The sequence below is a fragment of the Cupressus sempervirens genome, chromosome 8, assembly GCF_028749045.1.
Source record: "Cupressus sempervirens isolate cs-2001-9-10 chromosome 8, ASM2874904v1, whole genome shotgun sequence".
Taxonomy (NCBI): domain Eukaryota; kingdom Viridiplantae; phylum Streptophyta; class Pinopsida; order Cupressales; family Cupressaceae; genus Cupressus; species Cupressus sempervirens.
In genome coordinates, this window is record NC_143125.1 from 205015361 (window position 1) to 205087449 (window position 72089).

Below are 72089 nucleotides of genomic sequence, written 5' to 3' on the forward strand. Positions count from 1 at the left end.
TCACCTATATGTCTCGACAAATATTTGACCCTCAAAAATATAACCATATCTAATTCTTGGATTGAACTTTGCTTTTAGTAATGGTGATTAGGTAAATATGTTATCACCCTGTATATATATGTGAATTATTAATCATTATTTTTATAAGAGTAAATTTTGGAATAAGTCTAGACAAAATCTAGCATATGATGAACATTCTAGTTGTGTGACTTCCAGGAGGAAGTCAAAGGCTAGTGGGGGAGGATGTAAGGTTCCTCCTCGCATGTATTTATTAATATGAAGTTCTCTATTAAATTTGTTGTATGAGATTTGAATAGGTATGAAGTAATCATTATATTGTGAATGTCCTAATGAAATTTAGAGTAGTTGTCATATCCATGTTTCATTACTTAGTGATTCAAGAACTACTACACTATCTCGCCTATCAAGACATTAAAATTTCACTAACGATAATACAAGGCATTTTCACCTAATGATAAGGGTGTTGAATTTGATACCTTGATGATTAAGTGTTATGCTTCAGATAGTTCAGTATTATTTAATTGGTGATGTTATGGTGTTTAGGTATATGTATGCCTAACGATGATTATACTAGTACTTAATCTAAATTAATGAATAAAGTTATGTTATATTGATTATGTAATTACCAATGACTAAAAGTGTGTGTTAAAGTTAGAAAGGGTTATTTAAATGAAAGATTTATGTTTTGAGTTATGTGGTTATCCTAATGAGATATATATATGCATGTGATTTTCTTGAGCTACTGATGTGTGCAATGAGTGTGCAGGATATTTTAGCTGAGAAACCCAACAGAGGAATGGAACTGATCCCTATGTGCCATTTGTGGAAACCTTGTTGTTCGTATCTTAATTGTATTATGAGATGTATGAATGTATCTTTCTGCAATTTAGTAAATGTTAATGTTTCGTAGTAGTATTTTTATAGTGTCACTTGACACTTCTGAATTGTTTATACATTTCAGTGTGCTAGTTACGATTTACTGTGTAACCTATGGACCTAAGTTAGACTAAGTTAGTGACCTTTTCACTTATTTGTTTTTAATCGAGTTTAGTTACCCCTAATCTAGATTAGTGCTTAATCTACATTTTTAGAGTTGTTAGATGGTCCTAATTATTCCTAGCATGTGTTTGGTCCCAAATCTATTCCTAAGACCTTTAAAACATGAAATATTTATACCCAAGGAGTATGGGTATGGGTTGGGGGTATTTTCCACCCCCTAAGCCCCTTTTATTGACTTTTGAGGTCACTCAAAAAGTCTATTTTTGCCTTTGTGCGAAAATTGACTATGGCTACCATGAGTTGCATCCCCTCAACTCCACTTAGTGATTAACCATAGTGTGGGTTGAGTTAGGAGCTTCTAGATTTGTAGGTGGGCAAGAGAAGTTATTGCCCTTTTTGGTGGTTGGGTTTGGATATTATTTAGAGGCCCTTCTTGGAATAGTTTAAGTTGTTACCCGATCTCTACATTTTAGAGAAGAGTCTTGGAAGATTGAAGCAAGGAAGGGAAAAGCTCTACTCAAATTTGTTCATTTGCCATTACCTCTTTGTGAAGGTAGGAATTCTCATCTCACTTGTTCATATTTTCATGTTTGTTTCATGCTTATGCTACCTTGTTGTTGTTTGAATGCTTGTATGTTTGTGGTTATATTGGGAAGGTTTGAAAACCATGCTTTTTGAATTTTTCCCTTTCATGTTTATGTTTGAATTTTGAGATTTTCTTGCATGGGTGTTTTGGTATTACTCACCCTTGGAGAGGGCAGAAGTGACCAATGTTGGGAAAGGTCTTTTCAGTTGGACTCCAACCAGTGTAGAGTCTCTTCTCAGGATTAGAAGAGGGAGAGAGGGTAGGGTGTTATCGCCCCGTACCTATTAGCACAAGCCTCATATGAGTTTGTTATGTTAAAATGGACGAATGGAAGTTCTTAGTTTATAGCCCTGATTGGGCATCTATTTTGGTGCTGTGCCTGACTTCTCCTATTGGAAGAATCCACCTTTCCCTAGTGTTGATTCATTGTGAATCCTATTGTGAAAACCTAGTATGGATATGAATGTCTAATTTTGTCTCCTTGATGTGTTTTTTTGTCACCTGGGCAGTTTTCATTCCCTCCATGTCCTCAACGATGTATTACAGAAATTGAAATGGGTCCCTTGTTCAGGGCCATGATGGAAATGTATATTGATTGTTGGAATTCAATTATGTTTGGGATTAAAATCCTATGTAAAAATGTATTTTTAAACTTTTGTTGAAGTGGCAATGAAGCCAAGTTTTCTTACTGGTTCTTTCCTGGCAGAGCTTTTGAACCAGGTAGTTTAATAGAAAAAGAGATTGAGTAAATATTCTTGCAATGTGTCTTATATATATATTTTTTTTTAGTTTTGCGAATGTTACTTAAAAATTAGATGTGATGGTGTTACCTTATTGCACATTTTTATGATTGGTAATCACATTTGGTTAATCTAGATTAATCAGATAACATGTTGATACATACTTTGTAATAAAATTTTAAGTTTAAAATATGTTAAGAAAATTTGCATTTGTTTTGTACTTAAATTTTGTAATTATACATGAGTATGGAGAAATAAAGTAATTTTATTCAATACTTATGTATTACATTTCAACCTGTTATCATTCTAAATAAAAAATTGTTAGTGTATTTTTGCTCTATTTTTGGGCATGACACAAAAGAAGTGAAGATAGTAGAGAATACAAAGACAAAGGAAAAACGTGTTACAGTATAGAAGAAGGTGATCCAGATGAAAATGATGATGAAGTAGTCTATGTTTCTATGAAGGATGAGTTAGATAAAGATGAAGCAACTACACTTATAACCTATTTAAAAAAGAATGAGAAATGGGACAGTGGTTGCTCACACCACATGACAGGAGACAAAGATAACTTCACTACATTAAATCATTATGATGGAAATAATGTTAGATTTGGTAATAATGATCCATGTGTAATAAAAGGAAAAGGTTCTATTAAAGTCATGGAAAAGATCTCATGTGATGATGCATATTATGTTGAAAGATATAATTACAATCTATTGAGTGTGTCACAACTAAGCAATATAGGTTACAAAGTTGAATTTGGAAATAAAACTACCAAGATCTTTGACACAAATGGAAATTTGATAGGAAAAGGAGTGGGAGCAATCTGTTTTACCTAGATATTGATGATACCACTTGTCTTATTGCTAAATTTGATGATGTGTTGCTATGGCTTAAAAGGCTATTTCATGTCAACTTTGATAACTTGATTAGCATCAACAATATGAAGAAAGTAAGATGTTTTCCCAAAATGAAATTTTTTGGCAATATAATGTGAAAATAATGTCAGTTAGGCAAGAAGACCAAGTCAAGTTTCAGAAGAAAAACTTTTACTTTAGAAGATTTCTTAAAGATTGTTCATACTAACTTGTGTGGACCTATAAAAGTAAAAAGTTACAAAGAAGACAACTAAATAATGTTATTCGTAGATGATTATTCTAGAATGATGATTTCCATTTTCATAAAGAAAAAGTCTTGACACTTTTCAAAATTTTAAGTGGTATTTGGCAAGCATTGAAAAAGAAACAAGTAAGAACCTAAAATTCTTAAATCAGATAGAGGAGGAGAGTTCAAATTGAAATATTTTGAGATGTTATGTAATGACAAAGAAATTAAGAGATAGACATCAAACCAAAGACTCCCCTACATAATGGAATTGCAGAAAAAAGGAATAGATTAGTAATGGACTGTGCCAGAACATTGATGATGGAGAAAAATGTTTCTCTAAAGTACTGGAGAAAAGCAGTAAGCATAGCTATCTATACCCTAAACCAAGTACAAATAAACAAAGGTATAAATGCAACACCTTTTGAGTTATGGTATGGTCACTCACCCAATGTGAAATATTTCAAAGTGTTTGGTAGTAAACGCTATATTCTTAATGATTTTAGAAATGGAAAATTTGATGCAAAGAGTGATGAAGGTATATTCCTTAGATACTCTACTAGAAGTAAAGCATACAAGTGTTTAAATACTAAAACTAACAAAATTGTGGAGAGTGAAAATGTAAATTTTGATGAATACATAGAAGTTCATCATGATGGATCCATCAAAAGACCAGAAGAATATAGATCTTTTGTATACTTCTACAAGGGAATGCCTACTAATGAAGAAGCTATGAATACAATAGTCAACCAGCAACATGTTTTAGTATCTACCAAGTCACAACTAGTGAATATCGAATTGCATTCAGATGCCAAGTTGCAAAGTGAAGATAATGTACATTCTAATTTTGAAGTCGGTACATATGGAAGAAATGTCAAGTTACCTAAAAGAGATGTGCACAGTGACTTTGAAGATGAAAGACCAAAGACAAAAACAAGGACAGAACCAAGGGTATCTATGTATGTGAGAAGACATCACCCTACTGAAAAAATCATTGGAAACAAGGAAGTCATACCAATGACAAGGAATAGAATGAGAAATTAATTATGTTTACTAGGAAAAATAGAACCCCAAAATAGTGAGAGATGCACTAGAAGATGATGGTTGGTGCAAATCTATGGAAGAGGAGATTGAAGAGATAGAGAAGAACAAAACTTGGAGTTTAATTCCAAGACCAGTTGATAAGAATGTGATTGATACCAAGTGGATGTTTAGGAACAAGCTAAATGAAAATGGTGAAATCACAAGAAACAAAGCAAGAATAGTTTGTAAAGGTTATGCTCAAGAAGAGGGACTAGACTATCGAGAAACATTTTCCCCTATTGCAAGGATGGAAAGAGTAAGAACCTTACTTACATATGCTTCTTACAAAGGTTTTAAAGTCTACCAGATGGATGTTAAGTCTACTTTTCTAAATGCTATACTAGAAGAGGGTGTCTATATAGAACAACCAAAGGGATTTTTTGATGAAAATAATAAGGATATGGTATGCAAACTACACAAGGCACTCTATGGTTTGAAACAAGCATCTAGAGCATGGTATAGGAGACTTTAAAAATTCCTTGTAAAGATTGGATTTGAGAGAATACATGACAACAAAAATATATATATCAAGATTGAAAAAGGTAAGGACATTTTGACATCTAAAATCTTTGTTGATGATATTATATTTGGAGGAAAGGATGCCCCATGCAAAGATTTTTCTGATCAAATGAAACATGAGATTGAAATGTCGATCTTTGAGGAAATAAATTTTTTTGTTGGATTGCAAGTTTATCAACTAAAGTATGGCATATTAGTGACCGAATCAAAATACATCAAGGAGATACTCAAAACATTTGGACATAATATGACATAAGTTGTCAATAATAATGAATCAAATGAAGTAAATTAGACACTGTATAAATCAAAGATTGAAAAGCTAAAATATGTTGTACATAGTAGACTTGACATTGCATTGTATGTTGGAATAGTTGCAAGATTTTCCAACAAACGCAAGAGAAAATCATCTCATGGTACTGAAAAGAATAATGAGGTACCTAAAAGGAATAGATGACTTTGGCTTATATTATAAGAGGACTAAAAAAATTTAGTTGAAAGCCTACAATGATGCAAATTAGGGAGGTAATATAGATGATGGAAAAAGCACCAGTGGAGGAGCACTCTTTTTAGGTAGAAATATTAGTCACTTGGACTACCAAAAAGAAAATTTGTACCTCACAATCCACAGCTAAAGCTAAATATGTTGCCTCTATCATAAACTATACAAACATTTTTTGGATCATGCATCTACTCAAAAGTATGAAGGAAGAGATAAGTCAACCTATGATAATTTATTGTGACAACTCCAATGCCATCAACATATCAAAGAATCATGTGATGAACACCAAAACAAAGCACATTGCAATAAGGTATCATTATGTGAGAGAATTACTAGAAGACAAAGAGGTGAAGATGGAGTATGTGAAATCAAAGGAACAAATTTCTGAAATCTTCACAAAGCCATTACCAAAGGATGCATATGAATACCTTAGAGGTAAACTAGGGCTAATACCCCTACTAAAGGTTGTTTGAGTAAATAGTAGAACTTTCTTGGTTGATTACTAAATGACATGAATTGATGCAGAGAATCTTACTTTAGGTTTTTCCTAAAGTTCTCAAATTTTTGAAATCCCAAATCAATTACAAGCATGGTGATAGAGGGAGAAAACTGGAACTGCAAAGTCTACATCTAAATGATTGAAGATGTTAAAATGTTTTGTCTTTGGCATTATTGTCAAATAGGGAGAAATAGAAAAGACTAATCAAAATTGATAAAGAACTAATAAGGGAGAAATTGATCAAATATGACGGAGTAGAAGAAGAAAGGGAGAAATAGAAAGATGATCAAGAAAGAAAGCAAAAGAGAGAGTGATAGCAAAAAGAGAAAAAAGAAGATATAATAGCAAAGAGGGAATAGAAAAGAGATTAGTCAAGATAACAGATCTAAAAGGGAGTAAATCAAAGGAAATAGTGTACTAGAAAAGAGGGAGTAATAAGAAAGTTGAAAGCAAAGAAAAGAAAAATGTCAACAAATTTATTTTTGGCATTGTCTCTCTATTTTAACCTAGTTGGTTTTATTTAGGTAACTTGGTTGGTCAATTTGGTTTGTCATCAATGCCAAAGAGGGAGATTGTTGGAATATATTTAAAAATATCATTGATGAATTAGTGACATTGTTGAAGACGTATGTTTCAATCATTGTTTTGTCACTGATGTCAAACTTTCTATTTGTTGGTAAGACAATTTCTAATGAGTTCCAAGTACTATCACTTAGTTGATTGATGAAGAGGATTTAATCAATAAGATGTAACAACACCTAGAGGAAATTTTGAGTTATGCTTTTGTAATGAAGTGCAAGGATCAATTAAGACAATGGTGAAATAGTGTATTGATAATCTATCAAAAGCTGGATACACTTAGATAATTTACGAAAAAAAGTTATAAAAAAAACTATCTACAAAGCCTAAACTAAGTTTATAGTGGGTGCTAAGAAAGTTAGTCCATGCCAAGTAGATTATCAGTTAGTGCCGAGTAAATGAAAAATCTAGTGTGTGGCGAGTAACTTAGTGCTAAGAAAATGTAATAAGTGTCGAGCATCAGTAAATTGCAGTTGATGTTCAGTGAAAATGTAATAGGTGCCAACAAACACAATATGTGTCAAGCATCAAAATGTAAATAATGCCGAGCTACTGCATTATTTTAAAAGTCAAAGATTGAAAAGAACTAAGTCATTAATTTTTTTAACTTGAATTTTGTGACTTAGATGGAAGATAAGGATGTTGAGCTGGTGGTATAGAATTCTAGGCTAACCATTTTTAGTTGAATACAAGTGGATTCTACATGAATTTTTTAGAAGAAACAAGATAAAGAATAGATACATTATATCCTACCTAATCCATTCAAACCCTAATTTGAATGAGAGAAATTAGAGCAGAAAAAGAATTCAAAATTCTTAATTAAGGAATGTATGGTCATAAGGTGAAGAAGTAGGTGGTCAAGTAGATTGAAGAGTGGTGCCAAAGAGAAGGCATTTGGAAGGTTAAGAGAAAACCTAGGAGAATAGAGTACAGATGCTCTACTTCATCAAAGGACCACTGGAGTGACTGCATTGGTACAACAAGCAAGAAGCTTAAGGAGATAGAAGCTTGAAGAGGGAACAAGCTATCAAAACTACTAGGACTAAAAGCCAAGCTGATTTTTGAACTAAATTATGATATGATATCAGCAAGATAAGTTGTAAGTCTAATCTAGTCAAAAGCCCTTATTGTTACTCTCTAGCAATTGTATCAGTTAGGGAAAAATACTTTGGACTAAGGTTGGTTTAATAGCCATTTGAAATCCCTTTAACAGGGTGGCATTCCAAGTGAATGTTCTAAATTCCTTTGACTAGGCTTACTCCTAATAGGGTGATTGAAATCCCTTAACTAGGTCACATTTAATAGTGTGTGTTGTAGCCTTCAATAGCACATGCCTTTTATAGGGCATCACTTTAGAAGAGTGAGAAAAAAGGTAGCATGTTACTGGTGGTTTTTCCCAAATTAGATTTCCATGTAAATCACTATGTTATGTGGTTATCTTTCATGTTTTACTGTTGCATGTTGATTTATCAGTAACCTGCAAGTTTAGAATGATAAGCTTGGATGTATGAATGTTTAATGGGCTCCCTAGGATAAGAGAAAAGCTTTATTGGACCTTGAGTAACTGATTCACCCCCCTCTCAGTTAGTCTAAAGAATTCTAATAGTTTTTAATCTTAAAAAAGTTTCTTAAGAATTTTGAACCTTTTATTTATCTTGTCCTTAAATGCATCAAAGTAGTTATCCATAATACTAACATAGTTTTCTCCCATTTATAATATATACTCATTAATTTGGTATAGAATAGGAACATCCTTTCTCCACACAGTTGCACCTTTTGATAGGAAGAAATTTTGCAATTTAAAGAAAAAATAGACAAGTTAAGAGGGAATCAAACTTAAAAAGGTTTTTCTTTGAAATTATTATGCTCTGCCTGTTGTTGTTGAACTGATTCAACATCAACTTGGCTAGGTCAAATGACAAGTTATTCTTGACCACCTTGTATGCAAGATCCAAAAATTCACATGACACATTTTTTACTATACTTGAGATACATATTTTATGTGCAATAATTTGTATAACAAACTTCAATTCCATATTCATAACACAACTGATTTACATTCCCCTTCCATCCCATTCAACAAGGGTTTCCTTTTCTAGCTTGACCTGACTTAGGGCTTTGGTCATTTTTTCTCTAGTTAGCATTGGGAGATGTATGATCCTATGAATCATTTTCTTCATTATAACAATAGGTTTCTCTAAACCAAATTATCCACTATGCACTCGGCTAAGAATAAACCTTATCCACTTAATTTGAAAATCTTGTGGCATGTGAGGAATGTGAGTCAAATCCTTAGCTTCAAGGTGTTGATTTTCTAGTTTTAATGCCTCATTGACACACAATTTTCCCAATGACTCATCCATCTCCAAGGTTCTAATATATTAAATAGAACATAAAAAATGCAAATGAATATCATTTATGAAAAGTACCTTGGACGGAATTTTTTATTGTGTTTCGCTTGGATCTAGGGTTTCTACGACGATCAAACTAAGCTTAAAATATGGTGCCTTCCATTCCATGCCTCAAAATAACATCTCAAACCCTTTCTTAGTCTTGTTGCAATAAAATATATATAAGTGTAACCCTATTTAGTATGGTTCTCCATAAATGGATGGGGTTATGGAGAAATGGATGCAATGCTTTTAGTTCTTCATAATGTGATCATGTTTTATTAGGAATAACACAATCTTGTTATTAGTACATCAACATGTAATTATGTTATGGATAATTTGAAACTTTGTAATGTCATTTTCTTGTCACATTAATTAGAAAAGACTGATTTTAAAATTAGATAAAAAGTACACATAATATGACCATGGTATGTGTGCAATTTGACATTTTTTTCATCATGTCCATTATTTTGTACACCATCTTGGTGCATATTCCTCTATACCTAATTCAAGATCTACAAGACATTATTAAAAAAATCCTTATTAGCAAGGGCTTTTTTTGCAAGATGAATCCTAATATCTATCTAAGCATTTTCAATCATTTAAATTTATCATTTATGGTTAATTCCTTAACCTAGGGTTTCACCAAGCCATACCCTCATCCAACAAACAAAAAAACCCATTCATTTTATGTATGTAGGAGTATAGCATAATTTTGTGCTCAAATCTCAAAATAACTCTTTGGAAGTTTTCTAAAGAAGTTGGTTTGACTTTTCTATGTATAGTTCCAATGAGCTATGTCAACTCCATGACAACCAGTCCTTCTAGGTTAACCTACTTCTTGCTAGTTTTCTAGAGGACAATTTCAAGGTCTTTTTCCTATCATCATTTCATTTGAGAATCCATAGTCATATGTTAAAAAAAATGCATGAATCTATGCATTTTGGAGCTTATATTTTATTGTACATATTTCAAGGTGAGTGTTTTATATTTTATTCCACTACATATCCATATCATAGATCTACACATTTATTGAGCTAAATGTATAGAATTAGCATACAGATCTACATTGTTAATGCACCTAGTTTAGTTTTGCATACACATTATCCTATAAGGTCCCAAGAGTGCATTTCCTTGCATTGGATTTCCCTTTATAATCCAACCTAGCTATCAAGCTCCTCCTTACATTGTGATCTCGCTAATCTAATTTTGATTAAAAATGCAATAATATTTGGAAATTTCTCCCTTTCCCTCACACATGTATTGGAACAATTTAGTGGCCTAAAGAAGTGAAGATCTACAATCCCATTAAAAATTCTCCCTTTCTCCCCTAAACAAGAGGTACATGAAATCAATAATTAATCTATATAAATAACTTTGTAATGCAGGAGATTCTTGGGTTTCCTTTCTATCATACTCCATCTTTATGCATTATGTCAGTTATTGTCGAGTTAAAGTTGTTTCCAAGTTTTAGTATTGGCTAAGCATAGTGATTTTTAAGTGAAGTACTGGTTGAGTTCCCTATTATGGTCGAGTTTATGGTTTGGTCGAGTCATGTGATTGCCAATTCCTTTTAGTTTCAAGTGAGCTTTCAAGCTTTTTGATACTGAATTCCTAATTTGATTGATTTTGTTCATGATTGGTTCTCAGTGACATATGGCATGCTCATTTAATTTGTTCTTTGAATTTAATGTAGGGATCATGCATTGGGATGTGTATAGACCATTACGAGGTTGACCTTTTCTTATGTAAAGATGTAGAATATTTTGTATGTCATTTTTGCAAGTATAAATAGAGAGTCTAGTTTAGGTTTAGAGCAACGATAAGAGATCAAATAGAAAAAGGATTAAAGAAATTAGTAAGCGAGAGTCTAGATATTTAATTGTGGTTGTATCATGTTGGATGCATTTTGATGTATATTTGATTATTGTATTTGCTTTAACCTATAAGGCATTACAATTATTCATGTTTTCTGATATTGGGATTAATTAATAAAGATTTTGTTATTCCTTCTCTCCTTTGTGTTGTTATCTATATGCTTTTTCTTCCATTATATTCACTTTATAGTGTGTTTACATAGTTAGGTGTGTCTCTAGCCCTAATTCTTCATCCATCCTTTGGTTAATTTAACTCCAACTTTATTATTATTAATCTAAACTTTTGTATTTAAAATGTATAGGGTGTTTAATAGGATGAGGTAGGGGATTGACAAAATGATGTGAAGGATGATTTGGAATACTCTACTTGAGTTATCATATCCTAGTCAATCATCACTTATTTGTATGAGTTGAATTATTTATTTTTCATCTCTTAGTAATCCTTGTCACTATTATTATGTTTCATACCTTAGCTAAAGAATAATATTGTGCTAAAAAAACTTGTAACTCCATTGTGATCCTAGCAAAAATATCAGCTTGGAATTTTCAACATTAATTCATAGTTTGATTAGTCCTAAAATTGCTATGATAAGTTAGAAGCAATATTTACTGTATCTCCTAATAGAAATTTGTCAATCTATAGAAAAGGATCCAAAATATAAGTGTAAATTCCTAAAAAAAAATATCTTCCTTTGTCAACTTAATTTCCCCATTTATGTGTTTTTGTTTCTATCTTTGGGAAGATGAAGAAATAGGAAGATTTCATATCAAACCTCAACATGTTTTCTTTTCTTTTTTATTGTGATTCATGAAAACTAAATCCTCACCTAGATTGAACACCCCTTGTCACACATATTTAGTGTTGCATTATCTACCATGCTAGATTCAAAATCAAATAGTAAATGGTTGTAGCTAAACTCTTAGACCAAAATTCTAAAGTTAGAGATGATTCTGGGTTATTTAGGAAATTTAATTTCTATGTCCATGAGGAAGTTGATCATTTTTGTCTTTGTCAATACAAGTGTGTTAGAGGTAATCCCCATTTTTTTACAAGAAAATCTAGAGTGAAATTGACATCTCTGTATTCTATGGGAAGGTTGAATAGAGAAATAAGCATTGGAATACATTTTATTGAACAATTTTAAGTATCAATCTTAGGCTTCCAATATTGCCTATTTAGTCCATTGTTGTTATGGAACCCAATTTTTTTTTAAAGATAGCATATCTACTTAATTTAGTTTTAAATATAACTATAAATAGAATTGGATCAAATATACAAATTGGATAGAAGATATTTATTTCCAACTTTTACAAATCTAGTTTTAATACTCTATGAATGATAGATTAGAGTCCATTATCTTATAGATTACAGCTAAGTATTAGAGACACCCACTTCTTTTTCATAATGATTCCTCTAAAATGTGATGGTTATTTCAAAATTCATTTTCCTTTCTTCTCATGGAGTGGGTTCTATGACTCCAGTATATTTCTATGCCTTTTTTGTATTTAAGGTCCTTTTTTTCCATTGGGGTAAATCTCAAGTTATTAGATATGTTGCACTCTAGTTACTAAATTTAGAATTTCGACCATTATTTGTAAATAAAATTCTATTACCACCTCTTAGGATAATTTTCATTCTCTTATGGATGTCCCAATACATTGGCAACATGACCTTTCTCAAAAGAGAAACATTTAAGAATCTTCCTTCCCTAGTCATTGGGAGGATGGGGATGAAGTTGAGGATTTTGTTATTGTTCTTGGTTTAGATTTATGTTCTTTTAATTCCCTTACTTTTAGTAACCCCATCTAACATTTGGACTACATAACGGTAGATGAGAGTTCATGTAAATATTGAGCCTATAATTTATTTCTCTACATAGCTCTCCAATGATCACCATCAAACCTCTTTGATACCTCAGTATCTAATAGCTTTGTTTAGTGGTAACTAAATGGTGTATATTTTTTCTTCTCTATTAGCTAACTCATAACTAGATGATCTAGGGCATTCTGGTGTGTCTATGAAGATAAGTACCTCGCCTATACATAGATTCTCTCATCATTTTACTCAAAAATCCCATATTATTGTATAATTATTAATTTCAAAGGTAAATTTGATTCCTTCAATAGAAGTGTCTATGTAACATTTGTGCACTTGAATAGGTTACAACACTTTGATATTCTCTTTTAGTCAATAATTTGAGCATATGTTTGAGTGATCTTTTGAATGGGTCCTTCATCCCCTCTATAGCTGATGAATGCCTCTTTGCCCCACCTTAGATTTCCAATAATGTTCTCCTTAATCATGTCTTACACCATTCTTTGTGATATCTACAAGCTCTATTTGGATGCATTCAAAATTTCCCCTACTACATGTATCTCAACCTTTTTAATTATTAATTTTATAGCTTTAGGGTATCAACTCTATTGTAATCTATGTTTTCACATACCCTCTATGATCCCTTTAGTAATATGCAATCTCTATGTATGCCACATTTAAAAGAAGGTAATGAAAGACTCTTCATTTTGAAATTATAATAGTAACAAAAAGCAAATAAACATATGCATATAAGAAACAAAAATACATAAGAGGAATTCAAGAATGGGAAGGTAGGAGAAGTAATGATTTCATTTATCTTTGGGTTATGTAGTACAAAAAATTTGTCAAGACTGACAAACATGATAATAATAAAGGTTCAAAATTGATAATGATATTGAATGTAAATTCAAAGAAGAATAGAGGGGATTGCATGTTTTGAATGGGCTAGAATGTAGATGTTGTATTTTTTGATTTAAAGAGAAATTAATTTAATTGTACTCTTGAAATTTTAATGTCAATTTATAAGTAGAAAGCATTTGCATTGGTTTCATTACATTTTAAGTTAAAGGAGGGTTTGGGTCATGCATCAACAAGTTAGGTCTTGTAGAATAATGATAGTTTTTCAAGGATCTAATGGATAATTTTTTGCTAGGCTCCACTAAAGAAGTGAACAATGATGATTCTTTAATCTTAATGCCTTGGTTATCTGGTGTGAGCATTAGACAATTAAGAATATAAATTGGACAAGTATAATGGATGACATGAGAAAATTAATATTTTAACATTAAATTAGTTGTATGGGTAAAATATAATATTATTTTATTTTTGAGGGAAGATAGATGGGGTTAGTTAGAAATAGTCTACAAAGGAGTGATCCTAAGTAGAAATTGGTTGGCACTTTCTATGGGTTATGAGTTATGACACATTGATCCAAGCATGAACCAATAGAATATCTTATCTCAATTAGTCGTATGCATTTTTTGGTATATATATTGGTCATAGAAATAAAAGAATAACCTAAATGATGTAGAGATAAACTCAAAGGAAGAAAACACCATAAAGGAACCAGCACCAGCAAGAGATAGATAATAAAATTCTTCTAAATGATTTATCAAATGAATAGTACATACACATTCTCTCCTATAGATTTATTCTTCCTGTAACTTTGTATCCAAAAACTTGCCCTAAACCTAAACCTAAAACTCTATTTACACTTGCTAGGATGGTCTAGGGAACATTCTACATTATTACAAAATGGGAAAATCAACCCAAAGAGACTTCCTACCAAAATGGATTTTAGAAAATTCTAGATCAATATAGAATAGGGAAGAATGACCCCGCAATGGTCGAAACAAATCCCAAGAAAGGATCTTATCCTAATGATGAAATTGGGATAAATGCTTCAAGTTGGCTCGTGCATAAATCATGTCGAAAATACTTTATGTGGGTGCACCTACATGATACTCTTGGGGATAATAGAATCCAAGTCCCTTGGATTGGCCTTTTTCTTTTGTGCCTTCCAATTCATTGGTATTTGTTGTTTGTACTATTGACTAGTATCCAAATTAACTTTCATATTTTCATAAACCTCTTTCACATAAGAATTAGGATAGAAATCCTGCAAATCTACAATAAATGGATTAGAAAAAACAAATGGGACCTCATCATATATGAATTCATCAATTTGGTTCACTTGAGGAACCTTGGCATCCTTTTTTTTATGTCCTTATGCTGCAATATCTCCATGCCTGGAGACAAATTCATCACTATTTGATCCTTATCTATCCTCATAGCTTCATCACAAGTCTTCTTCCTTGCTACAACTATTATCCTTTTGATAGGCCATACCACTTTCTTTCTTAACCTCAAATGCCATCTCTTGGTTCCATCAAGAACTAGCACATCCACCTCTTTTCCATCTTTATGAACCTTTTCATGACAAAGCTCATCAAAAATTACCACTTAAACCTCTTTCCTATCTTCATGGACCTTTTTATCATAAGGTTCATCAACAACTATTTGCTACAAACTTTTTATATCAGCATCAATTTGTTCATTTTGTTCTTCCAATGGACAAATCTTCTCTTCAATGGAAACCAACTTCTCTATTCCATCTTCAAAAGATTCTATAATCTCAAAGGATTGTTTCTCCAAATCACTATTTTATTTTTTCATATTTTTCTTCAACTCCTCTATTAGTCTCGCTAAATTTTCTTTGTGCTTTCTTAGTTCCTGCATTAGGAATTCCATTCATTCTTTTATCTCTTGATCTACTCTAGCTTCCTCTTCTCTTTTCTTCCTATTCTTTTCTGCTATTTTCCTTGCTTCTTCCTTCTTCTTGTTCTGAAAATCCCAATATGAAACCCATGCATCGAATAGTATCTTCTGATCATGAGATAAATCTCCTCTTGTGACCATTGTCTCCTATCTAGGTTCTCTCCACTCAACATAGTCTTGTGGCCATATTTATAGGTTCTTTCCTCAACCTATCACAAAATCCAATTCGCCTTAGAACCTGAAATATTTCCCCAAGCTTTTCCCAAGCACCTTAGGGGCTTTGCCCGAACTCTGATACCAAAAATGATGCAGAGATAAACTCAATGGAAGCAAACACAAAAGGAACTAGTGCCAACAACAGATAGATAGTAAAATTCTTCTAATCGATTTATCAAAGGAACAGTACGAACACTTTCTCTCCTATAGATTTCTTCTTCCTGTAACTTCATATCCAAAAACTTTCCCTAAACCTAAACCTAAAACTCTATTTATACTTGCTAGGATGGTCTAGGGAACATTTTAAACTATTACAAAATGGGAAAACCAGCCCAGAGAGACTTCCCGCCAAAATGGATTACAAAATATTCTAGATCAATATAGAATAGAGAAGAATGACCCCACAATGGTCTAAACAAATCCCAAGAAAACATCTTATCCTAATGATGAAATCGGGATAAATGCTTCAAGTTAGCTCATGCATAAATCATGTCCAAAATACTTTATGTGGGTACTCTTGCACCACTAAAATTTTCAAAATTAATAAGGACTATATGCATATGAAGGGATGCCTTTAAAAAATATGTTAAAAACATTCCAACCACATGATGTACAATAAATCTTATATGTCCTTCACAAGTTTTCTTTAAGGATGGCATCTTGTACTGAATAGATTATTTGTTGTTTGTAGAACATCTATCTCTATTGTTCAAAGCCCAACAAAATAGAATGTTGTGGTTTCTTTTGCTAAATATACATCCAATACTAATCATATTTAAGAGATCATAGATTGGACATCTAGAGTATTTTCTCCTCAATTTTATAATTCATACAAATTCTTTAGAATCATATAATTTAATCTATTTAATATGCTTTATCTCATTATCATATTAAAATTATTCATAATTTTCTTATCACCATCCCTTATTTGTTTGTAAAGAGGAAAAACTCAAAAAAATATTTAATTAACACCAAGAATTGACAAATAATGCACAAAGGTGTTATAAATAAACACCTATATAGTTGACAAATGAGGTACAAAGATATTATCAACACCTAGAGTTGAGAAATGAAACACATAGGTGTTATAAGGACACACCAAGACTTGACAAAGGAGGCTTTGACAAATGACACTCCAAACCCTACCCAATATGGCCCATGTTAAAAGTGATATCACGTTGACATTCTAATATTTAGGCGTGAAGGTTGTGTCACCCAAACTTCATTATTTATTAAAGGGTAGTCTTGCATAATCTGTGGCCTGTGGTTTCTAGTATCTAATGTCATAAGGTCTTCTCCCTTATTGGGTCCCAAATCCATGGTGACCCGCGGCCTAAAACTTGAAAGGACTAATACACTGCTTCGTGTCAATAATTCATGGTATACCCCGTAATCCTACGTATCTAATCGGGACATATTATTTTGGCCTTTCATAGAATCAGATTCGCCCATATAAACTATTTCAATAGCTAAGGAATCCATCGTTGTCACATTTGTCACATTGTCAAACAACCAACTAATGTTAATTGCTTATTATTTAAGTGCAGACATGAATATTATATACTAAACTTAAATTCCTTTTGATGGCCCCTTTGATTATGTTCATGGCCTGCAGGGCATCACAGGTTTTCTTTAAATACCCATCATTTTGGATACCTGTAATCCACCCAAAAAGAATTTTGAGAAGCGTGTTTCCTTTTGCTGTGTTTTATCACTTTAAAGCTTATGGATTTTGAAAACGGCGGTGATAAGATCAAGTATGGAATACAATATTGAAATTTCAATATGTCTCCTAATTTATTTGTGGGGTGTTACAGAAATGTCATTGAAAGAGTAATTATGTTTCATTGTGTTCTCAAAACGTTATAGGAGTTATAGAAAACTGTTCGGGAAAAGAATTGCTGTGTTTAGAAAACTGATATAGATAGGAAACTCGTGTTTCAGTATCTTTCCTAACATTCAGAGGTGTTAAAAATAATGAAATGAAAAGTAATACGAATGATCTATTATATTCTGCAAACTTTTTTAAGATGCTAGAAGAATGATATGGAAAATAATATTTCATTATAAGAACATTTTTACATGCTACAAAATGATATTGAAAAAATAGTCACATTCCATTATGTTCTACAAACATTTGGCTTTAAAAATAATGAAATGAAAAGTAATACGAATGATCTATTATATTCTGCAAACTTTTTAAGATGCTAGAAAAATGATATGGAAAATAATATTTCATTATAAGAACATTTTTACATGCTACAAAATGATATTGAAAAAATAGTCACATTCCATTATGTTCTAAAAACATTTGGCTTTGGGAACCTGGAAGAATTATTTGGGACGAAAAATGTGAATGCAGATGGTGGAATAAAGATACTGTGGCTGTGGTCACGGAGGCAAACAAAGCGATAGGTTATGAAATTGTACGTCAGTTGGTAGAAAATGGTTTGACTGTTGTTCTCAGTTCAAGAGATCTCAGTAGAAAATTGAGACCTACCAAAACCCTTCATGATGACGGTCTAAACATTGTTGTATTCCATGAGCTTGACATACAGAGGTTGCAGAATTTTAAATGTGGCTCAAGGATAATTATGGTGGTCTGGACATCTTGGTATTATTCTACCTTAAACAAATGTCATATTCTTTGCTATTTAGTCATCTAGAGCATAAAATTACACCAAACTTGTGTTTCTACTTTTCAGCATACAATATGCCGACTTCACTTAGGAATATATAAATTTTGGTTGGCCTTCTCAAATGCTTTGGCTATGGTGGATGGATTATTGTAGGTGTGTTGGCCTGATTTTTCACTATGCATAGGTTAAGAGAAAATCTTGTGAAAAATCATTTAAATCTTGAAATTTTGAAAATTAGGGTTTTATTCCTTGTGTTTTTTCAAAATCATCAGATTGTCCAAGCTTTAGAATACCCTCAAAATTGTTTTTAGAAAAATGTTTTCAATGACATTTTCCCCAAGGGAGGGCTTGCATAAGCATGAGGTCATTATATTTTTGTTTAATCTTATGTGACTGCGCTTAGCATACAAATTGATTAATCATTCCGTTAGCAATTATCTCTGATGATGCAAAGTCTTTTTAATCATTGATCCTGTTCAGATCAACGAGTATCGCATACCCGCAATGTCAAGATGCAAGGCCTTTAAGTAAAGCAGGCATGCGACTTGGTGACATGTAGCTTTTACATTCCTAAATTCTGGTGAATCATAAATTGTTAGGAACTTTTGCAGGTTTGTCAGTACTTTTGCGCACGTCCTGATTTTCCCGCAATGTCATTGGTGGATTTGACTGCAGAGATATGTAGTTTATCACCAAGAAGTGTCAGCTATTGATTTCATCTCAATCAAGGGCTAGTGCTTCCCCGCAAGAACAATATGCTCAATAGATAAATAATGCGGGGAAGCAAAAGTTGGACAAGTGGCATGGTCTGACGAGATGGGCCCATTGTTAAAAGAATAATGGTGAGATGTCCTCCGTGGTGTGTGTCAAATGAGTTGGAATAGGTGGAGGAACATCATTCATCACTATTAGCCAATATGCTACTCAAATGGCGAAGGTTATATAATCGTTGATCTATTAGAGATCAAAGGCCAGCACATGCCCACAATTTGAAACTACACAAGAACTAAGTAATGCGGGCAAGCAGATTTTTTGACATGTGGCAAACTGGGGTCAGGTATTTGCAATGCAGTATGCCACACTGTAAACGATTGATGACATGTACTGCCAGATGTGCCACTAGAGGATTTTGACTGCCGGATGGAAATGAAGTCTTATCAACCATAGATCTTTTGAAGATCTACGGTTAGTGCAATCCCGCATTATGAAGCTGCTAGTTAGATAAGAAAAGTGGGAATGCCTCTTTGCGACATGTGTCACAGTGCGACCAGACTATGAAGAATGCAGGAGTCATGCCATAGGATCTGCCAAATGTGCTTAGCTGGAGCTATTTATGATCTAGGCTAGAAAGATGTCAGAAATAAACACAATAGTTAGAACACACAGGTTAAAAGCAATCATGTCATTGGCCCAAGTGGATAATGCAAGCATAAAATGAAGAATCAAATCATATTTTCGTGTCTCAACAATTTAGAAGCATAACAGAAAGGGACCCACCAAGGGATGTTCGATGTAATAGCCTTTCTATTATTTTCTTTTGTGTTTTATGACAGATATATGTCAGTATCTTTTAGAAGACACCTGTCACTTTCTTTTAGCCTGAAGCTTGTTGCATCTCACACTATTTAAGTGAGATTCCAAGGCTAAAGAATGGTCTGAATTCTATTGTTTCTAAGTGATATGCTTAGTCTGTCTTTGGTCCAAATTTTTGAAAGTAAATTTATGATGTATTTTCTCTGTCAATTCTCTGAGAATACATGAATATAGAATGAGTCATGTTTCTTTCTAAAGGTCATTCTGAGTCTATTGTAAATGATATACAATTTTCAAAGAAAATGAATACAAATTGTGAACTGTCCCCATATCAGTTTTTTATGAATCTTGTCTCCTTCTAATTACTTGGTTATCTTGATATTGTGTAAGTAAAAGCTTGTGCAATTGAATGCAATCTAGTCAGGTTGTATATTTCTTTATCACTGCTATTAATTCAATGGATTAAATAAAAGCTTTGGTAAATGTGATAAGGTTTCTTTAGTATTGGAAAGGGTTTTGAATGATAAATTCTTATAAGAGTTGCTAATAGAATTTTTTGTAAGGCAACAAGTTAGATCTAAGAATTTTCTATAGACTCTGAACCCCAATCGATTAGGCACTGATCAAATTGATTCAGCTTAAGGAGAAGTATCTCACAAATGGTTGTCAAAAATGCAGAATTAAATCAATTTTACTTTTGTTTCCTGTAGATCTTCAAAGCTGGTCAGTACTTGTCTACATGGAATGTTTTAGCTTCAGTTAGCCACTATTGTTAAGAACATCCGCAGATCTATAGAAATTTTTTTGGCCATATCTATTATATGGGATGTGTTTATCAAGTTATTAAGAATTATGTATGTGTTTGAGGATTTTGAGATGAGAATCAAAATGAAACTAAAAATAATTCTCATATAGCTTTTCCAGTCTTGAATCATCCCTAGGTATACCCACCCTGGTTTTGCAGAGCCAAAAGAGTAGAAAACCACCTTTGGTTTTGTTGAAGTTGGGTCCAAATGCTTCACACATGCAATTGTTAACAAGAATTGGCTGACCTTTAGATTGTATGAGTATTATCATCTTGGTATTAAGCATTTTTTTGATTAGTAGTTTTAGTTCTTTTAAAACACCAAAAAAATTGCGACTCTGTTGGGGAGTTGTCCAACACATTTGTGAAGAGTACTATAGTTTCTTTGGTCCTGCTGAGTATGTGTGTGTCATCTTATCCAAGTTGTGCCCAGGATTATAAGAGAATATTTTAGTGACAAATTTTGAGAATTTAAAGAAAATAAAGCCCAAGTACCGTAGCTACACACTAACTTATCTAGCTTATCCAAGTGTCTTATCTAACAAGCAAGAGTTACAGTCTTACAACATCAGTGATTGATCTATCTGTGCCAGATATTTTTGCTCATACTTGTGTGTTGTTTTCTTTGAGTCAGCATTAAGTGTCATTGTATATTTTCCCATGAATAGGGTGGTGACTCAGTCAAGGTTTTGAAGCTAGTGCTTATTTTAAGAAAAGGTGAAAATGGCTGACAAGAGAAAGAACACAAGAGCTTACATGAGAGCCAATCCTGATCTATCAATGTATATTGATCTACCCCAAGGTGGCAGGAAGAACCAAAATAAGCAAATGACAAATCCAAATCCCACCTAGAAACCCAAAGGAAATGCATCTGTCAATTCTCAGTATCAACCAGTATTAGGAAGAGAATCTTCTTCACTTAGTTCTGAATCTGAAACTACAAGACTCTTAGGAGGCATTCTCAGTGTAGAACCAGAATCAGTATGCAAAGAACATTAAAAAATGAAGTAAACATTCACAAACCAAAAACTAAATTCACATATATGCTTAGACTAAGAAAGAAAATAAGAAGTGCAAAACCTCACAAGAGAAAACACTCCATGCTTTCTTGATTCTGTAGATGTGTCCTTTTTCTATGGATGTATGCTCAAGATGCTCAAAAGCTGCTTCAATGGAGATGGGTAATGGAAAATTGGTAGCTTTGTGAGCTCTCAATTTGGCATTATAAGGGTATGGTTGATGGCTTTGGTTCTCAAAATAGCATGGTAACTTTAGCTCAAAGATTGTTGATGAAATGGCTTGGGATGGGATTCAATTTATAGGCTAAGGGGTAGAGGGATGGAGGGCTTAGATGCAAGGATGGATGAAGGCTTAAGGAGGGCTAAGATGCACTCAAAGGGGAGCACATGGATTGTGCTTGTTTAGCACCAATGGGAAGGTGACACTTGTCACAAGGAGGAGGAGTGTAAGAGGGTAGGGTTAAGGGTTGGTTAAAGTCATGATGAGTGGGGTTGAGTATGTAAGAAGGATGTAAGAGGAATGAGTGTGGAAGAGGGAAGAGTGTGTAAGATGGATGTAAGAGTTATGAGTGGGCTTGTAAGAGTCTTTATGTTTTGTAAGAGCACTCATGACTTAGTGGTTGGGTTTTTTTGAGGGGAGACTTTGGTTTGGATTAGGAAAGTCTTAAACTTGTTTAAGGAATGTGACAACATTAGGGGGTGGATTAGGCTTGGGTTTAGGATTAGATTAGGGATGTGCAAGTGGATGGCATTAATGAGGGTGGGTGAGTTAGTGGCTAAGCTTGGTTAGTATGGGTGGATGGGGTGGATTAGGCTAAATGGAGGATTAGAAATAGGTTAGGGGTTTTTGAATTTGAGGATTTCATTTATCAAATAGATTTATTTAATAAATGGGGATTTTTGGAATTAGATAGAAGAATAGGATTTAATTGATAAATAATAGATTATTTGATTTATCAATTAGGACTATAGATGATTAATTAAATTAATCAACTAGGGGATGACAAAGGATTAATTAAATAGAAATTTAATAAATAGTGCCTTTTTAGATAACTAAATAGGATTACTAAAATAGTGTAATCAAATTTAGGTGTCTACACTCAGTACCCCATTACTAGATGAGAGAGTATTTCAGGACAAAGATGTGTCCACGATAGGAATTGCTTCATCAAGGCTAGATCCTGTAGTAGATATGAACTATAGGCTCGGATTTAGGAGTTCATTTGATAATCCTTTTAATCCTAGGGAAGCCCCATATGTGGAGCCCAACCTTATAAATCTGGACAATCCTACTGATTCAGAAGCTACTTCTGTAGATCCTAAAGAAGTGCACTCTGAGATAGGATTTTTGAAGAAATGGATTCTTGAGGAAGAAGCTAAATGCATCCGTCTTGAAAAAGAGAAGGAGCAAGCCACCTTGGATGCCATAATAGAAAGGGATGCTTTGCTAAGAAGGATGGCTTCTTTGAAGGAGCAAAATAAAAAGTTAGAAGAAAATACTACAACTCTCCATACTAATGTATTTGGAGATGTAGACAATTTCAAAGCTAAAATTTAGGAAAAAGAAAAATGCCTGAATCAAAAGCAAGAACCAGTCATTGCTCAAGTCCAAGGCTATAAGTCTATACAAGTGGACCCTGTAGAGCCCACCACAAAAGCTCCAGATAAAGGGAAAGGCAAAGCTATAGGAATCAAAATAAATGAACCTCAAGCTCTACCAAGCAAACCCATACAACCATCCATGTAAAAATTAGATTTAGATCTGGAGAAGGCTAGAAAAGAGAAGGAAGATCTTGCAAAAGAGCTTGAGAAGGTTGAAAATGAAGCTCAAGCTGCTGAAACTAGGAGAAAAATCCAATTCATAAAATCTAATTCTGCATTGGCTTCATGGCCCAATTTGTCTATCCCACCTACAATTCCTACACCAGCTAGTGGTCCAATAATCTCAACTTAGGGAGTACCTCAATCTGCTCCTACCTCATCTTCCACTATTGGCACCCAAGTCCCATTTGTCCCACCTCAACAATCCCAAGCTGCTCCTTTGAGTCAAGCTAATAAAGCTAGTACCTCAAATGTTCCTAGTTTCCAAAAGAAACCTATATACCTGGAAAAGTATAGACAAATATCATTTGCTAGTATTCCTGGTGCCCCACATCCCATATTCTTTGATTTAAGAGATAAAGTGGTCAAGTTCTCTAGGAATAATGTTGTTACTAGTGAAGAACGTTTGAGAATTTTCATTGATATGTTGAATGATTATGAAGTTGAACATGAAGATATGGTAATGAAGTTGTTTTTGCATTCACTAACTGAGAATGCAAGGGATTGGTTTAGGAGGTTTCCTGATGACAGTATTACCTCATGGAATGATTTGGAGAAATTGTTCAAAGAGCAATATGGAGACAACACTAATGCAGGATTCATGTTGAATGAAATCAACAACATCAAGAAGAATCCAAATGAGTCCACATTCGATTTCAATGTAAGATTCCAAAAAGGTATGTATAGACTATTTCAAGTTATGAGGTTGAATGAAGATGTCTGTCTCACAACATATTTCAATGCTTTTGATAGTTAAATGGCTTATCAATTGAGGGATAAGGATCCTAAGACTTTAAGGGATGCTTATAAAATTGGAGTAAATATAGAGAATAATAGGAAGGCATCTGGAAAACTTGGTAGGAGGGATGATCCAAAGCTTTTCAATCCTAAGAACAATAATAAAAGGGAAGCTGATAAAACCCATATAGGAAAGAAGCCATAAGAACTCACTATAGGCCAATTTTTGGAATTTCTCAAAAAGATGAATCCCACTAATTTTAATAAGCCAAATATCGTTGAGAGAACCCATGTGAATAACAAAAATTTCAATAGGTAGCCTAGAATGCAAAATTACCCTTACACCACTCAGTGGAAAGATAGTAAGCCAGTTCCCAATCATACCCAAAATGTGAAGGATAAGGGTACTCTAGATCCCCTGCAAAGGAACACTGTAAATATGAATGATGATGTACCATTGTGATTTATATGTCAGTCACCTCATTCTACTAATTATTGTGTTGTTGCTCAGTCATTTTCCCAAAGTTAAGGTGTGCAACCTGACGAAGAAAGTGAAGAGAAAAGCCATGATGATATAAGTTGCAATATGGTAAGTATGTGTGATGATTTGATAGATTCTGATTTAGAAGAGCCTAAAAATGACATTACCAATTAGAGAATTTCTTATCATTTACATTATCAGTAAGTGCTTTTAGATGATGAAGGGTATGATACAGATAAGGTATGCATTACATCTTCTGATGTAGGTCTCACAAGCTTAAGAATTTCCTCCAAAGAGGAGATTGATAGAATTACAGCAGAAATGATTTCACAAGTCCCAAGTAACTACAATTTGAGAAGTAGAATAGTAAATAATGATGTAGGAAAACCATCCAGTGTATTCATCAAAGATATCTCTCATAAGATGAATGATCAAAACAAGAAATTCAATGTAGATGTGCCTAAGATCAAGGACAATAAGGGTAAGAAATGGGAACCAAAAAGGAAGGTTTAGTTTTAGACAAATGAAACAGCAAAAGTAGCTATGCAACCAAAGAAATCAGAACCTGATACTATGAAGCAAATAGTGGTGCCTGCTACTCATAAGACTCCAAGTCCAGGTACTCTTGTAAAACCCACTATTGTTGAACCTATTGATATGATATCTATGTTGTCCCAAATTACTGTAAAAGTGCCCTTGTTTGAACTTCTTAGAATTGAAGAGCATAAGAACAAGGATTTATCATGGTTGGGTGGAATAGGAAACAATAATACTATTGTAGATCAAACTATTTCCCAACAAACCCCATTAGTAATAGAGGATAGTGGTACCATATCCCAGATTCTTCAAATGTTTTTAGATGATTCCTCAGTGGCATTTATAGAAGATATTGACCCTTTTTTCCTTAGTCTAATCATAAAAGGGAAGACCCTCAAAAACTGTATGATAGACTTAGGAGCTTCCAACACCATAATGCCTTTCAAAGTAATGGAAGCCTTAGGACTAAAAGTGGATACCAAGCAGGGCAGATGTAGAGGAATGGATGGTAGGGAAGTCCCAGTCATAGGTACCATAAATTCTTTACCATTCAAACTAGCTCCATATCCTGACGTAGAGTTAACCATGTCTGTCTTGGTGGTGGATATACCTCCACACTATGGAATGTTACTCTCCAAACAATGGAGTGTTGTCATGGGAGGAAACCTACAGAGTTACTTAACCTATGCTACTTTCCACATTGGGGATAAAGTTGTCAGGGTAAATAGAGAACCAACGGTTAATCACATTTTAGGGGAAGAAATTGACAAAGATGCAACTTGTTTCTTACATACTGGGGTCAATGCTTTCAGAGCTAAATTGATTATTCAAGAAGTTGAGAATTTACCTGCTATAATTGAACATGAAGTTGAATGTTGTACGAACTCACCAAAATTATGGACAATTTTCTTTGATGGGACTAGTTCTAAAGAGGGTGCAGGGGCAGGTGTAGTTTTTGTCTCCCCTAAGAATAATACCTTCAGATATTCATTCACACCGAAGTTTTCTTGCACAAATAATATTGCAGAATATGAGGCATTGTTGCTAGGATTGAAAGTATCCACACATCATGGGATTAAAAAGTTACATGTTATAGAGGATTTTGAGTTAGTTATCTCCCAGATAAAAGAAACTTATGCATCCAAGAATAGGAGACTAAAGCATTATAGAAATGCAGTTTGGGATCAGATAGAATCTTTTGATGCATTTGGTATCTCATGGAGAGATAGGACTCAAAATAAGATGGCTGATTTGTTACCAAATGTAGCAATCAAGCCTAAGGAAATATCATTTGCAGGAATATCTCAAATTGAGGTACAAAATAGGCCTTCCATACCTAATAACATTGAAAATTGGCAAGTCTTTGAAGATGACAAAGACATTACAATTTTTTTGTTAAATGAAGATAAGTACCATGGTCAGGAAATGGATTGCAATGAACTGATTGAAACTATAGATGGTAAGGAAACCATTTTTGGCCAAGAGATCATGCAATTGAAAACCAATAAAGTGCTTAAGGAGCTAGTGGTCTTGGAAAACATTTTTGATAACTAGGATAGAGTAAAACCAAGAGTTAAGGATCTTAAACCTCAAGAATTAGAAGAGATAAACCTAGGTATTGATGAAGCCCCCAAAAGGGTTTATATTGGCCAAAATCTGCCTATTAAAATCAAACAAACATTGATTGACTTGCTTAGAAAGTATAGACATGTTTTTGCATGGTCAGATGATGACCTTAAGGCTTATAGGGAAGATCTATTCCAGCATGGCATACCCTTAAAAGATAATGTAAAACCTTTCAGACAGAAAAAAAGACCAGTAAACCCTACCCTAGCTCCCAAAATGCAAGAAGAGTTGATGAAACTAAGGGATGGGGGAATAATTAAACCAATTAGGCATTCCACTTGGGTTTCAAATTTGGTACCTGTCAAAAAGAAGAATGGAGATATAAGATTGTGTGTCAATTTTAGGAACTTAAACATTGCGTCTTTAAAAGACAAGTATGGATTGCCCAATATGGAAGCCATGTTGTAGCAAGTGACTGGTTCTGAGTTAATGTCAATGATGGATGGTTTCTCTGGATATAATCAAGTTCTAGTAAAGGAAAGTGAACAATTCAAGACAACCTTCACAACCCCATGGGGAACATATATATATGTAAGGATGCCATTTGGCCTGATTAATGTAGGAGCTACTTTCCAAAGAGCCATGGATGTGGTATTTCATGATTATATTGACAAATTTATGGTTGTATACTAGGATGATCTTATAGCATATTCTAAGAAGGCTGAGGAGCACTGCAAACACTTGGAGAAAATCTTTATCAAAGCTCTAGAATATGGAGTATCCTTGAACCCAAAGAAATGCACATTTGGGGTGACAAAAGGAAAATTAATAGGACATATAGTGTCTAAGGATGGGGTGAAAATAGACCCTGAAAGAGTAGCAGCTATTGATAAAGTCCCCAAGCCAAAAAATATAAAAGGAATTCAATCCTTCTTTGGTCAAGTCAATTTACTTGGGAGATTTGTTACTAATTTTGCTGATATCAGTAGACCTATCTCAAAGATGCTCAAGAAGGGAGCCACTATAGATTGGAATGTTGAATCTTCACAAGCATTCCAAGATATTAAAACTGCAATAAAAAGAGCTCCAGTACTGAGAACTCTAGATTACACAAAGCCTTTGCATATTTATTTTTTGCATCTTTTCACACTGTAGCTGCAGTTTTATTGCAGAAAAATCAAGAAGGATATGAGCAGCCCATTGCCTTTTTTAGTAAGTCACTGCAGCCTGCTGAATTAAAATATGAGATAAATGAAAAGTAGGCATATGCTTTAGTAAAGGATATAAAAGCTTTTAGATGTTGCCTAATAGGTGCTACTATCATTGCCTTTGTACCTAGTGCTACAGTGAAATACATATTTTCTCAGCAGGAAGTATCAGGCAGAAGGTGTAGATGGATCAACAAGATCCAAGAATTCAATATTGACATACAGATAACTAAGTTGGTAAGAGGTCAAGGTTTTTCTAAACTCACAGCTGAATCTAATTTGGATGCAAATCAGATAAATATGGAGGTTGGTAACCTCAGATTTGACTTATGTGACATGGATCATTGTGATTGGTACACCAATGTTATATATTACTTGCAACACATGGAAGCTTGCCCTTACTTTCCTGAAAATGAAAGGAGAACTACCAAATTGCAAGCCATCAGGTATATAATTGTCCAAGGCAATCTATGGTGGAGAAATGTTGATGGAGTATTGTTGAAATGTATTGATTAAGAAAAGGCAAAAGAAGTCTTGAAGGAAATGCATACTGGAGTGTGTGAGGGACACTATATGGCCAAAACTACTTCACATAAAGTAATGAGGGTTGGATTTTGGTGGCCTTTCCTTTTCAAGGATGCTCAGATTATGATTAGAAAATGTGACCCTTGTCAAAGATTTGCTAGAAAACTGAAGTTCTCAGGTAATACTCCATTGAAGCCAGTAGAGGTTCAAGCACCCTTTCAACAATGGGGTCTAGATTTCATAGAAGAAATTTTCTCCAAGTCTAGCACTGGCTACTCTTGGATTCTAGTGGCTACTGATTACTTTACAAAGTGGGTAGAGGCTATCCCCATAAGAAATGCAACAAGTAGAGTTATCAATAATTTCCTACTGAATAATATTATCTTTAGATTTGGTTGTCCTCAAAAAATTGTAACAGACAATGCTATGTGCTTTAGGTCTGAGGAATTTATTAAATTTTGTGATAAATATGGAATAACAAGGTCATCATCTTCTCCTTATCATCCACAAGGGAATGGACAAGCTGAATCCAAAAATAAGAGCTTGTTGAAGGTTATTAAGAGAACTTTGGATGATAACAAAAAGGCATGGGATTCCAAGTTGCAATTAACAGTATGGGCTGATAGGGTAACTGTGAGAAAAGCCATTGGTGTAGCTCCATTTGATATGGTATATGGAATTCAAGCCAGAATGCCTCAAAACAACTTGATGGGACTCTATAATTACATTTAGTTGTATGATGAAGATACTACAGATGAAATGCAAGAAAGGATGGATTAATTGGTAGGACTAACAGAAACCAAAAGAGAAGCATCTCTTAAGAACCAAAAGTTTCAATTGCAAGTTAAGATACTCTATGATAAAAGAATGGTAAGTAGAAAGTTTGAAGATGGATATCTAGTCTTAATGTGGAATCCCAGAATTGAAGAAAAAGGGGAACATGAAAAATTTGATCCTATCTGGTTAGGCCCTTATTTGATTGAAACTACTTGGGGTGAGGATTCTTATATACTCAAAGATTTATTGGACAATATTCTTGAACTTCCAGTTCATGGATAGTTCTTGAAGAGGTATTTTTCTTGAAAGATACTTATTTTCTCCATGAACAGTAGTGTTAGGGTTTCCTAGTGTTTTGTACATTCTGTATATTTTGTAAATCCTTGTAAAGATCCCTGTGCAATCTGTTTTTTTTTCTTTCTGTGTGTTGCTCTGTGCTCTTTGAAGAAGTTGTCACTTTACACCAAGTATCTGGTCTGCTCTCCCATAGATTCTGAATTCTTGCATGGACTCAGGTAGTCTATCATCGTCGGACAGAGCCATTGTTGGCCTAATTTTTCACTATGTAGAGGTTAAGGGAAAATCTTGTGAAAAAATATTTAATTCTTGAAATTTTAAAAATTAGGATTTTATTCCTTGTGTTTTTTCAAAATCATCAGATTTCCCTAGCTTTAGAATACCCTCAAAATTGTTTTCAGAAAAATGTTTTCAATGACATTTTCCCCAAGGGAGGGCTTGCATAAGCATGAGGTCATTATATTTTTGTTTAATCTTACATGACAGAGCTTAGCATACAAATTGATTAATCATTTTGTTAGCAATTACCTCTGATGATGCAAAGTCTTTTTAATTGTTGATCCTGTTCAGATCAACTAGTATCACACACCCACAATTTCAAGATGCAAGGCTTTTAAGTAATGCGGGCATGCGACTTGGTGACACATAGCCTTTACATTCCTAAACTATGGTCAATCATAAATTGTCAGAAACTTTTGCAGTTTTGTCAGTACTTTTGTGCACGTCTTGATTTTTCCACGATGTCATTGGTGGATTCGCCTACAGAGATATGTAGTTTATCACCAAGAAGCGTCAGCCATTGATTTCATCTCAATCAAGGGCTAGCGCTTCCCTACAAGAAGAATATGCTTGACAGATAAATAATGTGAGGAAGCAAAAGTTGGACAAGTGGCACAGTCTGATGAGATGGGCCCACTGTTAAACGAATAATGGTGAGATGTCCTCCGTGGTGTGTGTCAGATGAGTTGGAATAGGTGGAGAAACATCATTCGTCACTATTAGCCAATATGCTACTCAAATGGCGAAGTTTATATAACCATTGATCTATCAAAGATCAAAGGTCAGCGCATGCTCGCATTTTGAAACTACACAAGAAATAAGTAATGCAGGCAAGCGGATTTTTGACATGTGGCAAGGTGGGGTCAAGTATTTGCAATGCAGTATGCTACACTGTAAACGATTGATGACATGTACTTCCAGATGTGCCACTGGAGGATTTTTACTACTAGATGGAAATGAAGTCTTATCAACCGTAGATCTTTCGAAGATCTACAGTTAGCGCAATCCTTCATTATGAAGCTACTAGTTAGATAAGAAAAGCCAGAATGCACCTTTGCAATGCATGTCACAGTGGGACCAAACTATGAAGAGTGTAGGAGTCACCCCATAGGATCTACCAAATGTGCTTAGCTAGAGCTATTTATGATCTGGGCCAGAAAGATGTCAGAAATAAACACAATAGTCAGAACACGCGGGTTAAAAGCAATCATGTCATTGGCCCAAGTGGATAATGCGAGCATAAAATGAAGAATCAGATCATATTTTCTTGTCTCAACAATTTAGAAGCATAATAGAAAGGGACCCACCAAGGAATGTTCGATGTAATAGCCTTTCTGTTATTTGCTTTTGTCTTTTATGACAGATATATGTCAGTATCTTTTAGAAGACACCTATAACTGTCTTTTAGCCTGAAGCTTGTTGCATCTCACACTATTTAAGTGAGATTCCAAGGCTAAAGAATGGTCTGAATTCTATTGTTTCTAAGTGATATGCTTAGTCTATCTTTGGTCCAAATTTTTGAAAGCAAATTTATGATGTATTTTCTCTATCAATTCTCTGAGAATACATGAATATAGAATGAGCTGTGTTTCTTTCTAAAGGTCATTCTAAGTCTATTGTAAATGATATACAATTTTCAAAGAAAATGAATACAAATTGTGAACTGTCCCCATATCAATTTTTTATGAATCTTGTCTCCTTCTAATTACTTGGTTATCTTGATATTGTGTAATTAAAGGCTTGTGCAATTGAATGCAATCTAGTCAGGTTGCATATCTATTTATCATTGATGTTAATTCAATAGATTAAATAAAAGCTTTGGTGAATGTGATAAGGTTTCTTTAGTAATGGAAAGGGTTTTGAATGATAAATTCTGATAAGAATTGCTGATAGAATTTGTTGTAAGACAACAAGTTAGATCTAAGAATTTTCTACAAACTCTGAACCCCAATGGATTAGGCACTAATCAAATTGATTCAGCTGAAGGAGTAGTATCTCACAAATGGTTGTCAAAATTGCAGAATTAAGTCAATTTTACTTTTGTTTCCTACAGATCTTCAAAGCTGGCCAGTACTTGTATGCATGGAATGTTTTAGCTTCAGTTAGCCACTATTGTTAAGAACATCTGCAGATCTATAGAAGAAATTTTGGCCATATTTGTTATATGGGATGTGTTTATCAAGTTATTAAGAATTATGTATGTGTTTGAGGATTTTGAGATGAGAATCAGAATGAAACTAAAAATAATCCTCATATAGTTTTTCCAATCTTGAATCATCCCTGGGTATACCCACCTTGGTTTTGCATAGCCAAAAGAGTAGAAAACCACCTTTGGTTTTGTTGAAGTTGGGTCCAAATGCTTCACACATGCAATTGTTAACAAGAATTGGCTGACCTTTAGATTGTATGAGTATTATCATCTTGGTATTGAGCATTTTGTTGCTTATTAGTTTTAGTCCTTTTAAAACACCAACAAGATGAACAACGCTGGCATCTTTGGTACCACTATTGATAAGAAAGCTGCACTTCAAGCTGCAAGTGTTTCACAAGTATAACATGATTTAATGGTAATGTTTAACTTCTGTTTTCTCCGAAATCTATATTCAAGGGGATAAGGCGAAGCAAAATTGCACTATGTAGTTTTTTTCGAAATCTTTTGTAATGTTGAGTACAATGATTTATGTCCGCAAAGTTCTAATATGGACTACTATAATGTCCTTCCACATGACGCACCCTCCATCAAATATATTGTTTTCTTCAACTCTAATATGTAGTATTATAAGTTCATCTCTCCATTTGTTGCCTCCACCTTCACAGGAATTCTATCAAAGCGCAATGCTAATATGAACTACTATAACTTCCATCTGCATGAGCTATTCTTTATCTGATATCTTAGTTTCTTAAACTTAGAATTATATAATCTACGTCTGCATGAGTTGTGCTTTATTTCATATTTTAATTTTTTTGAATTCATAGTCTGTACTGTCTTAAGTGTTGGAATTATCAGGGTTGCTGTTGTATAAAAAGTTTGACTTCTTAATACAAGATACAAAAAGCAATTGAACTATAACCTCCATAGCAATTGAACTATAACGTCCATCCGCATGAACTGCAATGCAACCAACAAGAATTCTTGGTTTGTTCATCACATTAGATTTCATTCTGAACATGCTTTTGTATTGTCTTTGTTCACAGAGCGATCAAGAATTTTCCCAAGCATTCAAGTCAAATTACGAGATGTCCAAGAAATGCATAGAAATAAACTTCTATTGAGCAAAAGGAATCACAGAACATTTATTGCCCCTGATCAGACCAGAAGGTCGAATTGTGAACGTATCCTCAGAGGCCGGACTGCTAAAGGTACATAACATTTTATTCCCATAACAATCATGCCACATCTATTCATTCTTCTCACGAATTCTTCTTCTTCAACTGACTCCTTTGAGATTTTACAGATGCTCAAGAACAACTCTCTTCAACAAGAGCTTTCAAACCTCTCAAAAGTAACAGAGGGGTTAATTGACAAGATGTTTGAAATGTTTCTGCAAGATATGAAATGTGGTAATTTGGAAGGAAAAGGGTGGCCTTGTTTCACACCCCACTATTGTGCGTCAAAGATTGCTTTGAATGCTTATTCTCGCCTGCTTGCTCAGGGATTATCAGAGAGAAGAATATATGTGAATAGTGTATATCCAGGGTCTGTTCAAACTGACTTTACTGAGCATTTGGGAAGCTTAACTCCCTCTCAAGGAGCCCAAAGTTGTGTAATGGTAGCTCTCTTCCCCCCTGGTGGGCCTTCTGGAAAGTTCTTTTTCCTGAAGGAAGCCCATTCTTTCTAAGTGTGTAAAGCATAAGCATATTCTGCTCGAATTACCTACATTATCATTTTATCTTTGTTGTGTCGGCTATTGATCTTGTGAATCAGTCTAGCAGCCATAAAAGAAAATTAGAACGAGAAGAATCTCTAACAATGTACTTATCACTCCAGACCAAATCCATACAATAATATTTCGATTCCAATAATACTATATCACCTGGGAGGCATATTCCCCACATTTTCTATGATTACCGCACAACTACCATTCTCAGTGTAAAAGGACATGTTGTGCACATAGGTCAACATATACTCTTGAAAGAGAGGTCACAAGTTCAAATCCCACTGGGGGTAGGGTATGTACGCCTTGTTTGTAGCGCCAAGCGCCTCTCGAAAAAAAATACGAGGTAGTCCCATATCACTGTCACCATATGTAAACCCAAAAACTATGGCATAGTGTCGTGGACTATAAAACCCACTTACTTACTATATATATATATATATATATATATATATATATATATATATATGCTACGGAAATCTTTCTTTAAGTTATTCTAGTTTTATAAATAGTATCTGCTATGAATATATATATATCTACAGTATGCATGTATATTTTTTAATAATTCTGAATTAGATAACTTAAAATAAAAGCTAAGATGGAGATGGTCAATAGGTTATCAAAATTAGATAAAATAATTTTTTTCTGTGGTGCATTTTCAGATCTTGAAGAGATGTATTTAACACATTTTGTAAGTTTGTATGTAATATTGTCTAGTTATTTTATGTGTGAATTAGATATGTAGAAATATTTAATTTTGATAAACTAGTACTCATGGTTTTGTACACATAGTTTTGAAACACATGGTTTATACCTTACAACTTAGTTGTTTTATGTAAATTTAATTTTATAAGAGCAATCACATGTTTGAGTCATTGAAATTACCTAGTTGTTTGCTTGAGTTGTCCTTGGTGATGAAAAGCATGGCATGAGTAAGTGTGATTTGATGCATTCTAATATTTTTAGTTGATAGGCTTTTAATGTGGGATTGACCTTGTACCTTTTGCATGGAGAGTTTGTCTCATGCCTGTGAAACTACTTTAAAAGTCACAAAACAACATTTAGAACCCATAAAACTATTTTGTCATTTTAAGTTACATTATATATTTTTAATTATATTTGAAAAAAATCTTTGTATCTAATTTTCAATGAGTAAAATAATTATTATTAATTATCTTTTTTATTAATTAGTTTTAAAATTTAAATGAACACCAACATTATATAAAATAATATCATGATGGATTAAATGAGGTCTTGGGTTTGAATCTACTCATGGTTAATACTTAATAACAATAAATATAAAAAAAAAAATTAAAATTAATTGTACAAAATATAAAAATCATATTTTAAAGTTAAAAAGATAATGTATATTTTTTCAATAGATTATAATATAACAAGTTTTTTTTGTTGATAGGTAATTAGCCAAAACCTAGAATATTTATTATTGATTTTATTATTATTGTTACATTAATTATTTTTACGTGTTAATTTCGAGTAGATTTGAACCCAAGACCTCTTCGATAAGAGGTTCGCAATTTACCGATGCATTGTAGGCTCTTGCCTAAGTTTATTTCTTCTTTAATTTAATTGTTCTTTTATCAACAAAAGAAAAAGAAAATTAGGCAAAAGCCTACAGTGCAATGGTAACTTGCGAGCCTCTCATGTGAGAGGTCTTGGGTTTGAATCTACCTTCACTTAACATATAATAATAATTAATTATAACAAATAATAATAATTAATCTAAGCTTTGACTATTTATGATTATTTCAATATATATATATATATATATATATATATATATATATATAAGATTAATTTTTACATTAAGAATTAAATTTAAAAAATTATCTAAATTTTTCTTCTTATAAAAAAATAATTATCATATATTTCATTGATTTAAACAAATTTAGATACTAAAGTTAAGACTATTATTTTTTTTTACCAACAATTAAATTACTAAAAATTTAATATTTTTATTACTATATAAAACAAATTTTTGTATTTAATTAATCAAAAACCTTCAATTAAAATTTTACTAAAAGAATTGGTGTGTTATTTTTACCTTAATATTTTTTACTAATCACTTTAAAAGTAAAACTTAAAATAATATTTTATAAAATAATAGAGGATAGATGAAATTATCTATATAAAACTTAAAACCCAAGTTTTAAGGATAAAAAAAATGTTTATCAATCAAATAAAGCATAATATGTAAAATATTAGAATTGCAAAAAAAAAAAATTAAAAGAAAATAAATAAAATAGAAAAAATCAAATGCAATAATAATATCTCACATGTTAAAAACAAATTATAATAATATTTTAAACTTTTTATGTAATTAATTTAACATTGCTTGTTATATGAATAATTGAATAAAAAGTTGTGTGTGTGTGTGTGTGTGTGTGTGTGTGTGTGTGTGTGTGTGTGTAAAATTATCAAAATAAAGTATCAAATTTATTAAATAAAAATATGAAAATTAAAATAAATTTATACGAAATAAAAATATTTTATATTATTGAAAAATATTTTTTTATTTCAACTTTTGACAATAAAACTATTTATTAAATTTTTTAATAATTATAATAATCAATAGAAATTATCTATTTTATTAAATAAAAATATTTAAATTAAATTAAATTATATAAGACATGTAAAACTTCGAAAATAAACATAAAATAAAAAATTGTTTTATTTATTTTATTATTTCAATATTTTCTAAAAAATTATGCATAAATCTTGTCATGTGTTGAATTTTTGCCTATAAATATAGGGCTAAAAGATTTCAAATAATCACCACTTTAACAAGGTTTATATACTAAAGGTATTTGACATAGAATGAAGTCCAAATTCAATTTCTAATTGTCATTATTTTGGTAATTGTCTATTTTGTATAGTGTTAAATATCACTTGTCCATTTAATATATTGATTACTGCTAAAATGAAACAATTGTTACAAGCTCTGATATTCAAGATCTGTGTGTTTTTGTTTTATGACCCTCTGAATAGACCCAAGATATTTTTCCAAAGACAACTTATCACCTAGTAATATCTACTTGTGTTTTAGATTGTAATATCACCTAGTAATGATTTTAGAATCAAATTAGTACTCTGAAGAATCTTCCAATTGTTTTCAGTTCAGATTTAGTAAGTAATTATTACATGGATGGTTGGTTTTTGTTGGGATATTAACATTTACTTTCCTTTCTTTCTGAACGTTTTGAATAGGATTTAATGGCCTTTTACGTAAACTAATTCAATAACATACCTATGATTGATATCAAAAGCAGGTTATGATAGACACTTGGTTTATTTGAGCTAACTTCAATAAGAATAATTTTCCTACAAATCAAAGTATTTAAGCTGTGTTACTCTAATGTTCTTTTCTTATTAGATCTACAAGTTTGTACTTATGTGGAGAGATTGTGGCAATTAATCTTCAAAATACTTTTTATAACTCTTTTGAGATGAAGGGGAGTTCTATGTCTAAGATTGAATAACAATATGTTGAAATGGTTCACTCGATAGTTCTCAAAATATTAAACTGTCAAGAAAGATACTGAAAAATATGAAAGAACACTTGATGTTATGCTCCAAATCAATTTTTTTAAACTCGATAACTTGTCACTTCCAATCATTAGGTTTCATAAGCAAGGTAAAGAGTGTTGGAACCTTAAAAAGAGAATCACTCCTAAGTAGCCATGACAACTGTCCGATTAAGCCGGAAGGCTGGATTATAGGCCCAAAAAGTACTGTCGAAAGTACTGCCAGACACCACTGACATATTATCCACATAGGTGCTTGCCAGATTTTTCTAGAATGAGTAGAGATTTATTCAGTCATGACAGGTAAAATAACACCTTGCCATAGACCTAGTTGCTTCTTTACAAGAAATTTAATATTTCCATGACACTGTGTTATGAACTCAGCCGGGTAATTTGTAATGATTTTTTGCTGCGGAGGGCATGGTCGTTTTCTGGGTGGCACTCGAGAGAGAGGAAAGCTGTAGCGACAGGTGGAAGAGAATATGCCCTGTGCAGAGGGAGTAATGAGGGGCTGATACACATATGTGGTGGTGGCTCCACCACAGTGGGTCATCTCTCAGTAGCTTCATTATGCTTGTGTCACCACTATAATAGGTTTCTACTTTAGATTTATTAGATTATGTCCTATTTTGATGCTCAATTCCTTTCTGTTTTTTCGCTTTGGGGTTTCATTTAAGTAATGCATTGGGTATCCTTGATCGACATATCGTTTCTTGTTTGATGCATACTGGTAGTCTATGTTTGTTTGTGAGTCATTTTGTATTTTCTCTATTTTTTCATATAACATTGTACTGCAAGTCCTCACGCTAATGAGAATCTGTTTGTTGGAGTGCTACCATCTTTGGTCCTGAAAAAACTCTCTTGGAAGGAGAGATTGGTTTTCGTTAAAAATTTATTTTCTTCATGAATATTTCTGTTAATCAATAGTTTTTCCTTTTTTGCATGGATTCACTTTCGAACGGCTTAAGCATCACACACTAAGGCTTGATTCCTAGTGCAAAAGTGTTAAATAGTCAAAGTTTGACTTACTTTTCTAGGCTTAATTTCTTCCTTAGTGTGTGATGTTTAAAGCTGGTTATTTATTCTACTACAATTGAGAATCCGGAGGACATATCAAAGTACCCGCCATTGGATTTTCTTCAAAATTTGGGACCCTTGAAGCCCTTCTTTTTGGAATGTGATGTTCCTTCAACTCATTCAACTTCCACTTGCATCAATGGTGTCTCTAGAGATTTAGATGTTGACTCATGAAGAATGAATATCGAGGCCAATGCTCAACGCAAATGTTTAGGTATATAAGTTATATATTAATCCATTCCAACCATTGAGTTAACTTTTCTTGGATTTCATGTTCTGAAAATATGTTAATGTCATTTCACACAATGTAGAGGATGTGCTAGGAGTATCTGATACATAGAGAAAGAGACCCATGTTAGACATTAACAAAGTTGCTTCTTCGAATGAACTGTGTCAAAGCCCATGAATAAGTTCTTAAACAGTGGAGAATGCAGGTGGCTCATATCCATCATATATGTCCTATAATATTCCAGGTATAGAAGCACAAGTTTTTTACATCCCAAATACAAAACTAGGCCAATGAAGTGTGAGCCTTGAGAGGCCAACTATCACCTACAAAGGTAAAAACTAATGACCAAGGTACAAAAATATTAACTTGTACTGCCTTGGTCCCTTAGAATCCATGAAAACAATAGGAGTTCCCTTATCCTTGTAGGGGTTATTCTCCCTTTACAACGGAAGTTTAAAACACCTCGCGGATTTAGCTAATTCTCCCTGAGTTAATTTAATGCCTCTTTTAGTTTGCCCATTTCCTGAAATCCAATTTATCTTAAATTATGAGGCTTAAAGATGTTGGACATTTAGATCTTATATAAGGTCTACCTTCAATTACTTGTCCTCTCTGAGGTAAATATAAAAAGTGATTTTTTTGTTGAAGGTAAGTACACATTAAGGAGAAGTGGTAAGACTTCGATCTGACCAATAGGAAAATAAGTGGACTTTGTACTTATTTGGTGGGTTGGAGCTTGGGAAGAGTACTAGAGCTCCACAAATTGCTTGAGAATCATGTTTATTCGTATAGTATACCACCAACCACAAAGAAAAGTACTTGTAATTTTATGTACTGTATCAGTTCTATGTTAGATAGGGGTTCTTACTTCTCATAATTCATATTTAACTAATATTCTTTTTTTAAATTACTTATATGAATTCATTGTGCATTCAACAAAATTGCAAGTGGTGCAACTCGAATTGATTAAAAATAATGCACATTTAACTAGAAGAAATCTTATTGTTCTAGAATGTTTTCTTTTCTTCAGCCTATGTCATTTTATCTCACAAAGTTTCATTCAAGGAAGATGAATAAAATACAAATGCAAGCTGTGATCAAAGCAATGATAAGGATTGATATTGTGTAGTTTCTAAACTCTCGAATATACAAATTGTGCTTCTTAAAATATATGGGGTTTGTCAATTTTAATTTAGTTGATAGGCTTTGCATAGTGGGCATCGATCGTTAATGAAAAATAGTCAGTATGCTGATAAATGATCTTATACCATGAAACAATCACCATTTTGTGCCTAAAATAAATGTTTCACAGGAAAAAATCTTTTTGGACAATGATGATGTTGCTGCAAGTGATGCCTCTTACATAGAGTTGCTTCCTAGACATCTCATATACCCACCAAAGAACTTCTAATCAGGCCATGCATCTTCTAGGTAGGTAGGGGGCCTAGCCAACAACACTCCTACTCATGCATGCATGTAGAGTGCCCCTACTATTTTAAGGTGCATTAGATAGTAGGGGGGCCTGACCCAACATCATAGGTCGGGGGTAGGGGGTCTAGCCAACTATCTATATGTAGAAGGGAGTGGGGAAGAGTAATTGGTCAACTCATCAAGCTCATGATTGAAGACTACAGGTTCAAATCATAACCTCACATTATGATGCATGCACCTATAATCACTATTGTTAGATAAGTGATTGATATCTAGTAGAGTGGTGTCAAGGTCGACAATGAAAAGTTATGGAGTTATGCCCATGCACCCTACTACCCCAACTATAGTAGAAGATAGGACAATTGACTAGGTGCTTACCTTACCTTACCTTATAATAGTGAGGGTGGGGGTGGGGGTGTGAGTTGCAGTATGCATGTAGGACAAGCCCCTATAATAATCTACCCCTTGCATGCATAATGCCCTTTACTAAACTAAATTTTCATGCCATAGAGGGAGTCAAAGGAGTAGGGGCCATAGTAGCCCTTTGCATGCACCATGAATAAAGACCAACATCACTTTTCAATGGGTGATTCAATGAAATCGTCACCCTACTATATCTTAGTCCTGCTTTCATTCCGAGGGGGTGGGTGTGATATAGTGGGCATCAAAATTCAACTTCTTCCTAGATAGAGGAGATAGTTGCCTAGGTGAGAGGCGAATGGGCATGCCTTGGTTGGGTGGGCTCCTACAATAATCTATCAGGGCAGTTAAGGTTGATTGTAGTTCAAATTATTTACTTTTACCAGGGCATAACCATTGTACATACTAGTTTTGAATGAACACTAGGTGCAATCACCCGAAGGGATATACTATCTATCGAAGTTGACATGGAAAATTTAATCCAATGAATCAAATTTCCATGCATGGTGCTTAAGGTAACTCTATGAGATGAGAGACACATAACTAGGCTCTATTCCTCCTACTATTGAAGAGGAAGGGGAGGGAACTTGACTATATTCTTGCATTGATTGATTTCTCATTGGAATATTGATCATGACCCTAAAATAGGAGTTGTGTGGTGCGCTTTCTCCCACTCCCAAGAATAGAACATGTCCAAAGATGTGATGAATCTTGCAATTTTCCTACATCTATTCCAAATAATAGGAGGGGGTAGGCACACCCTCCATAAAATTGATTTGGTCCCATCTGCAATAATCAATAATCAATAATCTCCCTACTATTCTAAATGCGTGGTAGGGTAGGGGCCTACTATTCTAAGGGCTAGGAAGAGCCTGCCCTTTCCCCTTAAAATATAGGGTAAGTTAGGGTAGGGTAGGGGTGGGGGGAATTTTCAGGTAGGGTAGGGGCTCTCAACCCTTCAATCCAATCCATTCTGTTAAGATTCGCTAATTTTAGAGTTAATACTCGCCCTGTCCCCCAAGAATAGTAGGGCTAGCAAGCTAATTAATGTCGGGGTGGGACTCCTCGATGAACCATGGGTGGGTTTTCAGGGTGGGCCCCAACTACTCATTGGGATGGGTGATTATTCTAGTTATTTAAGTAGGATTATGCTACCCTATTGGGCAAGCGACATTAATGAAACCTCCTATGGGTATTATTCTAGCAGGTTTATGCCATTTACTTACTCTAGTAGGTGTTCTTAATCCAGGGAGGCCCCTCCCTTTACCCCATTATAAGAAGTTGTAGGGATATGGCCAGTTTGTTGTTGTGCAAGGGTTTTCTAGATTAGGGTTTGGGAGGGAGATAGGAGCATTTCCTGAACCGGGATTAGTAGCACTAGGCTATGACATGTTCTTCCTTTCACCGATAAGAATAGTCTTTCAATAGGGGTTGCTTGTAGTTTCATTTAGTGGGTTTGATAGTGAGATATAGATCCAAAGCCTAATGTTCAAGATTGAGGATCACCAGCACCAATCGCCCCATAGGGCCACCTGTCCCACTAATATTAATGAGGGACCAAACAATAATCTATGGTTGGACAAGCCCTTGACCACAACCAGGTTGGGGCCCGACTTCTATATTATTATAGGAGCCATAGACTAGGATAGGCCTCCATAAGTTTGCATGTTACATATAGAATCTACCCTACCCCGCAAGGAAGGGAAGAGTAGGCAAATTATTAGAGGCCGATCCAATAATCCTACTTGATGATTAGTTGGGGGCTTGTAGGGCTATTCTAGGGCATATTTAGCATATTATATTCGTAACATTCTAACAATAATAGACCTCTGCAGCAGTGCAGATGACAGAAGGGGCCGCCAAATAGTTAGGAAAGAAGCAATCGAAATGGCCACGACCTTCGTGCCTCAAACCTTGAAACAAAGCTATTTGTGTTGAATTGTGAAGGCCATTAGGCACATGTGTTTTTCCCTCCATTATATTTTGTCTCTTTAGCTAATCATTTGTGATCTATAAATGCTGATCGCATGTATTGTAAACTTAATTGGTTTTCTCATTAATATAATTCCTTTGCTCTCAGTGTGGATGTAGCCACGATTTGTGGTGAACCACGATAAACTTCTACTTTTATGTGTTTTGTTGTTTTGTATTTTCTTTCACATTCTTAGTATATTTACAATTGGTATCAGAGCCATAATCAATTTCAATTACCAAATTCCAAAGTCATGGAGGAAACAAGAGTGCATAAATTCTCAAGGAAGAATTTCAGTTTTTGGAAGGTTCATATGTGATCACTTTTGATCAAGCATGATCTTGCAATAACAGTTGAAGGCAAAGAAAAGAAGCCTACCGCTATGTTAGATGAAGACTGGACTAAAACTAATGAGAAGGCAATGGTAGAGATTTTTCTTTTGCTATATGCAAATGTTTTGTTCAATGTGAATAATGAAACATCAACAAAAGATGTATGGAACAAACTTCATAGTATGTATCAGACGACATCTATTGTAAATAAATTTTTTATCATGAAGAAGCTTTACAAGTTAAAGATGAAGGACGGTACAGCGATGTCGAATCACATAAATCAGTTGAATACTCTTTTATGTCAAGCACAACCATCGATTTATGTCAAGATGATGAAAATAAGGTGATCATCTTATTATGTTCTTTACCAGATAGCTGGGATGGTGTGGTCACAGTGATTAGCACTTTCATAATCGGCAAAAACAAGCTGGTCTACAATGAGGTAGCCTCTGCATTGCTTAGTGAAGACATGAGGAGAACTAATAAAGAGTCTTCATCCGGCAATGCGCTAACAATGGTTAGTAAAAAAAATAGAGGAAGAACTCAACATAGAGGTAGAAATAATAACAACAATCGAAGGTCACAATCAACTAGAAGGTCGTAGTCCCAAGGTAGACAAAACGGTTGTTGGTTTTGTGGAAAGGCTGGTCATGTTAAAAAGAACTAAAAAAAATATAAAAGAACTCAAGAAAAAATTTTGGATAGTGGAGAAAACATCATTCATGATCCCGGTGATGGTGTTTTGGTTCTTGAGACAAGTGACACAACTTTGAAGTCATGGGTAATTGACTCTAGGGCTTCATTCCATGCATCTTCTTGCAGCGAAGTCTTCACAAACTACAAGGAAGGTAAATTTGGGAATGTTTTTTTGGGTGATAACAAGCCTTGTGAAATCGTATGTGTTGGTCTAAATTTTCATGTGATAGAAATTTCATTGTCCAGATATTAAAAAAAAAAAAGATTGGGATCCATTAATGTTGAATAGGATTTCTAGCTAAGTCATTTTTTTGTTAGCCTTTGAAATTTTTTGTCAAAACCCTATGTCCCATTCCATTTAAATTTTCCCTGGCACGAAATTTTTTTAAAAAAGGGAGGATAAGCGAATATTCTTTTCCCGTCCGTGTTAAGGTCATTGTTCAATCCTTGTGAAAGAAGTTTTACCCTACCATCAGATCTTTTTTGAATCTATGGTCATTGTTAACTCACTATAGAAAAATGCTCGATTGTTATGTATAGCGAGTTAGCGAGTTGATGGTACGTGTCTATGATACTGAAAAGTGAAATTCGACATCGAGAATTATGTTAATATAAGGTAAATTTTGGCACGTGTTGTGTCCCAGGCTTGTTAGTTTTAAGAATAAATGCACGTGAAGGAAACTGTGAATGGTGTCACCGACGTCCAAGTTTTTATGACAATTCGCTAAGTCACTATCAAAAAAATCCATGCGACTTTCCAGTGGTGACATAGCGAATGCCTAAATTTTGCAGAAAGGTAGTGTTCTTTTAAAAGGTTGATATGACCATGGAAGTTGCCACGCAGTATTATAAATGTACATAGCCACCTTCTCTGACACTAGCATTAACTGGTAGGGTTTTCAATCAATGTGTGTTTTGTTTTTTGTCACTACAACTGAGAATCCGTCAAAGGTTGCTATATCACTAGACAGAATAACACCACTTTTTTGGTAGCGACATAGCGAGGGCCCAAACATTGCAAAAGAAGGCATTCTTTTATAACTAGAAATGATTTTTGAGGATCCCAAAGAAAATCTTATGCAGACTTTGCTTTTACTTCTATGCAAGTTGTGCTTTATTTCTTGGTGTTTATTTACCAAGAGGTCGCTAGCCAGATATTTAATGTTTTGCTAGTAGCAATGTGGTGACTTGCCTAATAGTCACAAACACGGCAAGGCCAACAACATGTGATGTCATTAAAAGATAAAAAAAGAGTACATGTGTTTGTAAGCGTGTTCAGCCATCTCTGCAATAGCAGTATATGGACCCACTCCCCATGTATAAAGCACACAAAGAATTCTAATCATTACATCAAACCAAGATCAAAGGCCATTGTTAATTCCCTATGGAAAAATGCTTGAAAGTTAGGTATAGCGAGTTAGCAGGTGATGACCCACCACTGTTATAGTAAATTGCTGTCCACAAGATTAAGTATCGATCAACAGTGCTCATTAACTCACTATGAAGAGATGTGCAATGAATAAGTATAGCAAGTTAATGAGCGAGGGACCCACCATTGTTTTCTTAAAATTTGTTTCAAATATCTACCATATGATCAAAGCAAGATCAATGGTTATCGCTAGCTCGCTATAGAAAGGTGCTCAAAAGATAAGTATAGTGAGTTAGTGAGTTGATGACACGTGTCCTTGGTCATTCATGGGCCCAGTTTGAAATGCCAGCTTTAAAGGAAAGATATAGATGGAGGCAGTTTATTGGTTTCACTACCAACATGCTAAAAGGAACATTGAGTCAGCCTAGTTTTCATTCTTGGATCGTAGGATTTTTCAAGGATTAATGGCGAAAATTTAAAAGGAAGTGTGATGCTACTCTATTTTTCTATTCTGTGTGTTTATGATGAATGAAAGCTTCACGTGTGAAAAAATAGAGTATAATACATATGATTTTCATTCTTTCCAGTCCGATGCAAACAAAGATTTCATGTTTTGAGCATAAGAACCTATCAATCACATTGTGCTAAGCTTGGTAAAGACATGAAGCAATCCCACATCTATTCAACAGCAACTATAGAATTTCAAAGAAGAATAATTCTGGAAAATCAAGTAAATACTCACACATAACCTTTGTGACATTCTAGTTCCCATTATTACAATCAAGATGCCTCCTAACAAAGCATTTTCTGGGCAAGTTAACTATATGGATAGGAATGTCCATGATGATTTGTTAGAATTACTCCCAAGATCCACTATAGAGCCTGCACAGGTTAAAAAGTTAATTTCATTAAACCATAGGCTTAAAATTATTGATGGCTTATATGACAAGGGAAACTAGGTTAGGGATGCAATAACTACTCGAGCTGGCCTTGTTTTGTTTAAGAAGTGGTTTTCAAAAATGAAGTTGTTTTCCCCTCACGCTAATATATGGAATTTTGATTTGGGAAAGCTAGTAGTTCCAAGTGTTTTCATGGATTATGATTTGCTAGAAGACATTGACAAAAATTATGATCAAGCAATTAGGGTTGTGAGAACAAATGATGGTGTGCCTCTGGTCTCAATTAGCCCTAAAGAAATTTGAGAAGTTTTCACTGAGAACCATTATCAAATTACCATGTACCAATCAATTTGCTAGAATTAGAAAAAGAATACAAAGCAAAGACAGATGTAATTAGGGGCGGTGCACTAAGGGCACACATTGGTACTATAGGAACTCTGCTAGTAAATACTATAGCCTCTAGTTAACCTTTTAAGAAGAGTCTTTTCACTTCCCTAGTTGTAGAGATATACAAGACACTATGTCGTGTTTTTGGTGAGGATGAGCAGGATTTCATGCCCATTTGCCTTATGTATATGATGGTTGAAATTGCTTCTTTTGGTGTAGATGTTATCTTTGATTTTGCCTCCTTTTTAGATGAAGAAGTTCACATTGGTTTGGTTGGAATTGTGAGAGGCAAAGTGGAGAAAAATTTTGGCCACTACTCTCTATTGATGCATATGTGCTTGTTGAAGGGGGTGACATATTTTAGTAATGAGGTTGAATTGAATAAAGAGGAAAATGGGGAAACACTGCTAGTCCAATTGTGGAGTGCAGATATGACCTAGGATGCAAATAATGCCAGTTTTGTCAGATTTGATAGATATTTTGCTTCTAAATTAAGATGTCTCATATTGAGTGACAATCCCAGAATCCCTAAGGTATCGATGACTCTCATCAGGCCTATGGATAGCCCCACATAATTTAAAAGTTTCACATAATTGGGCAGATATTATTCCTTACCCTATTTCTACCATTTTCAGAATCTATGGTTTTAAGGGGAGTCCTCATGTCTTGCCTTACCAAGTACCTCTAAAGGTAGGATTGGCAGAAGTCTTGTGGCAACTAGGAGAAATAGAAGAGATGTTTTTGTTGACGAGGCAACTAGGATCAATTTTCCCTACCTGCATAGTGGCCCATCAGTTCGTAATTACCAAAGGGGGTTGGCTCTTTTTGTATAAAATTTTGGATCAGTATATGATGGCTATCTCCCATTCCCTTTTTCGTGATTCTGAGGGGTTTTTCGATCAGACTTTGAGGCATAGGATTAAGTTGGGACCAGTCACACAGGATTCATATTATCCAGAGGACATTATAAGAAATTAATTCTCATTACAAGAACAAGAAACTATAAAAGAAAAAGGGAGAGTTTACTCTCGGGTCCTAGAATTCATTCATTGTTTTGATCAGAATTATAGTCCTTTAGATAATGCTAATCCAGAGGCTGACAGAATAAATAAACACATAAGTAACTTCCCTACAATAATGGAAGCCATGAATGAGAAGATTTTTTTTTTCTTTGATTCTCATCTTGATAAGGCCAGAGATGTCATGAGGATGTTTCTTTTCACTCCTAATATAAGAGCTGGTCAAATAATTGTACAGAGGAAGCCTGGTTACACTATAATTCTAAATAAAAGGGCTCCTGTAGATAAGACCAAACAAATAATGGGATCCACCAGTACAACCCTAGAGGAGAGACCTAATGAGCCTAGTCCCAAGAGGTGGAAGGTAATAAGAGAAGAGAGGCCTCAAGTCGAGGAACATTCACCCACTCAATCTCTTTTGAGGATAGGAGAAGAATGGCTCATAGGTGAGGAAGTTGAGGAGATGGGATCACAGGGAGGTATTTTTATTACTCAAGCAGAATTAGATGAAGGTAACCATCTAGAGCCTCCTCTACCGAGTCTGGACCTAACAATAGCTAATTATAGAGGAAGGGAATTAGACCCTATGTTAGAATAGGCAAGTCATCAATTTTTGGCTGATGATAGTTTTGTGAAATCTAGGGCTTTTTAGTATTTTCCTTGGAGGGAAAGCATGAATATGTTGGAGGAAAAGTCCAAAAAATTGAAAACAGAGAATTCAGAAATGTTTGAAGCCTCCATCCAAAAACAAATAAAGGAACGAATGATGCAAGAGTTCCAGAACATTACACCTAAAGATGGAAGGAAAATGGTAAAGACTTCTAACATACTATTGTTGCCTAGTTGGGATATTGCAGATGCATTAATTTTCAATTCTGTTTCAAATAGATTGGATTTGCAAGACCCAAATAAAAAGGACTTCCAAGGCACCACATTTATTGAACATCAAGCTGTGTTGGTCAGTTGGTCATTTAAGAGAGGATCTAGAGCCACATCATTGCAACCAAATGACTCTGGATTAATGCAGAATATACTTGTGAGAAGGGTTGCTAACACCTCCCATGTACAGGTAGCATACTGGAATGTGGATTCTTCCAAGTTTCTTTTGGCCACAGCTAAGAAGGAGGAACAAGCCATGTTTGAATTGCAGAGCAAGTATGAGATAGTGGTGGATGCTTATAATAAAGAGGTAAAAAAGAGAATTGAGCTTGAGAACAAGCTATTGAGAAAATCCATCAAGCCTAAAATAACATACCCTTGCCCCCTAGTTGAACCTTCCAAATCTACCACTCCCATAGAATTGCTAGATACACCCCAAAGGCCATAGTATTACACTGCTGAGGATTTTGAAGAAGAAAAGAATAAACTATGGGCCTTACAGGTGGATCTGGAATCTAAATATGAAGATAAACTAAGAAAATCTATCACATATCTCGGGGACAAAGTTGAATGGCCACTAATCCATGATCAATTGGCCAGGGTGATTAATATCTGGGAGGAGTTACAAGCAAATGATGAGGCTCTAAAGCCTATTTTGAACAAATGAGGAAGATGGGAGAAAGTAATGACCTTTTTGTGTTTATCTATTATAAATAATTCTCATGATCAAATTGAAAAAACCTTTGACATTGTTTCTGATCTTTCTGATTTTTACAATAAAAGGATACATTTACAGAAGAAAATAATAGGCTACTTAAACAAATACAAGAGTGAAAAATTTAGTTTATTTCTTCGTGCCTTAGATAAGAAAATAAATTTGAATAGAAAAGAGGAATGGGCAAAGGAACTTGATGATTTATTTTGTTTAAGAATGAATCAAGTCATAAATGAAATAGGGCATGCATGGTGGGCCACCATAATAGAAGAGATGGTGAAAGCCCGAATATTTTTTGATTCTTTAAAATAGGAATTTGTTGATATTAATAATGAGGCTGATTATATACTAAAAGGATCGAAGGATATTTGGCATTTTAATGGGCTAGATGACACATTATTTGACAAGTGGATGGTAGAAATGGTTCCTGGTGAACAGTTTGATGAAGATGAAACTGGCAGTGATGAAGTACAAGGTGAGGAGATCCAAATCATTGGCCCCATCACTACTCAGGCCCAACTAGAAGAAGAAGACAAGAATAATCTGTCACTTTCGATTGCAGATCTGAGACCACAAGATGTTGATACAACCAAAGAAGGAGAAAAGGTAGAAGTTACTCCCACCATACAGGATAAAGATGGTGAAAGCCCACAGGGGGAAGTTGACATGCAATCATCAAAAAAAATTTCATCGTTGGCTAATTTAGCAGTTGCATACAAGGAGAGATCAGAATGATAGCCAACTTAGCAGCAAAAGAAGATGTGAGAAAAGCTGACCCGCCAAAAAGAATGTTTTGATATCTTCTCTTAACCACATTTTTGTCATTCTGTGATAGGTGTATGTAAATTTTTCTTGTAAAGGACACCTGTCACTTTCTCTTAGCCTGAAGCTTGTTGCATCTCACACTATTTAAGTGAGGTTCTAGGGCTAGAGAATGGTCCTAATTCTATTTTTCTAAGTAATATACTTAGTCTATTTTTGGTCCATTGTTTTGAGAAAAAAATTCATGGTGTATTTTCTCTATCATATTTTGAGAATACATGAATATATAATGATTTGTGTTTCTTTCTAAAGGTCATTATGAGTTTACGATGAATTGTATACGATTTTCAAGGAAAATGAATAAAAATTATGAGTTGTCCCCATATCAGTTCTTTCTAAACTTTGTCTCCTTTTGATTACTTAGTTATCTTGATGTTGTATGTGTAAAGGCTTGTGCAATTTAATGCAATTCAGTTAGGTTGTATATCTTTTCATCACTACTATTACTTTAATGGATTAAGTAAAAGCTTTGATGAATTTGATAAAGTTGTTGTAGTAGTGGAAAGGATTTTGAATGATGGATTCTAATAAGAATTGCTGATGAAATTTGTTGTAAGGCAAAAAATTAGATCTAGAAATTTGTAGTAGACTCTGAACCCCAATGGTTTAGGCACTGATCAAATTTGATCCAACTAAAAGAGAAATGTGTCACAAATGGTTGTCAAAAATCCAAAATTAAATCAATTTTACTTTTATTTCGTGTAGATCTTCAAAGTTGGCCATTACTTGTTTGCATGGAATGGTTTAGCTTTAGTTAGCCGCTATTGCTGAGAACACCTGCAAATCTATAGAAGATTTTTTGGCCATATCTATTATATGGGATGTGTTTATCAAATTATCAAGAATTTTGTATGTATTTGAGGATTTGAGATGAGAATCAAAATGAAACTAAAATAATCCTCATACAGTTTTCCCAGTCTTGAATCATCCCTGGGTATACCCACCCTGGTTTTGCAGAGCCAGAAGAGTAGAAAACCACCCTTAGTTTTGTTGAAGTTGGGCCTAAATGCTTTGCACATACAATTGTTAATAAGAATTGGCTAGTCTTTAGATTGTGTGAGTAATGTCATCTTGGTATTGAGCATTTTGTTATTCAATAGCTTTTAGTTTTTTTTTTAAAACACCAAAAAAATGGTGACTCTACTGGGGAGTTGTCCAACACACTTGTGAAAAGTACTGCAGTTTCTTTGGCCCTGATGTGTACTTGTGTGTCAAGTTATCTAAGTTTTTCTCATGGTTATAAGGGAATATTTTAGTGACAAACCTTGATAATTTAAAGAGAGAATAGCCCAAGTACCATAGCTACACACTGACATATCTAGCCTATCCAAGTGTCTTATCTAACAAGCAAGAGTTGCAGTGTTATGAAATCATTGATTGGTCTATCTGTGTCAGATATTTTTGTTTCTATTTTTGTGTTGTTTCCTTCGAGTCAGGAATAATTGTCATTGTGTATTTTCCTAAGAATAGGCTGGTGACTCAGTCAAGGTTTTGAAGCTAGTTCTTATTATAACAAAAGGTGAATATGGCTAACAAGAGAAAGAACACAAGAGCTTATATGAGACCCAATCCTGATGTACCAATGTATACTGATTTACCCCTAGGTGGTAGGAAGAACCAAAATAAGAAAAGGAAAGATCCAAATCCCACATGAAAACCCAAAGGTAATACATCCATCAATTCCCAGTATCAACTAGTATTGGGGAGAGAGTCTTCTTCACTTAGCTCTAAATCTGAAACTACAAGACCCTTAGGAGGCATAATTTTTAGTACCCATCACTAGATGAGAGAGTATTTCAGGACAAAGATGTGTCCATAGTAGGAATTGCTTCATCAAGGCTAGATCCCATAGCAGATATGAACTATAGGCTAGGATTTAGGAGTTCATTTGATGATCCTTTTAATCCTAGAGTAGCCCCATACATGGAGCCCAATCTTATAGATCTGGACGATCCTGCTAATTCAAATGCTACTTCTGTAGATCCTAAAGAAATGCATTCCAAGATAGGAGTTCTGAAGAAATGAATTGCTGAGGAATAAGATAAACATATTCATCTTGAAAAGGAGGAGCAAGCCACCTTGGATGCCATAATAGAAAGGGATGCTCTGCTGAGAAGGATGGTTGCTTTGAAGGATCAAAATAAAAAGTTAGAAGAAAATACCACATCTCTCCATACTGATGTATTTAGAGATATAGACAATCTGAGAGCTAAAGTTCAAGAACAAGAAAAATGCCTAAATCATAAGCAAGAACCAATTATTGCTCAAGTCCAAGCCTTTAAAGCTGTTCAAGTGGACCCTGTAGAGCCCACTATAAAAGCTCTAGATAAAGGGAAAGGCAAAGCTATAGGAATCCAAATAAATGAACCTCAAGCTCTACCAAGTAAATCCATATAACCCTCCATGTCAAAATTAGATCTAAATCTGAAGAAGCCTAGAAAAGAGAAGGAAGATCTTGCAAAAGAACTTAAAAAGGTTGAGAATGAAGCTCAAGCCATAGAAACTAGGAGAAAAATTCAATTCATAAAATCTAATTTTGCATTGGCTTCATGGCCCAATTTGTCTATCTCACCTGCAACTCCTGCACTAGCTAGTGGTCCAATAATCTCAACTCAAGGAATACCCCAATCTACTCCTGCCTCATCATCCACTATTAGCACCCAAGTCCCATTTGCCCCCCCTCAACAATCCCAAGCTACTCCTCTAAACAAAGCTAACACAACTAGTACCTCAAATGTTCTTGGTTTCCAGAAGAAACTTGTATACCTAGAAAAGTATAGACAAATATCATTTTTTGGTATTCTTGGTGCTCCACATCCCATATCATTGGATTTAAGAGACAAAGTGGTTAAGTTCTCTAGGAATAATATTTTTATTAGTGAAGAACATTTGAGAATTTTCATTGATATGTTGAATGATTATGAAGTTGAAAATGAAGATATGGTAATGAAATTGTTTGTGCATTCACTAATTGAGGATGCAAGGGATTGGTTTAGTAGGTTTCTTGATGATAGTATCACCTCATGGAGTGACTTCGACAAATTATTCAAGGAGAAATATGGAGACACCACTAAGGCAGGATTCATGTTAAATGAATTCAACAACATCAAGAAGAATCCCAATGAGTCCACATTCGACTTCAATGTAAGATTCTAGAAAGGTATGTACAGACTATTTCAAGTTATGAGGTTAAATGAGGATGTCTGTCTCACAACATATTTCAATGCTTTTGATAGAAAAATGGCTTATCAATTGAGGGATAAGGATCCAAAGACTTTAAGGGATGCCTCTAAAATTATAGTAAATATAGAGAATAATAGGAAGGCATCTGGTAAACTAGGTAGGGGGATGATCCAAAGCTTTTTAATCCCAAGAACAATAACAAAAGAGAGGGTGATAAAAATCCTATAGGAAAGAAGCCAGAAGAACCTACTATAGGCCAGGTTTTGGAATTACTGAAGAAGATGAATCCCATTAACTTCAATAAGCCAAATGTTACCGAGAGAACTCCTGTGAATAATAGCAATTTCAATAGGTAACCTAGAATGCAAAATTACCCTTACACCACCCAATGGAAAGATGGTAAGCTAGTCCCCAAGCAGACAAAAAATGTGAAGGATAAGGGCACCCCAAATCCCCTAAAAAGGAATACTATAAATATGAATGATGATGCACCATGGTGCATTATATGTCAATCACCTCATTCTGCTGATATATTGTGTTGTGGCTCAGTCATTTGCGCAAGGTCAAGTCGTGCAACCTGAAGAAGGAAGTGGAGAAAATCCGTGATGATATAAGTTGCAATGTGGTGAGCATGTGTGATGAATTTGTAGACTCTAATTCTAAGGAACCTAAAAATGATATTACCAGTTAGAGAGTTGCTTATAATTTACATCATCAGCAAGTGCTTTCAGATAATGAAGGTTATGATATAGATAAGGTATGTGTTACATCTTCTGATGTAAGTCATACATCCTTAAGAATGCCCTCCAAAGAAGAAATTGATAGAATCATAGCAGAAATGATTTCTCAGGTCCACAATAACTACAATCTGAGAAATAGAATAGTAAATAATAATGCAGGAAAGCCATCCAATGTATTCATCAAAGATATCACCCATAAGATGAATGATCAAAATAGGAAAGTCAATGTGGATGTGCCTAAGATCAATGATAACAAGGGAAAGAAGTGGGAACCAAAAAAGAAGGTTCAGTTTCAAATAAATACAATAGAAAAAGCAGTTGTGCAACCAAAGAAATCAAAACCTAATACTATCAAGAAAATAGTGGTACCTATTGTTCAAAAGACTTCAACTCTAGGTACTCTTGTAAAACCCACTATTGTTGAACCTGTTGATATGATATCTATGTTGTCCCAAATAACTATAAAATTACCTTTGTTTGAACTTCTTAGAATTGAAGAACATAAGAGGAAGGATTTATCATGGTTGGGAGGGATCGAAAACAATAATATTGTTGTAGGAAAAAATGTTGCCCAACAAACCCCATTAGTAGTAGAGGAAAGTGGTATCATATCCCAGATTCCCTAGATGTTTTTAGATGATTCCTCAATGGCATTTATAGAAGATATTGATCCTTTTTTCCTCAGTCTAATCATAAATGGGAAGACCCTAAAAAATTGTATGATAGACTCAAGGGCTTCTAACACCATAATGCCTTTTAAAGTAATGGAAGCCTTAGGGTTAAAAGTGGACACCAAGCAAGGTAGATGCAAAGGAATGGGTGCTAGAGAAGTCCCAATGATAAGCACCATAAATTCTTTACCATTCAAATTAGCTGCATATCTTGAAGTAGAGTTAACCATGACTATCCTTGTAGTGGATATACCTCTGCACTATGGAATGTTACTCTTCAAAAAATGGAGTGTTCCCATGGGGGGAAGCCTGCAATGTGATTTGACTTATGCTACTTTCCACATAGGGGACAGAGCAGTCAAGGTAAATAGAGAGCCTATGGTCAGTCACATTTTAGGGGAAGAAATTGACAGAGACTCCACTTGTTTCTTAGACACTGGTGTCAATGCTTTCAGAGCTAAATTGATAATTCAAGAAGTTGAAAATTTACTTGCTATTGTTGAACATAAAGTTGAATGTTGCACTAACTCACCAGTGTTATGGACAATGTTTTTTGATGGGGACAGTTCAAAAGAAGGTTCAGGGGTAGGGGTAGTTCTTTTTTCCCTTGAGAAAAATACTTTCAAATATTCATTCACTTTCAAGTTTTCTTGCATAAATAATATTGCAAAATATTAGGCATTGTTGCTAGGATTGAAAGTTGCCACACATCATGGGATTAAGAAATTACATGTCATAGGGGATTTTGAATTAGTTATCTTCTAGATAAAAGAAACTTATGCATCCAAGAATCAGAGATTAAAGTAGTATAGAAATGCAATTTGGGATCAGATATAATCTTTTGGTATCTCATGGAGAGATAGGACTCAAAATAAGATGGCTGATTTGTTAGCAAATGTAGCAATCAAGCCTAAGGAGATATCATTTGTAGGAATCTATCAAATTGAGGTACAAAATAGACCTTCCATACTTGATAACATTGAAAATTGGCAATTCTTCGAAGATGACAAGGACATTATAATTTTTTTGTTAAATGAAGATAGATACCAGGGTCAAGAAATGGACTGTAGTGATTTAATTGAAACTATAGATGGTAAGAAAACCATTTTTGGCAAAGAGATCATGCAATTGAAAACCAATAAGGTGTCAAAGGGGTTAGTAGTTCTTGAGAGCATCTTTGATAACAAGGATAGAGTAAAACCAGGAGTTAAGGACCCTAAGCCTCAAGAATTAGAAGAAATAAATCTTGGTACTAATGAAGCTCCTAAAAAGGTTTATATTGACCAAAATCCAAATGCTAAAATAAAATAAAAATTGATTGACTTGCTTAGGAAGTATAGACATTTTTTTGCATGGTCATATGATGACCTTAAGGCTTGTAGGAAAGATTTTTTCCAGCATGTCATACCATTAAAAGACAATGTAAAACCTTTCAGGTAGAAACAAAGACTAGCAAATCCCACCCTAGCTCCCAAAATGCAAGAAGAGTTGATGAAACTAAGGGACAGGGGGATAATCAAACCAATTAGGCATTCCACTTGGGTTTCAAATTTGGTACCTGTCAGAAAGAAGAATGGAGATATAAGGTTATGTGTGGATTTTAGGAATTTGAACATTTTATCTTTGAAGGATAATTATGGATTACCCAATATGGAAGCCATGTTGTAGCAAGTGATTGGTTCTGAGCTAATGTCAATGGTAGATGTTTTCTCTAGATATAATCAAGTTTTGGTAAAGGAAAGTGAACAATTCAAGACAACTTTCACAACCCCATGGGGAACATATGTATATGTAAGGATGCCATTTGGCCTGATTAATGCACAAGCTACTTTCCCAAGAGCCATGGATGCGACATTTCATGATTATATTTACAAATTTATGGTTGTATACCAGGATGATCTTACAAAATATTCTAAGAAGGTGAAGGATCATTGCAGGCATTTGGAGAAAATCTTTATCAAAGCTCTGGAATATGGAGTATCTTTGAACCCAAAGAAATGCACATTTGGGGTGACAGAAGGCAAATTACTAGGACATATAGTGTCCAAGGATGGGGTGAAAATAGACCCTAAGATAGTAGCAGCTCTTGATAAAGTCCACAAGCCAAAGAATGTAAAAGGAATTCAATCCTTCTTTGGCCAAGTTAATTTTCTTAGAAGGTTTGTTACCAATTTTGTTGAAATTAGTAGACCTATCTCAAAGATGCTCAAGAAGGGAGCTACTATAGATTGGAATGGTGAGCCTTCACAAGCATTCCAGGATATTAAAACTACAATAAAAAATGCTCCAATACTGAGAACTCTAGATTATTCAAAGCCTATGCATATTTTTTCTTTTGCATCCTTTCACACAGTAGCTGCAGTCTTGTTGTAGAAAAATGAAGAAGGATATGAACATCCCATTTCCTTTTTCAGTAAGTCACTGCAGCTCACTGAATTGAAATATGAGATAAATGAAAAATAGGCATATGCTTTAGTGAAGGCTGTAAAGGCCTTTAGATGCTACCTAGTAGGTGCTATTGTCATTTCCTTTGTACTTAGTGCTGCAATGAAAGATATATTTTCTCAATAGGAAGTATTGGGAAGAAGGTGTAGATGGATCAACAGGATCCAAGAATTCAATATTGAAATACAGATAACTAAGTTGGTAAGTGGTCAAGGTTTGGCTAAACTCATGACAGAATCTAATTTAGATGCTAATCAGATAAATGTGGTAGTCAATGACCTCAAACCTGACTTATGTGACATGGATCATTGTGATTGGTACACCAATGTTATATACTACCTACAACACATGGAAGCTCCTCCTCACTAGCTTGAAAATGAAAAGAGGAGTACTAAATTACAAGCCATCAAACACATAATTTTCCCAGGCGGTTTATGGTGGAGAAATTTTGAGGGAGTGTTGCTAAAGTGTATTGATCAAGAAAAGGAAAAAGAAGTCTTGAATGAAATGCATGCTGGAGTGTGTGGAGGACACTAAATGGCCAAGACCACTGCACGTAAAGTGATGAGGGCTGAATTTTGGTGGCCCTTTTTTTTCAGGGATGCCCAAATTATGATTAGGAAATGTGACCCTTGTCAGAGGTTTGTTAAAGTTCTCAGGTAATACTCCAATGAAGCTAGTAAAGGTTCAAGCACCCTTTCAGCAATGGGGTATGAATTTCATAGGAGAGATTTCCCCAAGTCTAGCACTAGCTATTCTTAGATTCTAGTGGCTATTGACTACTTTAAAAAGTGGGTAGAGGCTATTCCCACAAGAAATGCAACAAGTAAAGTTGTCAATAATTTCCTACTAAATAATATTATTTCTAGATTTGGTTGTCCTCAAAAAATTGTAACAAACAATGCAATGTGCTTTAGGTATGAGGAATTCATTAAATTTTGTGATAAATATGGAATGAAAAGATCATCATCCTCTCCTTATAATCCACAAGGAAATGGACAAGCTATGTCCACCAATAAAAGCCTGTTCAACGTCATTAAAAGAACCTTGGATGATAACAAGAAAGCATGGGATTCCAAGCTATAGTTAGCAATATGGGCTGATAGGGTAACTGTGAAGAAAGCCATTGGTGTAGCTCCATTTGATAAGGTGTATGGAATTCAAGCAAGAATACCCTAGAACAACTTGGTAGGTTTTTATAACTACATACAAATGTATGATGAAGATATCATTGATGATATGTAAGAAAGGTTGGATGAACTAGTAGGGCTAATTGAGATCAGGAAAGAAGCATCTATAAAGAACCAAAAGTTGCAACTGCAAGTTAAGACACTCTATGATAGAAGAATGGTAAGAAAAAAGTTTGAAGATGGAGATCTAGTCTTACTGTGGAATGCCAAAATTGAACATAAAGGGAAACATGGAAAATTTGATCCTATCTGGTTAGGCCCTTATTTGATTGAAACTACTTGGGGTGAGGATTCTTATGTACTCAAAGATCTATCAGACAATATTCTTGAATTGTCGGTTCATGGACAATTCTTGAAGAGGTATTTTTCTTGAAAAAATACTTATTATTTTCATGAATAGTAGTTTAGGGTTTTCTTGTACATATTTGTAAATCCTTTTGTTTGTGTGTAGTTTCCTGTGCATAGTTTTCATGTGTGTGTTTCTCTCTTAGTAAGTGGTTGATCTATTGGGAGTTTGTATGTGGTCTACTTCTCCCATAAATTTTGAGCCCTCAATTGAATCCAGAGAATTCAATGTCCCCAAACAGAGCCACTATTGGTTTGAATTTTTGTGTGATAGAAATTTTGTTGTCTAGGTAAAAAAAAAAATTCAAATTGGGATCCATTAATGGTGAATGAGATTTCTAGCTAAGTCATATTTTTTGTTAGCCTTTGAAATTTTTTGTTTAAACCCTATGTCCCATTCCATTTAAATTTTCCCTAGTGCAATTTTTTTTTAAAAAAGGAGGAGGATATGTGAATATTCTTTTCCCGCCCATGTTGAGGTCATTGTTCAATCCTTGTGAAAGAAGTTTTACCCCACCACTGGATCTTTTTTGAATCTATGGTCATTGTTAACTCAATATGGAAAAATGCTTGATTGTTACTTTTAGCGAGTTAGCGAGTTGATGGCACATGTCTGTGATACTGAAAAGTGAAATCTGATGTTGAGAATTATGTTAGCATGAGGTAAATTTTGGCACGTGTTGTGTCCCAAGCTTGTCAGTTTTAAGAATAAATGCACATGAAGAAAACTGTGAATGGTGTCATCGGTGTCCAATTTTTTTTGGCAATTCGCTAAGTCACTATCAAAAAAATCCATGCAACAGGTGGTGACGTAGCGAATGCCTAGATTTTGCAAAAAGGAAGTGTTGTTTTAAAAGGTTGATATGACCTTAGAAGTTCCCATGCAATATTATAAATGTACACGGCCACCTTCTTTGACACCAACATTAATTGGTAGGGTTTTTAATCAATTTTTCTTTTTTTTTATCACCAAAATTAAGAATCCGTCAAAGGTCGCTATATCGCTAGACGAAATAACACCACTTTTTCGGTAGCGACATAGCGAGGGCCTGATCATTGCAAAATATGACAATCTTTTATAACTAGAAATGATTTTTGATGATCCCGAAGAAAATCTTATGCAAACTTTTCTTTTACTTCTGTGCAAGTTGTGCTTTATTTTGCGGCGTTTGTTTACCCAGAGGTTGCTAGCTAGATATTTAGTGTTTTTCCGGTAGTGATGTAGCAACCTACTTGAAAGTCACAAATGCAGCAAGGCCAAAAACATGTGATGTCATTAAAAGATAAAAAAAGAGTACATGTGTGTGTCAGCATGTTCAGCCATCTTAGTGACAGTAGTATATGGACCCACTCCCCATGTTTAAAGCACACAAAGAATTTTGATCTTTAGATCAAACCAAGATCAAAGGGCATTCTTAATTTGCAATGAAAAAATGCTTGAAAGTTAGGTATAGTGAGTTAGCAATCGATGGCCCACCACTGTTGTAGTAAATTGATGTCCACAAGATCAAGTATTGATCGATAGTGCTCATTAACTCGCTATGAAGAGATGTGTGATGAATAAGTATAGCGATTTAATGAGTGAGGGACCAACCATTGTTTTCTTAAAACTTGTTTCAAATATCTTCCATATGATCAAAGCAAGATCAATGGTTATCGCTAGCTCGCTATAAAAAGGTGCTCGAAAGATAAGTATAACGAGTTAGTGAGTCAATGACACATGTCCTTGGTCATCTATGGGCCTAGTTTGAAATGCTAGCTTTGAAGGAAAGATGCAGATGGAGGTAGTTTATTGGTTTGACTGCCAGTGTGCTAAAAGGAACATTGAGTCAGCCTAGTTTTCATTCCTAGATCATAGGATTTTTCAAGGATCCATGATGCAAACTTAAAAGCAAGTGTGATGCTACTCTATTTTTCTATTCTATGCATTTATGACGAATGAAATCTTTGCGTGTGAAAAAACATAGCATAATACAAATGATTTTCATTCTTTCAAGTCCTACGCCAACAAAGATTTCATTTTTTCTGAGCATAAGAACTTGTCGATCACATTGTGTTAAGCTTGCTAAAGACATGAAGCAATCTCACATCTGTTGAACAGCAACTACAGAAGTTCAAAGAAGGATAATTTTGGCGAATTAAGTAAGTACTTACACATAACCTCTCTGACATTCTATTTCTCATTATTATAATTAAGATGCCTCCTAAGAAAGCATTTTCTGGGCAAGTTCACTATATGGATAGGAATGTCCATGATGATCTGTTAGAATTACTCCCAAGATCCACTACAGAGCTTGTACAGGTTAAAAGGTTAATTTCATTAAACCCTAGGCTTAAAATTGGTGATGGCTTATTTGATAAGGGTAAATGGGTTAGGGATGCAATAACTACTCAAACTTGCCTTGTTTTGTTTAATAAGTGATTTTCAGAAGGAAGTTATTTGCCCCTCACACTAATATCTAAAATTTTGATTTGGGAAAGCTAGTAGTTCCAAGTGTTTTCATGGATTATGATTTTCTAGAAGACATTGCCAAAAATTATGATCAAGCCATTAGGGTTGTGAGAAGAAATGATGGTGTGCCTCTGGTCTCAATTAGCCCTGAAGAAATTAGAGAAGTTTTTCACTTAGAACCATTATTAGATTACCATGTGCCAATCAATTTGCTAGGATTAGAAAAAGAATACAAAGCAAAGAGAGATGTAATTAGGGGAGGTGCACTTAGGGTACACATTGGTACTATAGGAACTCTGCTAGTAATTACTGCAGCCTCTAGAGAACCTTTTAAGAAGAGTCTTTTCACTTCTCGGGCTGTAGAGATATACAAGACCCTGTGCTGTGTTTTTGGTGAGGATGAACAAGATTTCATGCCCATTGGCCTTATGTATATGATGGTTCAAATTGCTTCTTTTGGTGTAGATGTTATCTTTGATTTTGCTTCCTTTTTAGCTGAAGAAATTCACATTGGTTTGGTTGAAATTGGGAGAGGCAAAGTGGAGAAAAATTTTGGCCACTACTCTCTATTGATGCATATGTTCTTGTTCAAGGGGGTGACATATTTAAGTAATGAGATGGAATTGAACAGAGAGGAAAATGGGGAAACACTGCCAGTCCAATTGACCTGGGATGCAAATAATGCCAGTTTTGTTAGATTTGATAAATATTTTGCTTCTAAATTGAGATGTCTCATATTGAGTGACAATCCCTAAATCCCTAAGGTATTGATGAGTCTCATCAGGCCTATGGATAGCCCTCATAATTTGAAAGTTAACATAATTGGGGAGATATTATTCCTTACCCTGTTTCTACTATTTTCAAAATCTATGGTTTTAAGGGGAGTCCTCATGTCTTGCATTACCAAGTACCTCTAAAGGTAGGTGTAGTAGAAGTCTTATGGACACAAGGAGGAATAGAAGAAATTTTTTTGGTGAAGAGACAACTAGGGTCAATTTTGCCTACCTGCATAGTGGCCTATCCTTTCATAATTACCAAAGGGGGTAGGCTATTTATGTATAAAATTTTGAATCAGTATATGATGGATGTCTCGCATTCTCATTTTTGTGATTCTGAGGGGTTTTTCAATTAGACTTTGAGGCATAGGTTTAAGCCGGGACTGGTCAAACATGATTCATATTATCTAGAGGACATTATAAGAAATTAAATCTCATTACAAGAACAAGAAACTAAAAAAGAAAAATGGAGAGTTTACTCCCGGGTCCTAGAATTCATTCATTGTTTTGATCAAAATTATAGTGCTTTAGATAATGCTAATATAGAGGCTAACAGAATAAATAAACACATGAGCAACTTCCCTGCAATAATGGAAGCCATGAATGAGAAGAATTTTTTTTTATTTGATTCTCATCTTGATAAGGCTAGAGACATCATGAGGAGGTTGGTTTTCACTCTTAATATAGGAGCTGGTCAAATAATTGTACAGAGGAAGCCTGGTTACACTGTAATTCAAAATAAATGATCTCCTATAGATAAGAGCAAACAAATAATGGGATCCACTAGTACAACCCTAGAGGAGGGACCTGATGAGTCTAGCCCAAAGAGGCAGAAGGTAATAAGAGAAGAGAGGCCTCAAGTCAAGGAACATTCACCCACTCAATCTCTTTTCAGGATTGGAGAAGAATGGCTCACAAGTGAGCAAGTTGAGGAGATGGGATCACAGGGAGGTATTTTTATTACTCGAGAAGAATTGGATGAAGGTAACCCTCCAGAGCCTCCTCTACTGAGTCTGGACCTAATAATAGCTGATTATAGAGGAAGGGAATTAGACCTTGTGTTAGAATAGGCAAGTCATCAATTTTTGGCTGATGACAGTTTTGTGAAATCTAGGGCTTTTCACCAGTTTGCCTAGAGGGCAAACATGAATATGTTTGAGGAAAAGTGAAAAAATTGAAAATAGATAATTCAGAAATGGATGGAGCCTCCATCTGAAAAAAAAAGAGGAACAAATGATACAAGAGTTCCAGAACATTACCCCTGAAGAGAGAAGGAAAAGGGTAAAGACTTCTAACATACTATTGTTGCCTAATTGCGATATTGCAGATGCATTAATTTTCAATTCTGTTTCAAATAGATTAGAGTTGCAAGACCCAAATAAAAAGGACATCCAAGGCACTACATTTATTGAAGATCAAGTTGCATTGTGTAGTTGGTCATTAAAGAGAGGATCTAGAGCCGCATCATCGCAATAAGACGAGTCTAGATTAATGGGGAATATACTTGTGAGAAGGGTTGCTAACACCTCCCATGTACAGGAAACATACTAGAATGTGGATTCTTCCAAGTTTCTTTTGGCCACTACTAAGAAGGAGGAACAAGTCATGTTTGAATTGGAAAGCAAGTATGAGACAGTGGAGGATGCTTATAATAAAGAGGTAAAAAGGAGACTTGAGCTTGAGAACAAGCTATTGGGAAAATCCATCAAGCCTAGAATAACATACCCTCACCCCCCAGTTGAACCTTTCAAATTTATCCCTCTCATAGAATTGTCATATACACACCCAAAGGCCACAGTATGACACTATTGAGGATTTTGAAGAAGAAAAGAGTAAACTGTGGGCCTTACATGTGGAGCTGGAATCTAAATATGAAGATAAACTAAGAAAAGCTCTCACATATCTAGGGGACAAAGTTGAATGGCCACTAATTCATGATCAGTTGACTAGGGTGGTTAATATCTAGGAGGAGTTAAAAGAAAATGATGAGGCTCTAAAGCCTATTGTAAACAAATGGGTAAGAAGGGAGAAAGTAATGACCTTTTGTGTTTATCTATTATAAATAATTCTCATGATCAGATTGAAAAAACCTTTGACATTGTTTCTAATCTTGCTGATTTTGACAACAAAAGGATACATTTATAGAAGCAAATAATAGGCTACTTAAACAAATACAAGAGCCAAAAATTTAGTTTATTTCCTCGTGCCTTACATAAGAAAAATAATTTGAAAAGTAAAGAGGAATGGGCAAAGGAACTTGATGGTTTATTTTGTTTAAGAATGAATCAAGTCATAAATGAAAGAGGGCATGCATGGCGGGCCACCACAATAGAAGAAATGGTGAAAGCCCAAATATTTTTTGATTCTTTAAAACATGATTTTGTTGATATTAATAACGAGGCTGATTATATACTAAAAGGACAGAAGGATATTTTGCATTTTACTTAGCCAGATGACACATTATTTGACAATTAGATGGCAAAAATGGCTCCTAGTGTATAGTTTGATGAAGATGAAACTGACAATGATGAAGTACAGGGTGAGCTGATCCAAATCATTGACCCTATCACTACTCAAGCCAAACTGGAAGAAGAAGACAAGAATAATCTATCACTGTCAGTTACAGACCTGGGACCATAAGATTTTGATACAACCAAAGAAGTGGAAAAGGTAGAAATTACTCCCACCATACAGGATAAAGATGGTGAAAGCCAATAGGTGGAGGTTGACATGCCATCATCAGAACAAGTTTCATCATTGGCTAATTTAGTAGTTTCATACAAGGAGAGATCAGAATGATAGCCAACTCAGCAACGAAAGAAGATGTAACAAAAGTTGACCCACCAAAAAGAATGTTTTTATATCTTTTGTTACCCACATATTTTTCATTTTTTGATAGGTGTATGTAAATGTTTCTTGTAAAGGACACCTATCACTTTCTCTTAGCCTAAAGCTTGTTGCATCTCACACTATTTAAGTGAGGTTCCAGGGCTAGAGAATGGTCCGAATTCTATTTTTCTAAGTGATATACTTAGTCTATATTTGGTCCATTATTTTGAGCAAAAAATTCATGGTGTATTTTCTCTGTTAGATCTTGAGAATACATGAATATAGAATGATCTGTGTACTTTTTGAAGGTCATTCCAAGTTTACTGTAAATTGTATATGATTTTTAAGAAAAATGAATAAAAATTATGAGTTGTCCCCATATCAGTTCTTTCTAAACTTTGTCTCCTTTTGATTACTTAGTTATCTTGATGTTGTATGAGTAAAGGCTTGTGCAATTGAATGCAATTTAGTTAGGTTGTATATCTATTAATCACTACTATTAGTTCAATGGATTAAGTAAAAGCTTTGATGAATTTGATAAGGTTGTTTTAGTAGTGGACAAGATTTTAAATTATGGATTCTGATAAAAATTGCTGATGAAATTTGTTGTAAGGCAACAAATTAGATCTAGAAATTTGTAGTAGACTCTGAACCCCAATAGATTAGGCACTGATCAAATTTGATCCAGCTGAAAGAGATATGTGTCACAAATGGTTGTCAAAAATGCAAAATTAATCAATTTTACTTTTATTTCTTGTAGATCTTCAAAGTTGGCTAGTACTTGTTTGCATGGAATGTTTTAGCTTCAATTAGCCACTATTGATGAGAACACCTGCAAATCTATAGAAGAGTTTTTGGCCATATCTGTTATATGGGATGTGTTTATCAAATTATCAAGAATTTTGTATGTATTTGAGGATTTGAGATGAGAATCAAAATGAAACTAAAATAATCCTCATACAGTTTTCCTAGTCTTGAATCATCCCTGGGTATACCCACCCTGGTTTTGCAGAGCCAGAAGAGTAGAAAATCACCCTTGGTTTTGTTGAAGTTGGGCCCAAATGCTTTGCACATACAATTGTTAATAAGATTTCGCTGGTCTTTAGATTGTGTGAGTAATGTCATCTTGGTATTGAGCATTTTTTTGTCCAATAGTTTTTAATTTCTTTTTTAAAACACCAACAGTAGCAAAGGGTGATATTTTGTTATCAATTAAAGGAGGTACTCAATTAATCCTTCAAGATGTTAGGCATGTTTCCAAATTAAAAAGAAATTTTATTTTCATTAGTTAGTTATATGCTCAAGGATTTCTTACACTCCTCACGGACACATTGAAAATCACCAAGGTTTCCATGGTTATTGCCAAAGTGGATAAAGTTGGCAATCTATATGTTGTAGAAAGTAATGATGAGGTGGGAGCTGTGATGACTATTGCGGACAACGATGCCGCACTTTGGTATCAAAGATTATGCCACATGAGCAAGAAGGGGTTAGAGATTATGCTTAATAGAGAGAAAATTTTGGGTCTCCAATTAGCAGATTTAGAATTCAATGGACATTGTCTTCATGGAATACAAAAGGGTGTCAATTTTTTTGAAGCATGGTCATGATAAGAAGAAAACACCATTGGAGTTGGTGTATTCAGATGTCTTCAATCCAATAGAGGTAACCTCTCATGAAGGCACACATTTCTTTGTTTCCTTTCTTGATGATTGTACTAGAAAGGTTTGGGTTTATATGATGTCTAGAAAGTCTAAAGTTTTCTCCAAATTCAAAATTTTTAAAGCTCTTGTTGAAAATCAGAGCGGGGACAAAATTAAATGTTTAAAATCAGATAATGGAGGTGAATTTTGTTCCTTGGAGTTTGATAACTTTTGTGCAGATCATGGTATTCGATGGGTGAAAGTTGTGCCATTCACCCATCAAGAAAATGGGGCAGTGGAAAGACTAAATCAAACTATACTTGAGAAAGTTCAATGTATACAATATAATGCCGGTTTAGGAAAAGAATTTTGGGCAAAGGCCTGTAATACAGTAGAGTACTTGATTAATCAAAGTCCTTCATCTCATTTGGACTTTGGAATTTTGAAAGAGGGATGGCTAAGTAGAAGGATTTCCTACTCACATCTTTCAGTGTATAGGTGTCAAGCATTTGTTCATGTTCCTAAAGAAAAAAGGAGCAAGCTGGATTCAAAATCATAGGAATGTATCTTCATGGGCTATGGTGAAGATCAGTATGGTTTTTGATTATGGGATCCTAGTGTAAAGAAGATTGTATAGAGTTGAGATGTGGTATTTAATGAGACAAAGTTTCCGACTCTTCAATCAGCACCATAGGAAAGAGTTGTTGAAGATTTTATTCCTATGCCTTTACTTAATGAGAATACTTCTTCATTAAACTCATAGTCACAATCTCAACCTATAATTTCCACTCCTACCTCTGTTTTAGCTCCATTTCTTGGTGTTAGCAGTGATTTAGAACCTTCTTCTCATACTCTGCCATCATCACAACAAATAAAGCATGAAAGAAGGGAAGTCTTCGACCATGTTGGGCAGTTGGGACCGTTCTTTAGTGATGTTGCTGCTATAAGAAGATAAGAAGAGCTCAATGGTTATAGCACATATAGGACAACTCATGCTAGGTCGCAATCCACTCTCCCACACAGGAGGAATGATGCTTTGAATCATAGTGATGAGCAAGGTGTGTGCTCTGCTCAAAGGGTCGGGGACTCCAATTTTGAGCACCATGATTTGCAGGGGACTGACAACACATATCCATGTCCTCCATAATGCAGTCAATAGTATACCAGTTGCGATGGTGACGGTAGAGAACATGGGTTTTGGGCTGCATAGAAGTCTAAGACTCATACTAGACTCCATGACCTTGAAGCAGGACACAGGATACCGCAAGCAAATAGTGGCAGTCAATGTCAAAGCCCTCTTCGCCAAACAGTGACAGAGCTTCATAGCAATCAAGTAAAGGGTCAGTTACAAGGTCACTGTTATGATATGCAGGGTGTATGAGATTGTTTTAGAAATTGGTACAATGCACAATCCACATAGCAAGATGATGCCCCTATCATAGTAAGACAAGAAACCTCTCGTTTACATGGCATCCTCCCATTGCATGAGACGGACAAAAATATGGATCCCAGTTTAACAAAGCATGAAAGGTATGACAAACATATTTGGGTGCAAGTAGAAACCAATGAAGACTCTGTTCCATCTTCTGCTCACATAATCTGTGTGCACAAACATAGCCATCATGGTAATAATAGCTACTGCCCGTTAGGTGAAACATTAGCTACAACTCCTCCAATATATGATAGGAATTGTGCAGAACACTATATAAGGACCACTAAAAGGATAGAAGACTCTAATATAAGTAATTTTGGACTTCATAATATTGGAGCAGCCAACAATACACAGAAAAATTTGGGTGATTTGATGAATACATCTAGTCATCACATTCAATAGAGAATTCCCACATCTTCAACTGGTAGTGACTATGAAATAATAAGAACTAATTCTTAGAATGAGCAACACAATCCAGACTTAAGGTGATCTACAAGGCAGAGGAGGATGCCTACGAAGTATTCAGATTATGAGCTCCTTTATTCCTAGGAGGCAGAGCCTGAGATTTTAATCTCTGATCAAGTAGAGCTAGCTAATTTCAGAGATGCCTATAAAAGTACTGATAAAAATTAGTGGATGATTGCAATGGAAGGGGAGATAAAATCTCTTAAAAAAAATAAAAAATGGGACTTAGTTCCACTTCCACCCAACCAAAAAGCTATGAAAAGCAGTTGGGTATATAAGTTGAAAGAAGAAGATGGTAGAAGAAAGAGGTATCGTGCTCGATTAGTTGTCAAAGGATATGCTTGAAAAAAGGGCTTAGATTTTGAGGAGATTTTCTCACCTATTGTTCGAATGACTACAATCCAAATAGTTTTGGGATTGGTAGCCATTTGTGATCTTGAGCTCAAACAACTTGATGTTAAGATGACTTTTCTAAATGGTGACATCAATGAAGAATTGTACATGGAACAGCCAGAAGGCTTTGTTCAAAAGGGGAAAGAACATCTCCATTGTTGGCTGAAGCAGAGTTTGTATGGGCTCAAACAAGCTCCAAGACAATGGTATATTAAGTTTGATCGGTTCATGGCAGAACATAACTTCACTCGATGTGAATCAGATCCTTGCATCTACTATAACAGACTTCCTAGTGGTTAGTTTTTTATTCTGTTACTTTATGTTGATGACATGCTAGTTGCTGGTACTTCTTCTCAAATAATCTACAAGTTAAAGAAAGAGTTAGCTTCTCAGTTTACCATGAAAGATTTAGGGGTGGCCAAAAAGATTCTTGGGATGACTATCAATAGAGATAGACAAAAAAAGGTGTTGACTTTGTCACAAAAATCATAGATTGAAAAAGTTGTAGAGCAGTTTGGCATGGCTAAAGCTAAACATGTTCCTATTCCTCTTGCTCCTCATTTTTGCCTATGTTCTAAATTGTGCCTCAAAACACAAGATGAGAAGGATTTTATGAATAATGTTCCTTATCAATCAGTGGTTGGTAGCTTAATGGACGCTATGGTTTCTACACATCCTGACATTTCTCATGCAGTGGGAGTAGTTAGTAGATACATGAGCAATCCTAGAAAACCTCATTGGGAAGCAGTGAAATGGATATTGCGGTATCTCAAGGGTACTTCTGATTATGCATTGTGTTTTGGTAGAAATCATGCTCAGCTGCAAGGATTCAGTGACTCAGTTCTTATCGGAGATCAAGAAAAGTCCAGGTCTACTACTGGTTATGCTTTCACATTTACCAGGGCTGACATTAGTTGGGCCTCAAGACTGCAACATTGTGTTGCACTTTCTTCTGCTGAAGCCGAATACTTGGCTCTTTTCGAAGGGGCTAGAGAGATGATTTGGTTGCAACGCTTATTCAATGAACAAGTTGATAATGTTTTATTTTCAGATAGTCAGAGTGCAATCTTTATGGTTCAAAATCATTCCTCTCAGTGACGCTCCAAACATATTGACAAGCATGCTCACTATGTTCACTGTGTGGTAGTAGAAGGAAAGCTAAAGGTTGCCAAAATTGATACCAAGATCAATCCGGCAGACATGTTGACGAAGGTTTTTGCTAAGGAGAAGTTTGAATGTACTAGGACTTCTCTTGGCCTTGTTAAAAAGAAGTAAGTCAGCATGTAGAGCAGGGGAATGGATGATCAGCTAGTGTATCTATTGTCTTGAGGTGGGAGATTGTTGAATTGTCAAGGCCAACAGGCACATGTGTTTTTCCCTCCATTATATTTTGTCTCTTCAGCTGATCATTTGTGATCTATAAATGCTGATGGCATGTATTGTAAACTTAATTGGTTTTCTCATTAATATAATTCCTATGCTCTCAGTGTGGACGTAGCCACGATTTGTGGTGAACCACGATAAACTACTGCATTTATGTGTTTTGCTGTTCTGTATTTTCTTTCGCATTCTTAGTATATTAACAGTTTGGGGGACCACGGAGGAGTTTTCATGTCGATGCACAATACTTGCCATAGAGGTGTTGGTGGTGTCTATGACCATTTCAGGAAAAGCCACCCTTCGCAACTATATTAGATTCTCAGAATGGATTTGATCCATTGTCATCAGATTCACGGGATGATTTTGATTCGTTTAGGTTTTATGTGATGCCCATTTGCGTAGACTTGGGGTTTCAGAGAGAACATTAGAAACATCACCAGCAGAGCCAAGAAATTAACACTGCAAGGACTGAAATAAGGAGCAAATCACAAATTTGCAGAGAGACCATCACAAAAATACACAGGTATTTCTACATCCGTTGATTTTTCTTACCACAATGAATTCTCTGTGCAGTTTCAATTGTATCAATCTTTTCTTGAATCAGAACTAAAATACATTGTTTAGAACTATAAACCAATTTTCCTAGCTGCTGCGTTTGTTCGAAGTGTAAATTGAATAATGGAAGCCAAAGCTCTTTGTTTGTTAGTTTGTTTTCTTTTCCCCATATTATTTCTGTGCGTAGTATTTTTCTCCTCATTCTTTTGTTCGTCTTAAATCCAGATGTCATGTAATTTCTCTTGAAGATTCTTCGAAACTGTCATCGCACGCGAGCTGTAAAATTTAGAAAAATTCACGAGTTTTGTGTAATTTCTGGGAAAGATCTTGCGACGTTTCCATTGCATGCGAACACGCCTAAAATTTGGGAAAATTTGAGTGTTTTTTGTATGCAGTTGCAGGTTTTACCAATGTTGGACACGTTTTATTCTCGTTTGAGCAATTTACTCCTCATTCTTTACTCCCTTCGAGTTCGGATTTTTCCGGGGCTTGTCGAAACATCTGTGGCCTCTGGACTAGTTGACGGCACAGATCATTTTCTTAGCAGACGTGGTTGTGCAGTTTTTTCTTGCGTACAGGGACTCGCCGTCGTACAAGATGGTTTAAGACCGCCATAGCATTGTTTTTATCCCGCTCTTTCTTGTTTTTGCAGGTCTGAGCCACTGATATCTAACCTCAATGTTAATCTTACTGGCTAAGACGAGTTTCCCTTCGGATAATATGATATGTACGTGTAGTTGAAGAAATATGTTATAACAAAATGAGTGTGAAATTCTATTATAGTCTAATAATTTGATTCTCTAAATACAATATCAATTATGTAAAAACAATATATAACTAATAAAATTTATGATCATGTTTATCTATTTGTGTCTCAGTCTCACTAACTGACTAATATCTATCCTCAACCATTTTTCTTACTATGTGTATCTATTTGTGTCTCGGTCTCTATTTTACACGCTTAAATCTATTGAACAATTATTTATGCCTTTGTATTTTATAAAGTCCTTAAGAGTAAGCTAAATTGTGACACATAAAAAAGTTATCTATAAAAATAGTATAACGGATATCAATATATTGATATTTATTTCTTTTAACTTACAAATTTAATTATGTGAATTATTATATTACATGTTCCTAAGAGGGGGTGAACAGTAAAGAGAGGGGTATACATTGTACATTTTTATACAACCAATTGATCCATCTACCACCTCATATATATTTATTGTTCTATAGGTCCATCTCCCACTTCCACTCTCCCCACTTCCTTTTTCTCTCCCTCACGGAACTTTACTATTTTTAATCTTCTTTCATATCTCTCTATTCATACACACACTCTTTCCTTATTTTATCTTTAACTATTTTTAATCTCTATCAATATTTTCACCTCTATCAATCTCCTTTCTTTCTATTATGCACCTCACTCACTTTTCCCCCACTATCCTGATATTTCTCCCCATATGTCTCTATCGCTCTAACTATGATTTCCCATATGAAACAAATAATTTTTTTTAAAAAAATCCATAATCAATCTCTCTCTCTCTCTCTCTCTCTCACACACACACACACACACACACACACACACACACACACACACACACACACACACACGTGCACGCGCGCGCGTGTGCTTGCACACATGTACACATGCGTGCACACACCCGCACACATGCACACATGCGCATGCACACACACACACACACACACACACACACATCATCTTATTGTTTCAGTGCACATATATGGTTTACCTACTACTTTAGCAAAAGCCATAGTTTTGAATCAATCAAAAGAGTGCTACCTTATATTAGTAGTGACTGGATAGCTTGGAACTTATTTGAGATATTAGTAATTTCAACAAAAAAACATAGATAACATGTCTTAAACTAATTATTATAGTTTTTTTTTTTGCTTCTTTTGTGTATCTCATGTATGAGTTCCCATTACTCTATAAATTTGATACAAAAGAAAAAGCATTAGTAAGAATGAGGT

The 72089-nt window shown here is 34.6% G+C and overlaps 1 pseudogene; it reads left to right on the forward strand.

Moving 5' to 3' along the window:
- Positions 1-17434: 17434 nt before the first annotated feature.
- LOC149542230 (short-chain dehydrogenase/reductase 2-like) lies at positions 17435-33773 on the forward strand (annotated as a pseudogene).
- Positions 33774-72089: the final 38316 nt, after the last annotated feature.